This window comes from Pseudophryne corroboree, chromosome 9, assembly GCF_028390025.1.
Source record: "Pseudophryne corroboree isolate aPseCor3 chromosome 9, aPseCor3.hap2, whole genome shotgun sequence".
Lineage (NCBI taxonomy): Eukaryota > Metazoa > Chordata > Amphibia > Anura > Myobatrachidae > Pseudophryne > Pseudophryne corroboree.
In genome coordinates, this window is record NC_086452.1 from 256131848 (window position 1) to 256203936 (window position 72089).

Sequence of the window (72089 nt, forward strand, 5' to 3'; positions counted from 1 at the left end):
TCTCAGTTTCCCAAATATATTTGTCTGGCAGGGTGTTTACACCATCTAATTTATTTGCTTTAAAAATATGATTTTGTCAGAAGCTGGAGTTTCCCTAGTACTGAGTTCTGCTATGTCATTTGTGTCAGTGGCATCTGCTTGCTGCTTGGTCCATCTTTGCCTGTGATACTCACCTGTAGCCATGTTGTTTTGATCACTAAATATATTACAGCAGTAATAAAAAAAAAAAAAAATCAAAAATTGTGTACTTTATTAAAGTTAATGCATTATGTTAATCTTAGTCCAAGAAAGTTTAGCAAAGCATATAGACACTTGGGGAACAAGGGAACAATCTGAAAAAAAAAACACAAGCATTGCATCTTTAAAAATGCAACAGGTATGCCTTGCACCACACTTTAATGTCCATATGAAAAAAATAGTCACAACTCGGGATTTGTTTTACTATGGGCAACAGGACATAATTTTAAACATTGACAGATATTCTAAACAAAGATAAAACTTTTCTTTATGCCAAAAATTAAGTGTATGCTGCATTATGTTGGTCCTGATATTTGGAATATACAAAGGTAACATTTAATGTAGTTTAGATGTTGCTGATGTAGTTTTGAAGTTTTGATAATTACACTTGTTTGCATTTGGTAGTATTACACACATTAAAACATGCACTTAACAACAATGTTTATGCAAAAACTTGGCCCGAAATAAAAACCTTATTTGGCAGCGTGACACATTTATAGGTGCTTAGAATAAACATGTAATGTGTCCACACAATTGCTTTTTGCAGTACTTCAGCAGAGCAGTGTTTAGCAAGTAATTGGCCAACAGATGAATAGGCTCTCCAATTAACTGCTAATTAGTGCATACACACTTGTAACAGTACTTCGCAAATGCAGAGTAACTGCAGACCTACTCGGCTGCTGCGTGAAGATTGAAAGGAATTGCTATGTTAGGTTTAACAGCGACCATGCATTTATGCGAAAAACACGCCTACTGCTAGTTGCATACTCCCACATTATACGCCCACTTTCACGCCCATGTCGGACCATTGCGAAGTCTCGCCTCTGTCACGCCTTCGCCACTCCCCGTTTTCGTTTCTAAATAACGAGCAGTTTTCATTGTAGTATTTCTGCACAAGTGTCGTATCGTTATGCTCGCGCATGCGTATTTTCGCTTTTGCGCATGCGCATTTAGTTATTTTCAGGCCGTTTGCGATGCGATGATTCATTGCGAACAACTCGGAATGAGGGCCCTGGTTTTGCCCAACTGCTAACAAAATTCCTGCTGTGATCAACTTGGAATTACCCCCATTGTTTGTGCTGTGCACTGTACCCTAGTACTTTGTGGCAATGGACCTAATTCAGACCTGATTGCTGGGCAGCGATTTTTGCAGCCCTGCAATCAGATAGTCTCTGCCTACTGGGGAAGTGTATTTTAGCTGTGCAAGTATGCGAACGCATGTATAACAGAGCTGCACAAACTGATTTACTCAGCCGCTGTGATCACTTCAGCCTGTCCGTGACCAGAATTGACGTCAGACACCCTCCCTTCCAACACTTGGACACGCCTGTGTTTTTTTACAGACACTGCCTGAAAATGGTCAGTTGCCACCCACAAACGCTCTCTTCCTGTCAGTCACCTTGCGATGGCCCATGTTATCGCTTTTTTCGCACCATCCCGTCGCTATACACTGATCCCCGTTGCTGCAGTCCATTTCGCCTGCGCATTGCGGTACACACATATGCGCAGTTCGGACCTGGTCCAGTGCACATTTCTAGTTCGTGTACCTGGACACACTGGCCAAAAAATAAGAGAAGCAACCTGCAATGATAACCCCACTGTCCGCCTGCTGCAAGCACTTGACAGTTAGACACTGTGCCAAAGGAAGTTGTGCTGTCTTTCAAGTGCATTACAGTTTTATTTTTCCCTGCTGAAAACCAATTTATATTTCCCACAGGTGGTAAATGTATTATCACCACATGGCTAAATGGTGTGGAACTGGAAGCTGTAAATGTAATCATCAGTACTATCACTTTCAGCAGAGGAAATGGGCCATACAGTACATCAGTATTTCACCACCTCACAAAACAAGAAAAGGCTCTTACTGTACATTAATTCCACCATGTCCAAGTAAGCTTGTACAGTGTATACCAGCTCAATGGGGCCGCACCTTAGGCCAGAAAGTTTGTTGTGATTGGCAGTTTCTGCCTAGTGAAATTTACAGTAACTATTTTCACCTCAAGATTTGGGATTTCAATCATCAGAAAACATTTAGGCATAAATTGTGTGTAGAAGCAGGCAGAAGCCCCATGAAATGCATAACAAATGATTACGCAGAACTGATGTCTGCTGTATTGGGTTTTTCACCTTTTTAGACTCTAATCTGATTGAATGTATGATCTGTGGTTAATATTTAATAAATACTGTTTTGTTTTTTTAAGAAATATCATATACTCCCCTTTATTTTTGCTGCTTATACAGTATTCCCCATTTTTGTCTTACGGTCTTCATGAAAAAGAACACTTTTACTAGTGATGAGCGGGTTCTGTTTCTCGGAAACCGAACCCCCCCGAACTTCACCCTTTTGACACGGGTCCGAGCCATACTCGGATTCTCCCGTATGGCTCGGGTAACCCGAGCGCGCCCGAACGTCATCATCCCGCTGTCGGATTCTCGCGAGATTCGGATTCTATATAAGCAGCCGCGCGTCGCCGCCATTTTCACTCGTGCATTGGAAATGTTAGGGAGAGGACGTGGCTGGCGTCCTCTCCGTTTATGTTGATGCATTGCAAATATTTTGTGCTTGCTTATTACTTAATTGTGGGGACTGGGGAGCAGCTGTATATAGGAGGAGTACAGTGCAGAGTTTTGTTGACAGTGACCACCAGTAATACGTTGTCTGCCTGAAAAACACTCCATATCTGTGGTCAGTGTGCTGCATATATCTGTGCTCACACTGCTTAATTGTGCGGACTGGGGAGCAGCTGTATTATATAGCAGGAGTACAGTGCAGAGTTTTGCTGACAGTGACCACCAGTATACGTTGTCTGCCTGAAAAACACTCCATATCTGTGCTCAGTGTGCTGCTTTATTGTGGGGACTGGGGACCACCAGTATAATATTATATAGGAGGAGTACAGTGCAGAGTTTTGCTGACCAGTGACCACCAGTATATAATATATAGCATTACGGTACAGTAGGCCACTGCTGTACCTACCTCTGTGTCGTCATTAAGTATACTATCCATCTAGATTCTATACCTGTGGTGCATTTCAGTTGTGCAGTTTGCTGACACAGTGACCACCAGTATACTATATATAGCAGTACGGTACGGAAGGCCACTGCTGTACCTACCTCTGTGTCGTCATTAAGTATACTATCCATCTACATTCTATACCTGTGGTGCATTTTAGTTTTGCAGTTTGCTGACACAGTGACCACCAGTATACTATATATAGCAGTGCGGTATGGAAGGCCACTGCTGTACCTACCTCTGTGTCGTCATTAAGTATACTATCCATCTAAATTCTATACCTGTGGTGCATTTTAGTTTTGCAGTTTGCTGACACAGTGACCACCAGTATACTATATATAGCAGTACGGTACGGAAGACCACTGCTGTACCTACCTCTGTGTCATCATTAAGTATACTATCCATCTACATTCTATACCTGTGGTGCATTTTAGTTTTGCAGTTTGCTGACACAGTGTCCACCAGTATATATAGCAGTACGGTACCGAAGGCCACTGCTGTACCTACCTCTGTGTCGTCATTAAGTATACTATCCATCTACATTCTATACCTGTGGTGCATTTTAGTTTTTCAGTTTGCTGACACAGTGACCACCAGTATATATAGCAGTACGGTACGGAAGGCCACTGCTGTACCTACCTCTGTGTCGTCATTAAGTATACTATCCATCTACATTCTATACCTGTGGTGCATTTTAGTTTTGCAGTTTGCTGACACAGTGACCACCAGTATATATAGCAGTACGGTACGGAAGGCCACTGCTGTACCTACCTCTGTGTCGTCATTAAGTATACTATCCATCTACATTCTATACCTGTGGTGCATTTTAGTTTTGCAGTTTGCTGACACAGTGACCACCAGTATACTATATATAGCAGTACGGTACGGAAGGCCACTGCTGTACCTACCTCTGTGTCGTCAAGTATACTATCCATCCATACCTGTGGTGCATTTCAGTTTTGCACAGTTTGCTGACCACCAGTATATAATATATAGCATTACGGTACAGTAGGCCACTGCTCTACCTACCTCTGTGTCATCAAGTATACTAGCTTAGTCACACAGCGACCTTGGTGCGCCTCTTTTTTTCTTTGCATCATGTGCTGTTTGGGGACAATTTTTTTGAAGTGCCATCCTGCCTGACACTGCAGTGCCACTCCTAGATGGGCCAGGTGTTTGTGTCGGCCACTTGTGTTGCTTAGCTTAGTCACACAGCGACCTTGGTGCGTCTCTTTTTTTCTTTGCATCATGTGCTGTTTGGGGACTATTTTTTTGAAGTGCCATCCTGTCTGACACTGCAGTGCCACTACTAGATGGGCCAGGTGTTTGTGTCGGCCACTTGTGTCGCTTAGCTTAGTCACACAGCGACCTTGGTGCGCCTCTTTTTTTCTTTGCATCATGTGCTGTTTGGGGACTATTTTTTTGAAGTGCCATCCTGTCTGACACTGCAGTGCCACTACTAGATGGGCCAGGTGTTTGTGTCGGCCACTTGTGTCGCTTAGCTTAGTCACACAGCGACCTTGGTGCGCCTCTTTTTTTCTTTGCATCATGTGCTGTTTGGGGACTATTTTTTTGAAGTGCCATCCTGTCTGACACTGCAGTGCCACTCCTAGATGGGCCAGGTGTTTGTGTCGGCCACTTGTGTCGCTTATCTTAGTCACACAGCGACCTTGGAGCGCCACTTTTTTTCTTTGCATCATGTGCTGTTTGGGGACTATTTTTTTGAAGTGCCATCCTGCCTGACACTGCAGTGCCACTCCTAGAAGGGCCAGGTGTTTGTGTCGGCCACTTGTGTCGCTTAGCTTAGTCATCCAGCGACCTCGGTGCAAATTTTAGGACTAAAAATAATATTGTGAGGTGTGAGGTGTGAGGTGTGAGGTTAATAATACTATGGGATCAAAATGACCCCCAAATTCTATGATTTAAGCTGTTTTTTAGGGTTTTTTGAAAAAAACACCCGAATCCAAAACACACCCGAATCCGACAAAAAAATTTCGGTGAGGTTTTACCAAAACGCGTCCGAATCCAAAACACGGCCGCGGAACCAAATCCAAAACCAAAACACAAAACCCGAAAAATGTCCGGTGCACATCACTAATTTTTACAGGAAAAAGTATGCTGATATCTCCTGCTGCTTTAGCGTAAACCTGGCATGGGGCAGATATTGCAGGAGGCAGGAGGAAGAGGGGCCTAGGGGTAGAGTGTTTCTGTAGTTAGGGTTGATAAGTACCTTGGCAACAGAGAGTGTTCTGCAAATTGGAAGGTTCAAAATATGGCTCTACATGTGAAATCATTGCTTTGCGACAGTTTATTATGCTAAGCAAAACATATAACTTGACATAGGATTTGAATTCATTTTGTACACTTATTATCAAACATGGCTCAGCATATTATACCATGCATCAGAAACGTCATGAATTGGTCAATAGGATGAACCTACCAGATCTGTGGTACTAGATCTCTTCTAGATAAGATAATGTCTCTCCTTTGTAATCTTTGAGCAGCTGAACAGCCCACTCAATGCTGCCTTCTTCTCAATCTAGCAGGCAAGCTATTTAAACTTGCTCTGCTGATAGTCTGGTGTCAGATCTTTGTCTCCTGGGCTGGCCTCTGACTGCATAGATACCTCACACTCCTGTGTGCTGTGCTGGGATGTAGTCACGTTGCCGGCGGATGGGATTCCAGCGGTCAGGATACTGACGCCAGAATCCCGACTGCTAGAACCTATGGTGAGCACAGCAAGCCAGTGATCCTGCAAGGGGCTTCATTGCACTCGCCCCCCCCCCCTCTCCCTGCCAGCATTCTGGCGGGCGTGATTCCGGCGCCACCGGCATGCTGACCGCCGGGATCCCGACCCCCGGCATGATGACTGCCGGGATCCTGGCCACCGGCATGCTGACCGCCGGAATCCCTGCCACCGGCATGCTGACCACCAGCATACCATACCCAACCAACTATGCTTCAATGTTCTGAATTTCTGCATGTGCTGTACTACACTGGTCACCTCACACTCTTTGGTGTTACGTTCCAGCATATTTTATTTAGCATTACAGTGATATTAACAAATATGCAACTGTATTTAACACAACTTACTCTACAGGCAGGAGGTCCCATGGTGCCACCTTCTCCACGACATCCGCCACTGTGTTGCTGGTAGCTTAACATTGCCATCTGAGCACTTATGCTTTTCCCAGCAGAGACTAAGGAGGGGGGGATGTACTAAGCAGTGATAAAAGTGGAGAAGTCAGCCAGTGGAGACTTTGCCCATAGCAACCAATCAGCATTGACGTAACATTTATAATTTGCATACTATAAAAGTATACAGAGCAGCTGATTGGTTGCCATGGGCAACTTCTCCACTGGCTCACTTCTCCATTTTTATCACTTTTTTACAGTTCATGTCCCCCAAAGCCTGAAAGACTTAGCTGAAACTGGAAAAAGACTTTGCTGGGACCCCATTATCACTAATGCCATCTATAGGTCAGTGACGTGAGGCAGGTGAGGCAGAGCCTTTCCTGTCATGCTAACGTTTGCGCCAGAGTTTTGACTGTATAAAGTATATGAAAAATACAAGGAATATGTTAGAAATATCTTCTTTGTATTATTCTAATCATTTTTATAGCCAAATCTCTGGAGTAAAAAGGCTATGGCAGGTGCCTATCTTTTCCGCACATCTCTGATCAAAACTCACCAAATTTCCAGGAGTTTATGCTAGAGATGAGCGGGATCGGTTCTCAGAGAACCGAATCCTACCGGACTTCACGCTTCGAGCCCGGATCCGAGTCAGGCTCGGGTTTTCCCGCCTGACTCGGAAACCAGAATGAGGCAAAACGTCATCATCCCGCTGTCGGATTCTCACAGGATTTGGATTCCATATAAGGAGCCGTGCGTCGCCGCCATTTTCACTCTGGCATTGGAGAGTGCACAGAGAGGACGTGTCTCCATTCTCTAAGTGTCCTCAGTGTCCGTGTCTTGTGCTGCATCTGTCCAGTCACAGTGGTTTTGTCCTCTGCTGCCATATGTCCAGTGCTGCTGTATAGGGTTCTGTGTTGTGCTGCATCAGTTCAGTGGTGGTGTATTGTGCTGCATCAGTTCAGTCACAGTGGTATCCTCTGCTGCCATATGTCCAGTGCTGCTGTATAATAATAATAACAAGTCCCTTACAGTGTTGCTGTGTTGTCCTGCATCAGACCAGTGGTAGTGTCCTGTGCATCAGTCAGTCCAGTGACCAGTCACAGTGGTGATGTCCTCTGCTGCTATATGTCCAGTGCTGCTGTATAATAAGCCCCTTACAGTGTCGCTGTGTTGTCCTGCATCAGACAAGAAGTAGTGTCCTGTTCATCAGTCAGTCCAGTGACCAGTCACAGTAGTGGTGTCCTATGCTGCCATATGTCCAGTGCTGCTGTATAATAAGTCCCTTACAGTGTTGATGTGTTGTCCTGCATCAGACCAGTGGTAGTGTCCTGTGCATCAGTCAGTCCAGTGACCAGTCACAGTGGTGTCCTCTGCTGCCATATGTCCAGTGCTCCTGTGCTGCATATTGTGTTATATAACTCCAGAAAAAAAATGGAGAACAACAATTTGGAGGAAAAAATAGGGAAAGTTCAAGAACCACTTCCTCCTAGTGCTGATGCTGCTGCCGCTAGTCATGACATAGATGATGAAATGCCATCAACGTCGTCTGCCAAGGCCGATGCCCAGTGTGATAGTAGTAGAGATGAGCGGGTTCGGTTCTCCGAGATCCGAACCCCCCCGAACTTCACCTATTTTACACTGTTCCGAGGCAGCCTTGGATCTTCCCGCCTTGCTCGGTTAACCCGAACGCGCCCGAACGTCATCATCCCGCTGTCGGATTCTCGCGAGATTCGTATTCTATATAAAGAGCCGCGCATCGCCGCCATTTTCACTCGTGCATTGGAGATTGAACGGAGAGGACGTGGCTGCGTTCTCTCCCTGAAAAGCTCCATAATCTGTGCTCAGCGTGCTGGAAATATCTGTGCTCAGTGTGCTGCAAATATCTGTGCTCAGTGTGCTGAAAATATCTACGTTCTCTGCCTGAAAACGCTCCATATCTGTGCTCAGTGTGCTGCAAATATCTGTGCTCAGTGTGCTGCATTGTGCTCTGTGTCAAGTATACTATCTCTGTGCTGCATTATTGTGAGCAGTATATAGTAGGACAGTGCAGCATTTTGGTGACCAGCAGTATACATATATAGTACAGTACAGTAGGCCATTGCTGTATCTTGCAGCTCTGTGTCAAGTATACTATCTCTGTGCTGCATTATTGTGAGCAGTATATAGTAGGACAGTGCAGCATTTTGGTGACCAGCAGTACACATATATAGTACAGTACAGTAGGCCATTGCTGTATCTTGCAGCTCTGTTTCAAGTATACTATCTCTGTGCTACATTATTGTGAGTAGTATATAGTAGGACAGTGCAGCATTTTGGTGACCAGCAGTACACATATATAGTACAGTACAGTAGGTCATTGCTGTATCTTGCAGCTCTGTGTCAAGTATACTATCTCTGTGCTACATTATTGTGAGCAGTATACAGTAGGACAGTGCAGCATTTTGGTGACCAGCAGTATACATATATATGGTACAGTACAGTAGGCCATTGCTGTATCTTGCAGCTCTGTGTCAAGTATACTATCTCTGTGCTGCATTATTGTGAGCAGTATATAGTAGTACAGTGCAGCATTTTGGTGACCAGCAGTATACATATATAGTACAGTACAGTAGGCCATTGCTGTATCTTGCAGGTCTGTGTCAAGTATACTATCTCTGTGCTGCATTATTGTGAGCAGTATATAGTAGGACAGTGCAGCATTTTGGTGACCAGCAGTATACATATATAGTACAGTACAGTAGGCCATTGCTGTATCTTGCAGCTCTGTGTCAAGTATACTATCTCTGTGCTGCATTATTGTGAGCAGTATATAGTAGGACAGTGCAGCATTTTGGTGACCAGCAGTATACATATAGGACAGTACAGTAGGCCATTGCTGTATCTTGCAGCTCTGTGTCACTTCTAGTATCCTGATCAGTGCTCAATATCTGCTGCATTGTTGTGACCAGTATGTATACTGTACTATGTTTGTGATACACCTTGTGATTATACACCCTGTATACTGTACTGTGCAATGTTTGTGATACACCTGGTGATTATATACCCTGTATACTGTACTGAGCGATGTGTGAGATACACCTGGTGATTATACATCCTGTAATCTGTACTGAGCGATGTGTGAGATACACCTGGGGATTATACACCCTATACACTGTACTGTGTGATGTGTGAGATACACCTGGGGATTATACACCCTATATTATTATTATTATTATTATTATTATTATTATTGTCCTTTATTTATATGGCGCCACAAGGGTTCCGCAGCGCCCAATTACGGAGTACATAAATAATCAAACAGGAAAACAGCAACTTACAGTTGATGACAGTATAGGACAAGTACAGGGTAAATAAACATAGTTACATCAGCAGATGACACTGGAATAAGTATCAGGTGGCAGAGAACTGCTGGATGTGGTACAGTTGAAGATTATTAAAGACAAAGGATAAGCACATGAGGGAAGAGGGCCCTACTCGTGAGAGCTTACAATCTAAAGGGGAGGGTTAGACAGACATGGGTGACACAGATGGGGTACATAGAGAATGTGGAACAGAGGGTTAGGATGAGATTTGGCTGGGTTTGGTGAAGAAGTGGACCCCCAGAAGGCACAAGTCAATACTTAACATTGCAACATTTTACTGGGCTATGCAGGAGAAAATAAAAAATAGGGGAAAATAAAAATAAAAAAAAAGAATCGATAACTTCTACCGCTTTCAAAAAGGTCAATGGAAGCTGAAATAATGGACAACTACCTCATGGAAGCCAGATACAGTATACCAAACAGTACTTAGCAGTTAGGAATGAGTGCTTATGAAATACAGTAACATTTTGTCATAATATTTTAGAAACTGCATGGCTGGTCTCTTGCACTCTTTTGCTCTAATACACCACCTGCTTTAGGATTTATATTCAAAAACATTTTGTCTCCATAATCCCAAAAACGTCAGTCTTCTTAGAAAGTGGTTTGTTCCTTTGTAAGGGAAAGAGAACAAACGTTCTCAAACAACGGTTTCTCAATTTCTTTTTCCTCTGGGAAGGGATTGTGGATTCGCAGGAATATCTGAGCATTTCTGTAATTAGAAAGCAGCGACTTTCTACCAATGTTTACGAATAATTCCAGTGATTTTGTAATTTTCTTCCAGTGATTTGGACCAATAATACCATTGATTAGAACGAATAATTCCAGTGATTTTGTCATTTTTTTCCAGTGATTTGGACCAATAACACCATTGAATAGAACGAATAATTCCTGTGATATTGAGGTGTTTGTGTCGCTTAGCTTAGCCGTCCAGCGACCACAGTGCACCTCTTTTTCTCTTTTTTTTGCATCATGTGCTGTTTGGGGCCAATATTTTAAAGTGCCATCCTGTCTGACACTGCAGTGCCACTCCTAGATGGGCCAGGTGTTTGTGCCGCCCTCTTGGGTCGCTTTGCTTAGTCATCCAGCGACCTTGCTGCAAATTTTAGGACTAAAAATAGTAATGTGAGGTGTGAGGTGTTCAGACTAGACTGGAAATGAGTGGAAATTGTGGTTATTGAGGTTAATAATACTATAGGATCAAAATTACCCCCAAATTCTATGATTTAAGCTGTTTTTGAGGGTTTTTTGAAAAAAAACACCCGAATCCAAAACACACCCGAAACCGACAAAAAAATTTCAGGGAGGTTTTGCCAAAATGTAGCTGAATCCAAAACACGGCCGCGAACTGAATCCAAAACCAAAACACAAAACCCGAAAAATTTCCGGTGCACATCTCTAGATAGTAGAGGGCATGTAAAATCCAAAAAGCCAAAGTTCAGTAAAAAGACCCCAAAAAAAGAAATTTAAATCGTCTGAGGAGAAACGTTAACTTGCCAATATGCCATTTACGACACGAAGTGGCAAGGAACGGCTAAGGCCCTGGCCTATGTTCATGACTAGTGGTTCAGCTTCACATGATGATGGAAGCCCTCATCCTCCCGCTAAAAAAATGAAGATTTAAGTTAGAAAAAGCACAGAAAAGAACTGTGCATTCTAGTGATGAGTGGGTTCAGTTCCTCGGAATCCGAACCCCGCCGAACTTCACACATTTTACACGGTTCCAAGGCAGACTCGGATCCTCCCGCCTTGCTCGGTTAACCCGAGCGCGCCCGAACGTCATCATCCCGCTGTCGTATTCTCACGAAATTCGTATTCTATATAAGGAGCCGTGCGTCGCCGCCATTTTCAGTCGTGCATTGGAGATGATAGGGAGAGGACGTGCAGGGTTCTCTCAGTTGTGTTCAGTGTGCTGCAAATATCTGTGCTCAGTGTGCTGCAAATATCTGTGCTCAGTGTGCTTGCAAATATATGTGCTCAGTGTGCTGAAAATATATACATTCTCTGCCTGAAAAACGCTCCATATCTGTGCTGCATTGTAGTATATAGTAGGTGGACAGTGCAGAATTTTGCTGACCAGTGACCACCAGTATTATATCAGTACGGTACAGTAGTCCACTGCTCTACCTACCTCTGTGTCATCAAGAATACTATCCATCCATACCTGTGCTGCATTTTAGTTGTGCGCAGTATATATAGTAGAAGGACAGTGCAAAATTTTGCTGACCACCAGTATATAATATATAGCAGTACGGTACAGTAGTCCACTGCTCTACCTACCTCTGTGTTGTCAGGTATACTATCCATCCATACCTGTGGTGCATTTAAGTTGTGCGCAGTATATATAGTAGGAGGACAGTGCATAATTGTGCTGACCACCAGTATATAATATATAGCAGTACGGTACAGTAGTTCACTGCTCTACCTACCTCTGTGTCATCAAGTATACTATCCATCCATACCTGTGGTGCATTTAAGTTGTGTGCAGTATATATAGTAGGAGGACAGTGCATAATTTTGCTGACCACCAGTATATAATATATAGCAGTACGGTACTGTAGTCCACTGCTCTACCTACCTCTGTGTCTTCAAGTATACTATCCATCCATACCTGTGGTGCATTTAAGTTGTGCGCAGTATATATAGTAGGAGGACAGTGCATAATTTTGCTGACTACCAGTATATAATATATAGCAGTACGGTACAGTAGTCCACTGCTCTACCTACCTCTGTGTCATCAAGTATACTATCCATCCATACCTGTGGTGCATTTAAGTTGTGCGCAGTATATATAGTAGGAGGACAGTGCATAATTTTGCTGACTACCAGTATATAATATATAGCAGTACGGTACAGTAGTCCACTGCTCTACCTACCTCTGTGTCGTCAAGTATACTATCCATCCATACCTGTGGTGCATTTAAGTTGTGCGCAGTATATATAGTAGGAGGACAGTGCATAATTGTGCTGACCACCAGTATATAATATATAGCAGTACGGTACAGTAGTCCACTGCTCTACCTACCTCTGTGTCGTCAAGTATACTATCCATCCATACCTGTGGTGCATTTAAGTTGTGCGCAGTATATATAGTAGGAGGACAGTGCATAATTTTGCTGACCACCAGTATATAATTTATAGCAGTACAGTACAGGTGTTAGGGTCTCCTGCCCTGTGCTGCCACGTCGTCATGGCAACCGGGAGACAAGTGCTAGCGGAGTGGCCTGAGCGCAGCTGATACTCCGGTTCGGGTCTTTTGCTGTGCAGTGGTTACAGGCTTTGTGCACGGCAGGGGATCCGGTGCTGGTTTTTGTGCTCACAGTCTGTGAGGTCTGAGTGGGGCGTGGACAGCACCTGCTATATAAGGCCTCTTCTCAGGTTAAGCAGATGCTGCTGAATCTTTGTTGGTTAGTCAGTTCCTGAAAGTTAGCCAGTACTGTGTAGCTTTGTATTTGTTGTTGCTTACAGCAAATAGGCCTTGGGGTTTGGTACTACACTCTGCCAATCCAGACCTAGCAGTAAAACTGGAGTCAGTCATTTAACTTGCTGGGGTTCTTTTGCTACTCTGTGAACTTAGCAAGTTTGTGGCTGTATTCTCAGACTTGCCTGCCTAAATACTTTCTCACTGTGCAAAGGTGTTCAGGTGTCATTTTAGTGGCAGTAAGCTGAACCTGTGCACTGCAAGTGAGGATTAGGATTGTGGAGACTCTCCTTGTGTCTATCATTCCATCTCTGACCAAGGAGTTTACTGCCACACCCGTTGGTAACCCTTTAGGGTTTTGCTGTTGCCCTTAGCAACAGCATTTCGGGTTCTCTACGTATTAAAACACAACATCTTGCTTGTTCCATCTGAGCATTCCTAATACTAGGGAGACACCCAGTTTCTTAGCCTCTGGGCTTATCTGTTCACTTTGTGTTTATTTTGTTACCCTATCACCTTCTGTGTACGTAATGTCATATTCCCCAGTCTGTCTGTGAGTTCATTTGTTTTGCATCCCTATCCGTTCAGACACCAGTACATTCCTGCAGGCACTGGTGTGCATAACAGTTTAGACACCAGTACATTCCTGCAGGCACTGGTGTGCATAACAGTTCAGACACCAGTACATTCCTGCAGGCACTGGTGTGCATAACATATTCAGCAGCCCAATACTCCTGTTGAAATTTTGTGGGAATATGGAGCATACCCCTCAAAATACGTTGCAACAGGTGGTCGATCAGGTGCAGGTCCTGACTCGACAATTTAATGATTTATCCATTAAAATGCACACCTCCCAGGCCGCTGGCGGAGCTCCCGCAGCAGCAGCACCTTCAGGGGTTAAGGAGCCGAAAGTAAATCTCCCGGATCGTTTTTCTGGAGATCGCTCACAGTTCTTTTGTTTCAATGAGAACTGCAAGCTATACTTCCGGCTTAGGCCTCAGTCTTCTGGGTCGGAGATTCAGCGGGTGGGCATAGTGATTTCCTTGCTACAAGGAGACCCACAGGTCTGGGCATATGGGTTGCAGCCTGACTGTCCGTCGCTTAAAAGTGTTGATGCTTTTTTTACGGCACTGGGCATGTTGTATGATGACCCTGACAAGACGGCCTCAGCCGAGGCTCAGATTTCGATCCTTAAGCAAGGGCAAAGGCCAGTTGAGGTTTACTGTACGGAGTTTTGGAGGTTGGCCCATGATACCCAGTGGAATGACCCAGACCTGAGACACCAGTACCGACGAGGTCTTTCTAACCAGATAAAAGACCAACTGGTACAATATCCCTTGCCTGATAGCTTGGATCAGCTCATGCAGTTATCCATCCGGGTGGATAGACGGCTGAGAGAGCGTAGGCTTGAAAGGGAGACCGAGGTTTCCTTCTTTCCCAAGGGAACCTCAGACTCTGAGGAATTTTCAGAGGAGCCTATGCAGATTGGGGCTACCCGCCTCTCCTCGCGTGAGAAGACGCGGAGGAGACAGCAGGGGTTATGTTTGTACTGTGGGAATAAAGGTCATGTGGTAGTATCATGCCCAGAAAAGCCGGAAAACTTCAGGGCCTGAGGGTGATGGGAAATATCCTGTCAGGCCAGAAGTCAGAATTTCCCAAGAAGACTTTTATCATTCCGGTGACCTTGAAGATCCTTGGTCAAACTGTCAAGACTGAGGCCTTTGTGGACAGTGGGGCTGACGGGGTTTTTATGGACCGCCAATTTGCCCTGAAACACTCTGTTCCCTTAGTACCCTTGGCATTGGAAATTGAGATTTGTGGGTTAAACGGGGAACCATTATCCCAAGGTAAAATTACCTCTTGCACTAGCCAGATTTCTTTGTTTATTGGAGCCACACACTCTGAAAAATTGTCCTTTTATGTGACTGTCTGTACTTTTGCCCCATTGGTGTTGGGGTTACCCTGGTTAAGGGCCCACAATCCTCAATTTGACTGGGTCTCTGGGGAGATTCTTAGTTGGGGTACTGATTGTTTCAGGAGTTGCTTGAGCCTTCCAGTCAGGCTCTCGCAGCTAAGTTTGCCAGGATTGTCAGGGTGTTATGCAGATTTTGCGGACGTGTTCTCCAAAAAAGTTGCAGAGGTACTACCTCCCCATCGCCCCTATGACTGTGCCATTGATTTGTTGCCGAATGCTAAGCTTCCCAAGAGCAGGTTGTACTCCCTGTCACGTCCTGAGACTCAGGCTATGGCAGAGTACATTCAGGAGAACTTGACTAAGGGATTTATCAGACCTTCACAGTCTCCAGTTGGGTCGGGGTTCTTCTTCGTGGGTAAAAAGGACGGTTCGTTGCGACCCTGCATCGACTTCAGGGAATTGAACCGTATCACGATTAAAAACTCATACCCACTGCCTCTCATTTCGGTCTTGTTTGACCAGCTTCGTACTGCCACCATTTTTTCTAAGATTGACCTACGCGGGGCGTACAATCTAATCCGAATAAGAGAGGGGGATGAATGGAAGACTGCCTTTAATACCCACTCAGGGCATTATGAATATTTGGTGATGCCTTTTGGGCTCTGTAATGCCCCGGCAGTCTTCCAGGATTTCATGAACGATGTACTCAGGGAATATTTGGATAGATTCTTAGTTGTTTACTTAGATGACATCCTAATCTTCTCCCATTCCCTGGAGGAACATCGGAAGCATGTACGCTTAGTCCTCCAGAAACTCAGAGACCACCGGCTTGGGGCGAAGCTGGAGAAGTGCGAATTTGAAGTTCAGCAAATCGCATTTCTAGGATATATTATCTCCCCAGAAGGTTTCCAAATGGAGGGTTCCAAGGTACAGGCAGTCCTGGATTTGGTGCAGCCCACTAGTTTGAAGGCGCTTCAGCGTTTCCTGGGCTTTGCGAATTTTTATAGACGATTTATCGCTGGATTTTCGTCTATAGTGGCGCCCTTGGTGGCACTCACTAAGAAAGGGGCGGATGTTGCTCACTGGTCTTGTGAGGCTAAAGCGGCTTTTGCCCATCTCAAAAGGGCATTTGTCTCGGCCAAGGTGCTGCGACACCCAGATCCAGAGCGTCCTTTTGTGGTGGAGGTGGATGCCTCTGAGATGGGTATTGGGGCAGTGCTCTCTCAGATGGGAGTGTCTGATAATCGCCTTCATCCTTGTGCTTACTTTTCCCGTAAATTTTCGCCTGCCGAGATGAATTATGACGTGGGTAACCGGGAATTGTTGGCTATTAAGGATGCACTCGAGGAGTGGAGACACTGGCTTGAGGGGGCTAAGTTTGTGGTCTCAATTCTCACCGACCATAAGAATCTGGCATATTTAGAATCAGCGAAGCGTCTCAATGCCAGGCAGGCACGATGGGCTTTGTTTTTTGCTCGCTTTAATTTTTTGATAACATATCGCCCAGGGTCAAAAAACATCAAGGCTGATGCGCTCTCGCAGAGTTTTGCTCCAATCCAGGAGACCACCGAGGAGCCGTTGCCCATTGTGTCCCCATCATGTATTAAAGTGGGCATTACCCAGGACCTCTTGTCATTAGTCCTTAGAGCACAGGAGCAGGCTCCTCCAGACCTTCCGGTAGGTCTTTTGTTTGTGCCTCCTAGGTTAAGACAGCGAGTGTTCCTGGTATTCCATGCCAAGAAGTCGGCAGGTCACCCGGGTATTGCCAGAACTCGGGAGTTGCTATCTAGGGCGGTGTGGTTGCCCTCGGTGGCTAAGGATGTGGATCAGTGGGTTCGGGCATGTGACATCTGTGCCCGAAATAAGACTCCTAGAGGGGTTCCTGTTGGCCCATTACATCCACTCTCTATTCCATCTAAGCCATGGACCCACATTTCAATGGATTTTGTGGTGGACTTGCCCAAATCCTCGGGAATGACAGCCATCTGGGTTGTCGTTGACAGGTTTTCGAAGATGGCGCACTTCGTTCCACTGGTTGGGCTGCCATCGGCCAGACGCCTGTCTGAATTATTTATGCTGCATGTTGTGCGTCTCCACGGGTTGCCACTTGATGTGGTCTCTGACCGTGGATCCCAGTTTGTGGCCAAATTCTGGAGGGCATTTTGTTCCGATCTCCAGATTTCTGTCAGCTTGTCGTCAGGCTACCATCCGCAGTCTAATGGGCAGACTGAAAGGGTGAACCAGTCCTTGGAGCAGTTCCTCAGGTGTTATGTCTCCAAGTGTCAGACTGACTGGGTTGCTCATCTGTCCATGGCGGAGTTTGCCTATAACAATGCGGCTCACTCTGCTACAGGGATCTCTCCCTTCCTTTGTGTGTATGGGCATCATCCTAAGGCCAATTCTTTTGACCCCCTGGACTCCACGCCTCGTGGTTCCTCTGTGGTTTCGGTCCTTAGAGGTATTTGGAGGAAAGTGAAGAAAGCCCTTGTGTCTGTGTCATTAGTGACCAAAAGGGTTTTTGATAAGCGGAAAAGACCCTGCAGCTTCAAATTAGGAGACTTCGTCTGGTTGTCTACCAAGAATTTGAAGTTGAGACAGCCATCTCATAAGTTAGGCCCCCGGTTCATCGGCCCTTATAAGATCACCAGGGTTATCAATCCGGTGGCATTTCAGTTAGATCTGCCCCGTTCTTTGGGTATCAATAAAACATTTAATTGTTCCCTTTTAAAACGGGCGATTAGTAATCCTTCTTCTAGTGGAAGACCTTCTCCTCCTCTGATACGTGCCCAGAGGGAGTTTGTTGTTGAAAGGATTCTTGACTCCAAGATGGTTCGGGGTTGGCTGTCATTTTTGGTGCACTGGAAGGGGTATGGCCCGGAGGAGCGGTCGTGGGTGCGCAGTTGTGATCTTCATGCCCCCAGACTGATACGCTCTTTCTTCTCGCAGTTCCCCGATAAACCCGGTGGTAGGGGTTCTTTGACCCCTCGTCAGAGGGGGGGTACTGTTAGGATCTCCTGCCCTGTGCTGCCATGTCGTCATGGCAACCGGGAGACAAGTGCTAGCGGAGTGGCCTGAGCGCAGCTGATACTCCGGTTCGGGTCTTTTGCTGTGCAGTGGTTACAGGCTTTGTGCACGGCAGGGGATCCGGTGCTGGTTTTTGTGCTCACAGTCTGTGAGGTCTGAGTGGGGCGTGGACAGCACCTGCTATATAAGACCTCTTCTCAGGTTAAGCAGATGCTGCTGAATCTTTGTTGGTTAGTCAGTTCCTGAAAGTTAGCCAGTACTGTGTAGCTTTGTATTTGTTGTTGCTTACTGCAAATAGGCCTTGGGGTTTGGTACTACACTCTGCCAATCCAGACCTAGCAGTAAAACTGGAGTCAGTCGTTTAACTTGCTGGGGTTCTTTTGCTACTCTGTGAACTTAGCAAGTTTGCGGCTGTATTCTCAGACTTGCCTGCCTAAATCCTTTCTCACTGTGCAAAGGTGTTCAGGTGTCAGTTTAGTGGCAGTAAGCTGAACCTGTGCACTGCAAGTGAGGATTAGGATTGTGGAGACTCTCCTTGTGTCTATCATTCCATCTCTGACCAAGGAGTTTACTGCCACACCCGTTGGTAACCCTTTAGGGTTTTGCTGTTGCCATTAGCAACAGCATTTCGGGTTCTCTACGTATTAAAACACAACATCTTGCTTGTTCCATCTGAGCATTCCTAATACTAGGGAGACACCCAGTTTCTTAGACTCTGGGCTTATCTGTTCACTTTGTGTTTATTTTGTTACCCTATCACCTTCTGTGTACGTAATGTCATATTCCCCAGTCTGTCTGTGAGTTCATTTGTTTTGCATCCCTATCCGTTCAGACACCAGTACATTCCTGCAGGCACTGGTGTGCATAACAGTTCAGACACCAGTACATTCCTGCAGGCACTGGTGTGCATAACAGTTCAGACACCAGTACATTCCTGCAGGCACTGGTGTGCATAACAACAGGATTCCACTGCTCTACCTACCTCTGTGTCATCAAGTATACTATCCATCCATACCTGTGGTGCATTTAAGTTGTGCACAGTATATATAGTAGGAGTACAGTGCATAATTTTGCTGACCACCAGTATATAATATATAGCAGTACGGTACAGTAGTCCACTGCTCTACCTACCTCTGTGTTGTCAGGTATACTATCCATCCATACCTGTGGTGCATTTAAGTTGTGTGCAGTATATATAGTAGGAGGACACTGCATAATTTTGCTGACCACCAGTATATAATATATAGCAGTACGGTACAGTAGTCCACTGCTCTACCTACCTCTGTGTTGTCAGGTATACTATCCATCCATACCTGTGGTGCATTTACGTTGTGCGCAGTATATATAGTAAGAGGACAGTGCATAATTTTGCTGACCACCAGTGTATAATATATAGCAGTACGGTACAGTAGTCCACTGCTCTATCTTTCTCTGTGTTGTCAGGTATACTATCCATCCATACCTGTGGTGCATTTTAGTTGTGCGCTGTATATATAGTAGGAGGACAGTGCATAATTTTGCTGACCACCAGTATATAATATATAGCAGTACGGTACAGTAGTCCACTGCTCTACCAACCTCTGTGTTGTCAGGTATACTATCCATCCATACCTGTTGTGCATTTAAGTTGTGCGCAGTATATATAGTAGGAGGACAGTGCATAATTTTGCTGACCCCAGTATATAATATATAGCAGTACGGTACAGTAGTCCACTGCTCTATCTTCCTCTGTGTTGTCAGGTATACTATCCATACATGCCTGTGGTGCATTTTAGTTGTGCGCAGTATATATAGTAGGAGGATAGTGCATAATTTTGCTGACCACCAGTATATAATATATAGCAGTACGGTACAGTAGTCCACTGCTCTACCTACCTCTGTGTTGTCAGGTATACTATCCATCCATACCTGTGGTGCATTTAAGTTGTGCGCAGTATATATAGTAGGAGGACAGTGCATAATTTTGCTGACTACCAGTATATAATATATAGCAGTACGGTACAGTAGTCCACTGCTCTACCTACCTCTGTGTCGTCAAGTATACTATCCATCCATACCTGTGGTGCATTTAAGTTGTGCGCAGGTATATATAGTAGGAGGACAGTGCATAATTGTGCTGACCACCAGTATATAATATATAGCAGTACGGTACAGTAGTCCACTGCTCTACCTACCTCTGTGTTGTCAGGTATACTATCCATCCATACCTGTGGTGCATTTAAGTTGTGTGCAGTATATATAGTAGGAGGACACTGCATAATTTTTCTGACCACCAGTATATAATATATAGCAGTACGGTACAGTAGTCCACTGCTCTACCTACCTCTGTGTTGTCAGGTATACTATCCATCCATACCTGTGGTGCATTTACGTTGTGCGCAGTATATATAGTAGGAGGACAGTGCATAATTTTGCTGACCACCAGTGTATAATATATAGCAGTACGGTACAGTAGTCCACTGCTCTATCTTTCTCTGTGTTGTCAGGTATACTATCCATCCATACCTGTGGTGCATTTTAGTTGTGCGCTGTATATATAGTAGGAGGACAGTGCATAATTTTGCTGACCACCAGTATATAATATATAGCAGTACGGTACAGTAGTCCACTGCTCTACCTACCTCTGTGTTGTCAGGTATACTATCCATCCATACCTGTTGTGCATTTAAGTTGTGCGCAGTATATATAGTAGGAGGACAGTGCATAATTTTGCTGACCACCAGTATATAATATATAGCAGTACGGTACAGTAGTCCACTGCTCTATCTTCCTCTGTGTTGTCAGGTATACTATCCATACATGCCTGTGGTGCATTTTAGTTGTGCGCAGTATATATAATAGGAGGATAGTGCATAATTTTGCTGACCACCAGTATATAATATATAGCAGTACGGTACAGTAATCCACTGCTCTACCTACCTCTGTGTTGTCAGGTATACTATCCATCCATACCTGTGGTGCATTTAAGTTGTGCGCAGTATATATAGTAGGAGGACAGTGCATAATTTTGCTGACTACCAGTATATAATATATAGCAGTACGGTACAGTAATCCACTGCTCTACCTACCTCTGTGTTGTCAGGTATACTATCCATCCATACCTGTGGTGCATTTAAGTTGTGCGCAGTATATATAGTAGGAGGACAGTGCATAATTTTGCTGACTACCAGTATATAATATATAGCAGTACGGTACAGTAGTCCACTGCTCTACCTACCTCTGTGTCGTCAAGTATACTATCCATCCATACCTGTGGTGCATTTAAGTTGTGCGCAGGTATATATAGTAGGAGGACAGTGCATAATTGTGCTGACCACCAGTATATAATATATAGCAGTACGGTACAGTAGTCCACTGCTCTACATACCTCTGTGTCGTCAAGTATACTATCCATCCATACCTGTGGTGCATTTAAGTTGTGCGCAGTATATATAGTAGGAGGACAGTGCATAATTTTGCTGACCACCAGTATATAATTTATAGCAGTACAGTACAGGATTCCACTGCTCTACTTACCTCTGTGTCGTCAAGTATACTATCCATCCATACCTGTGGTGCATTTAAGTTGTGCACAGTATATATAGTAGGAGGACAGTGCATAATTTTGCTGGCCACCAGTATATAATATATAGCAGTACGGTACAGTAGTCCACTGCTCTACCTACCTCTATGTTGTCAGGTATACTATCCATCCATACCTGTGGTGCATTTAAGTTGTGCGCAGTATATATAGTAGGAGGACAGTGCATAATTGTGCTGACCACCAGTATATAATACATAGCAGTACGGTACAGTAGTCCACTGCTCTACCTACCTCTGTGCCATCAAGTATACTATCCATCCATACCTGTGTGCATTTAAGTTGTGCGCAGTATATATAGTAGGAGGACAGTGCATAATTTTGCTGACCACCAGGATATAATATATAGCAGTACGGTACAGTAGTCCACTGCTCTATCTTCCTCTGTGTTGTCAGGTATACTATCCATCCATACCTGTGGTGCATTTAAGTTGTGCGCAGTATATATAGTAGGAGGACAGTGCATAATTTCGCTGACCACCAGTGTATAATATATAGCAGTACGGTACAGTAGTCCACTGCTCTACCTTCCTCTGTGTCAACAAGTATACTATCCATCCATACCTGTGGTGCATTTAAGTTGTGCGCAGTATATATAGTAGGAGGGCAGTGCATAATTTTGCTGACCATCAGTATATAATATATAGCAGTACGGTACAGTAGTCCACTGCTCTACCTACCTCTGTGTCGTCAAGTATACTATCCATCCATACCTGTGGTGCATTTAAGTTGTGCGCAGTATATATAGTAGGAGGACAGTGCATAATTTTGCTGACCACCAGTATATTATTTATAGCAGTACAGTACAGGATTCCACTGCTCTACCTACCTCTGTGTCGTCAAGTATACTATCCATCCATACCTGTGGTGCATTTAATTTGTGCACAGTATATATAGTAGGAGTACAGTGCATAATTTTGCTGACCACCAGTATATAATATATAGCAGTACGGTACAGTAGTCCACTGCTCTACCTACCTCTGTGTTGTCAGGTATACTATCCATCCATACCTGTGGTGCATTTAAGTTGTGTGCAGTATATATAGTAGGAGGACACTGCATAATTTTGCTGACCACCAGTATATAATATATAGCAGTACGGTACAGTAGTCCACTGCTCTACCTACCTCTGTGTTGTCAGGTATACTATCCATCCATACCTGTGGTGCATTTAAGTTGTGCGCAGTATATATAGTAGGAGGACAGTGCATAATTGTGCTGACCACCAGTATATAATATATAGCAGTACGGTACAGTAGTCCACTGCTCTACCTACCTCTGTGCCATAAAGTATACTATTCATCCAAACCTGTGGTGCATTTTAGTTGTGCGCAGTATATATAGTAGGATGACAGTGCATAATTTTGCTGACCACCAGTATATAATATATAGCAGTACGGTACAGTAGTCCACTGCTCTATCTTCCTCTGTGTTGTCAGGTATACTATCAATCCATATCTGTGGTGCATTTTAGTTGTGCGCAGTATATATAGTAGGAGGAAAGTGCATAATTTTGCTGACCACCAGTATGTAATATATAGCAGTACGGTACAGTAGTCAACTGCTTTACCTACCTCTGTGTTGTCAGGTATACTATCCATCCATACCTGTGGTGCATTAAAGTTGTGCACAGTATATATAGTAGGAGGACAGTGCATAATTGTGCTGACCACCAGTATATAATATAGAGCAGTACGGTACAGTAGTCCACTGCTCTACCTACCTCTGTGTCATCAAGTATACTATCCATCCATACCTGTGGTGCATTTAAGTTGTGCGCAGTATATATAGTAGGAGGACAGTGCATAATTGTGCTGACAACCAGTATATAATATATAGCAGTACGGTACAGTAGTCCACTGCTCTACCTACCTCTGTGTCGTCAAGTATACTATCCATCCATACCTGTGGTGCATTTAAGTTGTGCACAGTATATATAGTAGGAGGACAGTGCATCATTTTCCTGACCACCAGTATATAATATATAGCAGTACGGTACAGTAGTCCACTGCTCTACCTACCTCTGTGCCATCAAGTATACTATCCATCCATACCTTGGTGCATTTAAGTTGTGCGCAGTATATATAGTAGGAGGACAGTGCATAATTGTGCTGACTACCAGTATATAATATATAGCAGTACGGTACAGTAGTCCACTGCTCTATCTTCCTCTGTGTTGTCAGGTATGCTATCCATCCATATCTGTGGTGCATTTTAGTTGTGCGCAGTATATATAGTAGGAGGACAGTGCATAATTTTGCTGACCACCAGGATATAATATATAGCAGTACGGTATAGTAGTCCACTGCTCTATCTTCCTCTGTGTTGTCAGGTATACTATCCATCCATATCTGTGGTGCATTTTAGTTGTGCGCAGTATATATAGTAGGAGGACAGTGCATAATTTTGCTGACCACCAGTATATAATATATAGCAGTACGGTACAGTAGTCCACTGCTCTACCTACCTCTGTGTTGTCAGGTATACTATCCATCCATACGTGTGATGCATTTAAGTTGTGCGCAGTATATATAGTAGGAGGACAGTGCATAATTGTGCTGACCACCAGTATATAATATATAGCAGTACGGTACAGTAGTCCACTGCTCTACCTACCTCTGTGTCATCAAGAATACTATCCATCCATACCTGTGGTGCATTTAAGTTGTGCGCAGTATATATAGTAGGAGGACAGTGCATAATTTTGCTGACCACCAGTATATAATATGTAGCAGTACGGTACAGTAGTCCATTGCTCTACCTACCTCTGTGTCGTCAAGTATACTATCCATCCATACCTGTGGTGCATTTAAGTTGTGCGCAGGTATATATAGTAGGAGGACAGTGCATAATTGTGCTGACCACCAGTATATAATATATAGCAGTACGGTACAGTAGTCCACTGCTCTACATACCTCTGTGTCGTCAAGTATACTATCCATCCATACCTGTGGTGCATTTAAGTTGTGCGCAGTATATATAGTAGGAGGACAGTGCATAATTTTGCTGACCACCAGTATATAATTTATAGCAGTACAGTACAGGATTCCACTGCTCTGCTTACCTCTGTGTCGTCAAGTATACTATCCATCCATACCTGTGGTGCATTTAAGTTGTGCACAGTATATATAGTAGGAGGACAGTGCATAATTTTGCTGACCACCAGTATATAATATATAGCAGTACGGTACAGTAGTCCACTGCTCTACCTACCTCTATGTTGTCAGGTATACTATCCATCCATACCTGTGGTGCATTTAAGTTGTGCGCAGTATATATAGTAGGAGGACAGTGCATAATTGTGCTGACCACCAGTATATAATATATAGCAGTACGGTACAGTAGTCCACTGCTCTACCTACCTCTGTGCCATCAAGTATACTATCCATCCATACCTCTGTGCATTTAAGTTGTGCGCAGTATATATAGTAGGAGGACAGTGCATAATTTTGCTGACCACCAGGATATAATATATAGCAGTACGGTACAGTAGTCCACTGCTCTATCTTCCTCTGTGTTGTCAGGTATACTATCCATCCATACCTGTGGTGCATTTAAGTTGTGCGCAGTATATATAGTAGGAGGGCAGTGCATAATTTTGCTGACCATCAGTATATAATATATAGCAGTACGGTACAGTAGTCCACTGCTCTACCTACCTCTGTGTCGTCAAGTATACTATCCATCCATACCTGTGGTGCATTTAAGTTGTGCGCAGTATATATAGTAGGAGGACAGTGCATAATTTTGCTGACCACCAGTTTATTATTTATAGCAGTACAGTACAGGATTCCACTGCTCTACCTACCTCTGTGTCGTCAAGTATACTATCCATCCATACCTGTGGTGCATTTAATTTGTGCACAGTATATATAGTAGGAGTACAGTGCATAATTTTGCTGACCACCAGTATATAATATATAGCAGTACGGTACAGTAGTCCACTGCTCTACCTACCTCTGTGTTGTCAGGTATACTATCCATCCATACCTGTGGTGCATTTAAGTTGTGCGCAGTATATATAGTAGGAGGACACTGCATAATTTTGCTGACCACCAGTATATAATATATAGCAGTACGGTACAGTAGTCCACTGCTCTACCTACCTCTGTGTCATCAAGAATACTATCCATCCATACCTGTGGTGCATTTAAGTTGTGCGCAGTATATATAGTAGGAGGACAGTGCATAATTTTGCTGACCACCAGTATATAATATGTAGCAGTACGGTACAGTAGTCCACTGCTCTACCTACCTCTGTGTTGTCAGGTATACTATCCATCCATACCTGTGGTGCATTTAAGTTGTGCGCAGTATATATAGTAGGAGGACAGTGCATAATTTTGCTGACCACTAGTATGTAATATATAGCAGTACGGTACAGTAGTCCACTGCTCTATCTTCCTCTGTGTTGTCAGGTATACTATCAATCCATATCTGTGGTGCATTTTAGTTGTGCGCAGTATATATAGTAGGAGGAAAGTGCATAATTTTGCTGACCACCAGTATGTAATATATAGCAGTACGGTACAGTAGTCCACTGCTTTACCTACCTCTGTGTTGTCAGGTATACTATCCATCCATACCTGTGGTGCATTTAAGTTGTGCGCAGTATATATAGTAGGAGGACAGTGCATAATTGTGCTGACCACCAGTATATAATATATAGCAGTACGGTACAGTAGTCCACTGCTCTACCTACCTCTGTGTCATCAAGTATACTATCCATCCATACCTGTGGTGCATTTAAGTTGTGCGCAGTATATATAGTAGGAGGACAGTGCATAATTGTGCTGACAACCAGTATATAATATATAGCAGTACGGTACAGTAGTCCACTGCTCTACCTACCTCTGTGTCGTCAAGTATACTATCCATCCATACCTGTGGTGCATTTAAGTTGTGCACAGTATATATAGTAGGAGGACAGTGCATCATTTTCCTGACCACCAGTATATAATATATAGCAGTACGGTACAGTAGTCCACTGCTCTACCTACCTCTGTGCCATCAAGTATACTATCCATCCAAACCTGTGGTGCATTTAAGTTGTGCGCAGTATATATAGTAGGAGGACAGTGCATAATTTTGCTGACCACCAGTATATAATATGTAGCAGTACGGTACAGTAGTCCACTGCTCTACCTACCTCTGTGTTGTCAGGTATACTATCCATCCATACCTGTGGTGCATTTAAGTTGTGTGCAGTATATATAGTAGGAGGACACTGCATAATTTTGCTGACCACCAGTATATAATATATAGCAGTACGGTACAGTAGTCCACTGCTCTACCTACCTCTGTGTCATCAAGAATACTATCCATCCATACCTGTGGTGCATTTAAGTTGTGCGCAGTATATATAGTAGGAGGACAGTGCATAATTTTGCTGACCACCAGTATATAATATGTAGCAGTACGGTACAGTAGTCCACTGCTCTATCTTCCTCTGTGTTGTCAGGTATGCTATCCATCCATATCTGTGGTGCATTTTAGTTGTGCGCAGTATATATAGTAGGAGGACAGTGCATAATTTTGCTGACCACCAGGATATAATATATAGCAGTACGGTATAGTAGTCCACTGCTCTATCTTCCTCTGTGTTGTCAGGTATACTATCCATCCATATCTGTGGTGCATTTTAGTTGTGCGCAGTATATATAGTAGGAGGACAGTGCATAATTTTGCTGACCACCAGTATATAATATATAGCAGTACGGTACAGTAGTCCACTGCTCTACCTACCTCTGTGTTGTCAGGTATACTATCCATCCATACCTGTGATGCATTTAAGTTGTGCGCAGTATATATAGTAGGAGGACAGTGCATAATTGTGCTGACCACCAGTATATAATATATAGCAGTACGGTACAGTAGTCCACTGCTCTACCTACCTCTGTGTCATCAAGAATACTATCCATCCATACCTGTGGTGCATTTAAGTTGTGCGCAGTATATATAGTAGGAGGACAGTGCATAATTTTGCTGACCACCAGTATATAATATGTAGCAGTACGGTACAGTAGTCCACTGCTCTACCTACCTCTGTGTTGTCAGGTATACTATCCATCCATACCTGTGGTGCATTTAAGTTGTGCGCAGTATATATAGTAGGAGGACAGTGCATAATTTTGCTGACCACTAGTATGTAATATATAGCAGTACGGTACAGTAGTCCACTGCTCTACCTACCTCTGTGTCGTCAAGTATACTATCCAACCATACCTGTGGTGCATTTAAGTTTTGTGCAGTATATATAGTAGGAGGACAGTGCATAATTGTGCTGACCACCAGTATATAATATATAGCAGTACGGTACAGTAGTCCACTGCTCTACCTACCTCTGTGTCATCAAGTATACTATCCATCCATACCTGTGGTGCATTTAAGTTGTGCGCAGTATATATAGTAGGAGGACAGTGCATAATTTTGCTGACCACCAGTATATAATATATAGCAGTACGGTACAGTAGTCCACTGCTCTACCTACCTCTGTGTCATCAAGTATACTATCCATCCATACCTGTGGTGCATTTAAGTTGTGTGCAGTATTTATAGTAGGAGGACAGTGCATAATTTTGCTGACCACCAGTATATAATATATAGCAGCACGGTACAGTAGGCCATTACTATTGATATATTACTGGCATATAATTCCACACATTAAAAAATGGAGAACAAAAATGTGGAGGGTAAAATAGGGAAAGATCAAGATCCACTTCCACCTCGTGCTGAAGCTGCTGCCACTAGTCATGGCCGAGACGATGAAATGCCATCAACGTCGTCTGCCAAGGCCAATGCCCAATGTCATAGTAGAGAGCATGTAAAATCCAAAAAACAAAAGTTCAGTAAAATGACTCAAAAATCAAAATTAAAAGCGTCTGATGAGAAGCGTAAACTTGCCAATATGCTATTTACGACACGGAGTGGCAAGGAACGGCTGAGGCCCTGGCCTATGTTCATGGCTAGTGGTTCAGCTTCACATGAGGATGGAAGCACTCATCCTCTCGCTAGAAAAATGAAAAGACTTAAGCTGGCAAACGCACAGCAAAGAACTGTGCGTTCTTCTAAATCACAAATCCCCAAGGAGAATCCAATTGTGTCGGTTGCGATGCCTGACCTTCCCAACACTGGACGGGAAGAGGTGGCGCCTTCCACCATTTGCACGCCCCCTGCAAGTGCTTGAAGGAGCACCTGCAGTCCAGTTCCTGATAGTCAAATTGAAGATGTCACTGTTGAAGTACACCAGGATGAGGATATGGGTGTTGCTGGCGCTGAGGAGGAAATTGACAAGGAGGATTCTGATGGTGAGGTGGTTTGTTTAAGTCAGGCACCCGGGGAGACACCTGTTGTCCGTGGGACGAATATGGCCATTGACATGCCTGGTCAAATTACAAAAAAAAATCACCTCTTCGGTGTGGAATTATTTTAACAGAAATGAGGACAACAGGTGTCAAGCCATGTGTCGCCTTTGTCAAGCTGTAATAAGTAGGGGTAAGGACGTTAACCACCTCGGAACATCCTCCCTTATACGTCACCTGGAGTGCATTCATCAGAAGTCATTGACAAGTTCAAAAACTTTGGGTGACAGCGGAAGCAGTCCACTGCCAACTAAGGCCCTCATTCCGAGTTGTTCGCTCGCAAGCTGCTTTTAGCAGCTTTGCACACGCTAAGCCGCCGCCTACTGGGAGTGATCTTAGCTTATCAAAATTGCGAACGAAAGATTAGCAAAATTGCGAATAGACACTTCTTAGCAGTTTCTGAGTAGCTCCACACTTACTCGGCATCTGCGATCAGTTCAGTCAGTTTCGTTCCTGGTTTGACGTCACAAACACACCCAGCGTTCGGCCAGACACTCCTCCGTTTCTCCAGCCACTCCCGCGTTTTTCCCAGAAACGGTAGCGTTTTTTCTCACACACCCATAAAACGGCCTGTTTCCGCCCAGAAACACCCACTTCCTGTCAATCACATTACGATCACCAGAACGAAGAAAAAACCTTGTAATGCCGTGAGTAAAATACCTAACTGCATAGCAAATTTACTTGGCGCAGTCGCACTGCGGACATTGCGCATGCGCATTAGCGACTAATCGCTCCGTTGCGACAAAAAAATAACGAGCGATCAACTCGGAATGACCCCCTACATCCCTTCCTCTTGTAACCAAGCTCCTGCAAACCACACCACCAACTCCCTCAGTGTCAATTTACTCCTTAGACAGGAAAGCCAATAGTCCTGCAGGCCATGTCACTGTCAAGTCTGACGAGTCCTCTCCTGCCTGGGATTCCTCCGATACATCCTTGAGTGTAACGCCTACTGCTGCTGGCGCTGCTGTTGTTGCTGCTGGGAATCGATCGTCATCCCAGAGGGGAAGTCGGAAGACCACTTGTACTACTTCCAGTAAGCAATTGACTGTCCAACAGTCCTTTGCGAGTAAGATGAAATATCACAGCAGTCATCCTGCTGCAAAGCAGATAACTCAGGCCTTGGCAGCCTGGGCGGTGTTAAACGTGTTTCCAGTATCCACCGTTAAATCACAGGAAACTAGAGAATTGCTTGAGGTTCTGTGTCCCCGGTACCAAATACCATCTAGGTTCCATTTCTCTAGGCAGGCGATACCGAGAATGTACACAGACCTCAGAAAAAGAGTCACCAGTGTCCTAAAAAATGCAGTTGTACCCAATATCCACTTAACCACGGACATGTGGACAAGTGGAGCAGGGCAGACTAAGGACTATATGACTGTGACAGCCCACTGGGTAGATGTATTGCCTCCCGCAGCAACAACAGCAGCAGCTGCACCAGTAGCAGCATCTTGCAAACGCCAACTCGTTCCTAGGCAGGTTACGCTTTGTATCACCGCTTTCCATAAGAGGCACACAGCTGACAACCTCTTACGGAAACTGAGGAACATCATCGCAGAATGGCTTACCCCAATTGGACTCTCCTGGGGATTTGTGACACCGGACAACCCCACCAATGTTCTGCGTGCGTTACATGTGGGCAAATTCCAGCACGTCCCATGTTTTACACATACATTGAATTTGGTGGTGCAGAATTATTTAAAAAACGACAGGGGCGTGCAAGAGATGCTGTCGGTGGCCCGAAGAATTGCGGGCCACTTTCGGCATTCAGCCTCCGCGTGCCAAAAACTGGAGCACCAGCAAACACTCCTGAACCTGCCCTGCCATCATCTGAAGCAAGAGGTGGTAACGAGGTGGAATTCAACCCTCTATATGCTTCAGAGGATGGATGAGCACCAAAAGGCCATTCAAGCCTATACAGCTACCTACGATATAGGCAAAGGAGGGGGAATGCACCTGACTCAAGCGCAGTGGAGAATGATTTCAACGTTGTGCAAGGTTCTGCATCCCTTTGAACTTGCCACACGTGAAGTCAGTTCAGACACTGCCAGCCTGAGTCAGGTCATTCCCCTCATCAGGCTTTTGCAGTAGAAGCTGGAGAGATTGAAAGAGGAGCTAAAACAGAGCGATTCAGCTAGGCATGTGGGACTTGTGGATAGAGCTCTTAATTCGTTTAACCAGGATTCACGGGTGGTCAATCTGTTGAAATCAGAGCACTACATTTTGGCCACCGTGCTCGATCGTAGATTTAAAGCCTACATTGTATCTCTCTTTCCGGCAGACACAAGTCTGCAGAGGTTCAAAGACCTGCTGGTGAGAAAATTGTCAAGTCAAGCGGAACGTGACCCGTCAACAGCTCCACCTTCACATTCTCCCGCAACTGGGGCTGCAAGGAAAAGGCTAAGAATTCTGAGCCCACCCACTGGCGGTGATGCAGGGCAGTCTGGAGCAAGTGCTGACATCTGGTCCGGACTGAAGGACCTGCCAACGATTACTGACATGTCGTCTACTGTCACTGCATATGATTCTGTCACCATTGAAAGAATGGTGGAGGATTATATGAGTGACCGCATCCAAGTAGGCACGTCAGACAGTCCGTACGTATACTGGCAGGAAAAAGAGGCAATTTGGAGGCCCTTGCACAAACTGGCTTTATTTTACCTAAGTTGCCCCCCCTCCAGTGTGTACTCCGAAAGAGTGTTTAGTGCAGCCGCTCACCTTGTCAGCAATCAGCGTACGAGGTTACTTCCAGAAAATGTGGAGAAGATGATCAAAATAAATTATAATCAATTCCTCCGTGGAGACATTCACCAGAAATTGCCTCCAGAAAGTACACAGGGACCTGAGATGGTGGATTCCAGTGGGGACAAATTAATCATCTGTGAGGAGGGGGATGTACACAGTGAAAGGGGTGAGGAATCAGAGGATGAGGAGGAGGTGGACATCTTGCCTCTGTAGAGCCAGTTTGTGCAAGGAGAGATTGATTGCTTCTATTTTGGTGGGGGCCCAAACAAACCAATCATTTCAGCCACAGTCATGTGGCAGACCCTGTCGCTGAAATGATTGGTTTGTTAAAGTGTGCATGTCCTGTTTATACAACATAAGGTTTGGTATGAGGGCCCAATGACAATTCCATCTTGCACCTCTTTTTCTTCTTTGCGTCATGTGCTGTTTGGGGACTATTTTTTTAAAGTGCCATCCTGTCTGACTCTATGTCCAGTAGTACTGCCATATAATTCCAGTGATATTGCCATATAATTCCAGTGATATTGCTGTATAATTCCAGATTTGTTTGTGTCGCTTGGCTTAGTCATACAGATACCTCATTGCACCTTTTCTACATCTTTGCATGGAGTGCTGTTTGGGGCCTAGTTTTTGAAAAGTGCCATCCTGTCTGCAATTGCAGTGCCACTCCTAGATGGGCCAGGTGTTTGTGTTGTCCACTTGTGTCGCTTAGCTTAGTCATCCAGCAACCTCGGTGCAACCTTTTGGCCTAAAAACAATATTGTGAGGTGTGAGGTGTTCAGAATAGACTTGAAATGAGTAGAAATGAATTTTATTGAGGTTAATAATTCCGTAGGTAGCTGTTTTTATGTTTTTTTTCAAAAATCATCCAGACCCAAAACAAAAACCAAAACCAAAACACGAAAGGATGGTTTTGGCAAAACCAAGTCACAACCAAAACACGAAATTGGAATAAGAACCAAAACACAAAACACGAAAAGTGCCAGCAGCAACATCTCTAGTTTATACTGCTGCTCCTGTGTATAATGCACAGATGTACCCTTTGGCTCATATATTATTGTGTGTAAATCTGTCTCTTGTACTAGCCAGTGCCTCCTGAGCCATTAAGCTCACTGCACCACCCTACTATAGGTGTCCAAATTGATGTTTGCTAAGTACAAACCAAAGCTTATAACTCATTTAGCAAGTATTGGTTCTGTGCTGGATGATATCATTTATTGGATTGTGTTCCATGGCAAGAGAGCTTACTGGCAGAAGGAATCTTAATCTTTGATCGACATGATCTCACCTATAATATTATTAATTGTTTTTTTACATCAAGACTAATTCATGCATTTATTTTTCCCTTCTCAGCATACTCGCACCCCCAAAAACTCTGCTTCAAAATACAACAAGGACATAAAGATCAGGGCGTTCCTAATACAGTAAGTAGATTTTTTTCTAGAATATATATTGTCAGGCATCAGCCAAAGTGTATCCATTCCGACCACTTGTGATGCCCAGGTGTACATTTTACTGTTTTAGCTTGTAGAAGTGCTTGGGAGCCTGAGGAGGAGATGTACCAAACCTCCTAAAGACTATAGAAGTGGACAAATTGAGTTATTATTCATATCATCTTATCAGACTTATCATTTTCAAGAATATACTTGATAAATCAAGCTAAAAGCAGATTAATACTATGGGCAACTTGTTCACTTCTCCACTTTCTAGAAGGTTTGAAACATTTCCCCATAACTGCCATATGAAGTTAAACTGAAAGGATATATAAAGTATATAAACTGAACAGCCTGGCTTGTACGAAAAGTAAAAGTAGATTTGTTTCTCATGATTGTGTGAGAAATTATTATTATAGTCTTAAAATGGCCTATGGCACAAAGGTGTTGGAGACTGTCTGGTATTCACAGATTGAGTAATTTAAGTATCGCTTACAATAAATACTCTTGCATTGCATGATACAGTAATGTTGACATGAGACTAATTATTCAACATAGTTTATGCTACATGTCATCTTTTTTATAACACACCTATCTATGTAAGCAAGATCTATATTGCGGGTATGGACAAATAAAAATATTTTTACAATTATTTCACATTTACTGTACCATTGTTTCATTCTTATATTACACCTCTTAATCATGAAGCCTGAGTCACTTATTTGAATTATTATATATTAATTGTTCATAAATCATATCCCTTGTGTTCTTTTGTTTCCTCTTAAGGACATGATTAAACAGATATCATATTGTATTATAATGATGAACTTACATTTCTTTAGGTGTCTTAAGAACTGTGAATCCACAATGTTGCCATGTTTACAGTTTCAGAGGAACTTCTCATCACTTCTCTGTTTAATGCTGATGGGTTGATGGTTATGTTTCGATGTTCACTTGTTGTACACTCTAGTGCAGGGGTGTCAAACTCAAATTCATCGGGGGCCGCATCAGCAGTTTGGTCCCCATCAAAGGGCCGGTTGTATCTGTAGGTCTATCCAAAATTTACCGCTCCACCTGCCTTATATGTGCCCAGCCATCTGCCCCCTTTTAAAGTGCCCAGCCATGTGCCCCCTTTTATAGTGCCCAGCCATGTGCCCCCTTTTATAGTGCACAGGTCCCCATTTTACACATTGCGGCAGGCACAGGTCCCCATTTTACACATTGCGGCAGGCACAGGTCCCCATTTTACACATAGCGGCAGGTACAGGTCCCCATTTTACACATTGTGGCAGGCACAGGTCCCCATTTTACACATTGTGGCAGGCACAGGTCCCCATTTTACACATACCGGCAGGTACAGGTCCCCATTTTACACATTGTGGCAGGCACAGGTCCCCATTTTACACATTGTGGCAGGCACAGGTCCCCATTTTACACATAGCGGCAGGTACAGGTCCCCATTTTACACATTGTGGCAGGCACAGGTCCCCATTTTACACATTGCGGCAGGCACAGGTCCCCATTTTACACATTGCGGCAGGCACAGGTCCCCATTTTACACATAGCGGCAGGTACAGGTCCCCATTTTACACATTGTGGCAGGCACAGGTCCCCATTTTACACATTGTGGCAGGCACAGGTCCCCATTTTACACATAGCGGCAGGTACAGGTCCCCATTTTACACATTGTGGCAGGCACAGGTCCCCATTTTACACATTGTGGCAGGCACAGGTCCCCATTTTACACATAGCGGCAGGTACAGGTCCCCATTTTACACATTGTGGCAGGCACAGGTCCCCATTTTACACATTGCGGCAGGCACAGGTCCCCATTTTACACATTGCGGCAGGCACAGGTCCCCATTTTGCACATAGCGGCAGGTACAGGTCCCCATTTTACACATTGTGGCAGGCACAGGTCCCCATTTTACACATTGTGGCAGGCACAGGTCCCCATTTTACACATAGCGGCAGGTACAGGTCCCCATTTTACACATAGCGGCAGGTACAGGTCCCCATTTTACACATTGTGGCAGGTGGTGGAAGGAGGGAGAGAGAGAGAAAGAGAGGAAGGGAGAGGGGCTGACTTACATTTGAAGCGGTTCTCGCCGCTCTTCAGCCGCCTCTCCCTCCTCGTCTGCGCGGCTCCCTTCTCCCTCCTCCGACGGGGTTTCGTTGAATGACGCGTTTGCGCCGTGACGTCACGACGCAATCGCGTCATTCCGCGAAACCCCGCCCCCCCCGAGCTGGGCACTCGGGAGAAGGGGGTTTCATGGCGGCGGCACCGCGGGCCATCAGACGAGGTCTGGCGGGCCGGATTTGGCCCGCGGGCCTTGTCTTTGACACCCCTGCTCTAGTGTATATCAATAATCTATCCTTAATCATCATGATCATCATCATCATCATCATCATCATAATCATTATCACCATCATCAACTTAAAAATTTGCACCAAAACTATGGGATGCATAAAGATACAACTCCTAAAGACCTATCTTTATACCTGTAGGTCAAAGTGAAAATCTCTGTAAGGGGTGTTGTCAGAGAAATATCATATCTTGTTGAAATTCCATAAGTAAATAAATTATGCGTATTTGTGTGGTCATTTTTTTTCAAAGTTGTTGTTTCGTTCCTCTTTAGCAGCAAAAGTGCAGCCACATATATTGCATGTTAAAGCTGCTTATGTCAGGGAACACATAATGGTTCATGACAAGGGTCATACGTGTCTAAGCATAACTCTCTTGTTACTAATATGTCAATATTCATATGACATGTTAATCCACTTCCCAAATCTTTGAAGAGCTGTATAATGTCAAAGGCCTTGTTCTTATTCAAAAGACCCCTTCAGCCAAGTTAAATTCCCTTTAGCAAAGAGGAAAAAATAGGGTATTATTATAAGCTTCGATGACCACATTATAATGTATTCATGTCTGCTACAGTATCCATTATTACGCTTAATATTCTTACTAGTTACCAGCCCGTCAAAATGACAGAACAATATAACAATAATGTCAACAGTGTCAGCTGTGCGTGCCTGACTGGAGCAACAATTAAAGGCACCATCTAGTGGACGCCGGGGTGCAAAACGCTTGAATTCCACCCATAAAATGGAGGAGCTGCGTTAGCCTTCTATTATATATGATTATTTGAACCTAATCCAGTATTATACTTCTCTGATGAATACATGCAAAGACAAATATTTGAAGCATTCCTGAGTCCAGCATGCTTTCAGAAAAGAGTTGTAAAACACACAAGCTGACCTGTGCCTACAGGAAGGGAGACCATTGGCAGCCCAAGATCGGAAAATAATACCATTTCTAACACAAACTTTGTTTTTTTGGAACCAATCTGAAATTGGAGAAATTATCTAGAAACACAGAAACAGAATTTAATGGCAGATAAGAACCACTTGGGCATATCAAGTCTGCCCTAAACACATGTACATGCACACACATTTGGGTTCATTTTTTTTTGTCAGGAAGCCAGTTAACCTACCAGTATATTTTGGATTGTACAAGGAAAGCGGAGTACCTGGAAGAAACCCATGCAAGCATGGGGAGAACATACAAACTTAACACAGTGCTGTAATCAGTAATGCTAACCATTGCCACATTCATACTGCCTGTTCTATATTTTTGTATGCCATTTTTGTAAATACAAATATTATATATCCTTAAGCATTGTGTTTACTCATATAAAACTTAATTTAATAAACTAGGGGGGCAATTCAGAGTTGATCGCAGCAGCAAATTTGTTAGCAGTTGGGCAAAACCATGGGGTAATTCCAAGTTGATCGCAGCAGGAAATTTTTTTTAGCAGTTGGGCAAAACCATGTGCACTGCAGGGGAGGCAGATTTAACATGTGCAGAGAGAGTTAGATTTGGGTGGGGTGTGTTCAATCTGCAATCTAAGTCTCTCTGCAAAATGTTATATCTGCCCCCCCTGCAGTGCACATGGTTTTGCCCAACTGCTAAAAAATTTCCTGCTGCAATCAACTTGGAATTACCTCCTATGGACCTAATTCTGAGTTGATCGCAGCAGCAATTTTGTTAGCAATTGGGGAAAACCATGTGCACTGAAGGAGGGGCAGATATAACATGTGCAGAGAGAGTTAGATTTGGGTGGGATGTATTCAAACTGAAATTTAAATTGCAGTGTACAAATAAAGCAGCAAGTATTTACCCTGCTCAAAAACAAAATAACCCACCCAAATCTAACTCTCTCTGCAAATGTTATATCTGCCCCCCTGCAGTGCACATGGGCCCTCATTCCGAGTTGTTCGCTCGCTAGCCGCTTTTCGCAGCATTACACACGCTAAGCCGCCGCCCTCTGGGAGTGTATCTTAGCTTAGCAGAATTGCGAACGAAGTATTCGCAATATTGCGAAAAGATTTTTCTGTGCAGTTTCTGAGTAGCTCGAGACTTACTCTTCCAGTGCGATCAGTTCAGTGCTTGTCGCTCCTGGTTTGACGTCACAAACACACCCAGCGTTCGCCCAGACACTCCCCCATTTCTCCAGCCACTCCCGCGTTTTTCCCAGAAACGGCAGCGTTTTTTCACACACACCCATAAAACGGCCAGTTTCCGCCCAGAAACACCCACTTCCTGTCAATCACACTCCGATCACCAGAACGAAGAAAAAACCTCGTAATGCCGTGAGTAAAATACCAAACTTCTTAGCAAATTTACTTGGCGCAGTCGCAGTGCGAACATTGCGCATGCGCAATTAGCGGAAAATCGCTGCGATGCGAAGAAAATTACCGAGCGAACAACTCGGAATGAGGGCCATGGTTTTGCCCAATTGCTAACAAACTTGCTGCTGCGATCAACTCAGAATAACCCCCCATGTGCACTGCAGGTGTGGCAGATATAACATTTGCAGAGAGAGTTAGATTTGGGTGGGTTATATTGTTTCTGTGCAGGATAAATACTGGCTGATTTATTTTTACACTGCAATTTAGATTTCAGATTGAACACACCCCACCCAAATCTAACTCTCTCTGCAGATGTTATATCTACCCCCCTCTCCCCCCCTGCAGTGCACATGGTTTTGATCAACTGCTAACAAATTTGCTGCTGCGATCAACTATGAAATAAGCCCTTGGTCTCTAGGATTTTTATCAGACCTATTTGCCTATGGATTTGACTAATACATGCTACATTTCTATACTACAGGTTATTATTTGAGATCTGTCACGATCCGGGTTATGAACCCCCATTATTTACCTGCTAAGTGCCTTCTGAGACTGGCCCGGTGTTCCAGGCCTGGGTTCCACCTGCCCTGTCTGTGGGCAGCGCGCTGCATATCTGTGTCTCAAAGTTCTCCTCTGTGATCGCAGCAGCGCTGACATGGCGCCTCCTGCCCTCTGCGGCCTCCGCCGCCATTACTGCCGATTTTCACATGTAAAATACAAACAGACTTTCCCTCCAGTTTCAAACATGGGTGCAGCCATGTTTGTTTTCATCACATATTGTTTTCAGCCTATCCGCTGCAGTCTGGACTCTGTGTAATTATCCAGCCAATCCCTGCTCACCAGCTGGTATAAATATCCTGCTCCAGGGCTGGATAATCGTCAGTGCTTTCGTTGTCAATCCTGCATACATATCTCTCCCGTTTGGTGAATTCTCAGCTTGACTTTCCAAGTATTCCAGCTCCTGTGATTCACCTTCTCCAAGAGACCGGCACCAATTACCATCCTGCGGTGCAGCCTGACTCCCGCAGTGTTCCAGCTCTGCTTCCTGGCTTTCTACTGCGGTCCTGACATAGGGGGTAATTCCAAGTTGATCGCAGCAGAATTTTTTTTAGCAGTTGGGCAAAACCATGTGCACTGCAGGGGGGGCAGATATAACATTTGCAGAGAGAGTTAGATTTGGGTGGGTTATTTTGTTTCTGTGCAGGGTAAATACTGGCTGCTTTATTTTTTACACTGCAATTTAGATTGCAGATTGAACTCACCACACCCAAATCTATCTCTCTCTGCACATGTTATATCTGCCCCCCCCTGCAATGCACATGGTTTTGCCCAACTGCTAAAAAATTTCCTGCTGCAATCAACTTGGAATTACCCCCCATAGGCTTCCAGTGTTGGTTCTATTCTGCCTCCAGCTTCCAGCAGTGTCCTGGTATCGTTATTGCTTCCATTATCTACAGCATCGCTCACTAGCTACTGTGGTAAAGTGTCACTGGCTTCCAGCTTCCAGCGTGTCACTTACATCACTTTCAGCTTCCAGCAGTGATTGGTGTTACCATCTGCCTACAGCGTTGATTCACGTCATCTCCAGCGGTATTCATATATCGCCCTGCATATCATTCCACACAACATCGGACCACAGTATCCATCGATGATCACCATCGAACTGTTGCTTCAGTGCTGAGTTCAGCACATCTTTCCTCACACCGGTTCCATCTGGTAGTCTCTGGCAATCCTATCTACATTTCTTCAACCTCAGTGTATCAGTGCCTATCCCAGTCTCCTGTCTACCACCTACTGGGCAGTACTTGCTCGTTCCTCATTACAGCGGTTAGTTGTGGCCACGGACTTTCCAACTCCGGATTTTGGCAAGGACATTGTTAACTTGTTCTGCATGGCCACAGTCTCAAATACCAGTTGTATTTCCAGGAACTGTACTGCATATTCATTCTGTACACACTGTTGAAGATATCTCATTGCCAAGATCATACTGTATGTTCAATAAACTGCTTGTTATATTTTACTCTGTTGTTGTGGTCACACCTTCGGGTTCATGGTGTTCTAAACATCCTGTATGTCTAGGAACCTAATCTCACCTCCACGGTTCACCTACACGCCAGCACCTACATCTGAGGATTCCCTCAGTCAGCCTCAGCCCTCAGTTGTGACAAGATCATTATAAGTGTAACTGACTTAAGGGCTACTTGTAGTTGAGAATTTAAGCCTTCCTATTTGGAGTTAGTAGCTCCTGAAACAACATTAGTGGTGGCAAAGGTTTGGAACTAATAGGGAATGTGTGAGATACTGGGGGCCATGTAATCATTTTTAGGCAAACCAGGTGTCTGTCTAAAACAGAAAAATATTAATCAGTAAGGGTGATTCACCTTCCCACAAGTAAGTAAATGTGGTGAATCACCATTACCGATTACTATTTTCTTTTGAAAGAGGAGGTTTATTACATACTGCTTAACAAAAAAATTTTCCTAAAAATATTTCTCTTTGTTGTTGTATTGCGAGTAAAGTCTTATGTATGTTACGTTACCTAAGTTTGAATAAAAGTTATATTTTAACATTTTCTATACATATTGTACAAAGTGTGCCCCAAACAGGAGTACTTTCTTCTGGCATTTCTCCCAACCTCTGCTTGGGACGGTACCATCATTTGATTTATCTAGTATTACCAAAAATTCCTGGGGAGCACCCCCAACCCCAAGTTACATGTATGGGACTCTGCTCTGTTACCTCTTGTAATAGTTGGTCTAATGGGCCCCATACACTTATACGACATGACGGTCCGTCATGTCATATAAGATTTCCTCCAACCTCCCGGCATCCTCCCCGTTGGCAGGATAGTATTAGATATATTGTATGCAGTTTTTTTTTGCACACAATGTATATTTTACTTTCCCAATCCATTTACTGCGGGATCTGACATATAATGAGTGCAGCACTCGTAATATGTCGGATCTAGGGGGATCTGATCCGATGCACATGGGAACGTGCATTGGATCGGATCGGGGGAAAAGCACACTGAAAATGCCCGGTTTCACACAATATATTGGGCCGAATGCCCAAATTGGGCTGAAATCGGGCATTATCGGTCTAGTGTATAGGGCCCTTTAGTATCATTCTCTTACCTTTCAAGTCTTGCGCGGTAAAAACTCCTGATTAAATTTGGGAATCTCTAAGTTGAATATGTAAGAGGAATGTATGTTTTGTGAATTATCCCCATAATTGACATTGCCATGATACATATTCTCATAAAAGGTGCAAGTTTTGGGGCTAATTCAGTGACACACAAGCTGCATTGTGGATGGAGATCTCATTGATTTCAGCATACAGTCATGTGGCAAAGAAAGAAATCAGTGACTGTGCGTGTACAGATTTAGACATAAGCACACAGACAGAGCTTGCTAGTGCATACTGACTGATCCATCTATCGACAGACCATATTACGGGCCAGATGTAAAGCAGTGCGAAACGGTCCGAGATTCCGGACAAACTTGTACTTTTTTTAAAGCAGCAAACATTTACCAGGTTCGTTTTGCCTTGTAAGTACTGTAGTTGATGCTTTAAAAAAACGTATGAGTTCGGACAGAATCGGTATGGACGGGATGATACGCACAGGAACATAAGATAGTAAGCAGACAGCTGTGGTCAAACAGAAAAGTGGCACAAACTACATCCAATGAGCTTCTTTGTATCCAAATGGAAACAACATTGTGTCACAATACATTATACACAGTAGTAGTATAGTAAATCTAGGTAAATGTTGTAATTGGAAGCTTTAATTTAACACTGTTGTCATTGAGTCCCAATATACTTGAAAAAATATCAAGAACGTTGGGTATATTTATCAAAACTTGGAAAGCAATAAAGTGGCGGGAGACAATGTACCAACCAATACATTTCTGTCGTTTTACAGTCTGTTTGAAAAAGTTAGGAACTGATTAGTACTTTATCTCTCTCCACTTTATCTCTCTCCAAGTTTTCATAAATACATCTCCTCACATGCTGAGGGCCGCTCAACACAGGGCAAGGCCGCCCAGCATGTGTGACGGGCTGCATTCCGCATCACGCATCAAACTAAGGATGACACTGACATTTTTTTAAGTGGAGAGGCTGTGTGTGATGTCATGCAGCCACCCCAAAAATGGTCATGGTATGCCCCCGTTCAGACTGCCCCCCCCCCCCCCCACAATTCCACATTGTTGCCCCATGAACGCCTGCCGATGTCAATCACACTGCGGCCGCATCCTTCCTGGTTGCAGCCGCAATGTGTAAGGTTGCGCACTGCAGGCAGTGCACATGCGCAGACCAGATGGACGCGGACGCTGCATACAGACGCATGGCTGCATCCATCTCTGAATTAGCCCCCATGTCTGAGAATGCAACATTATTCTGCATAGACACCATAACTTGAAATGTGCTGAAGAAAGTGATTATTCATACAGAATCCTTCACTTTCTTTATATCATTGCCATGTAAAAAGATAGGACTTTTCTTATTAAGAGGCATATTTATCACAATCCGCATCCCAGATGAGGATGTGTTGTGATAAATTCGCTCTTATCCACAATGCAATAATTGAATATGCAATAATTGAATACACCACAGGCTGTATCAATTATCCCATGCAGGAACAAAGCTTGCGAGATAGCTCTGTCCCAGTGAATGCATTCCACAGTTTTCTCTGGGTATTTTTCACACAAAATACACAGTGTATGTGCTGCACATGTGCTGCCACTACCACCAACACCGCCCCCCCCCCTGCACTTACCCAGTGACCCGGTGTCCCAGTGTCCTCCTGTGGCTGCGGTCATCTGATTGCTGGCTTCTAGCTCTGTGACCTGATATCTGCTGTAAACTGAGATGCTGGTTTACAGCAGACACCAGATAACTGGGGTCACTCCACGTGAACTTAGACTAAAAAAAAGTAAACTGTTGAATAACCTGTAGGTGTCCTAAGAAACTAATTTTCAGAGTATGCAGTGAATAATGGCCCTAATTCAGTAAGGATTGCAAATTCTGCTAATTAGCAGAATTTGCAATCCTTTGGATCGCATGCTGGTGGCCGCCCATCGCTGGGCAAGACCACCCAGCATGCTGACCGGAGCCTCCCCCAGTTCAACAAGCAGAAATTGTGAACGCATCGCAATTTCTGCTTGTTAGCAGAAACGGAGGAAGACTCCTGCCGGCGCATCTTAGCTGCGCCCACAGGAGCCCCACCGCCAAATTCTCGATCTTGGCGGCTGCATGTGACATCACGTAGCCGCCGTGATCACGCCCCGACATACCTCCATTTGGCCACCTCCGCCCCCCCGTTCGTGCCGCATGGCCCCTGCAACGCTCCATCTCCTCCCTGGAAACAGAGCATAGCCCGCCCCCCCACCCCCCCACCACCACCACACACACACACACCCCCACACACCCTGCGACCGCCTCTGCCTGATTGTGTGCACTGACGGGCAGATTAGTGGACTAATGCCAGATTTGTGAAGCCCATTGGTGCTGCAATCTCTGATTACGTTATATAGGGGGAGATTTATAAAACCTTGTCAAGAGTTAGAGTGGAGAAATTACCAATACCATTCAGTCAGCTTCTGTCATTTTACAGGCTGTTGCTATATAAGCAAATTTTCAACTTTATTTCAATCCAAGATTTTATAAATTTCCCCATAAGGAAGAATCTTTATAGATATTGTGGGACATATCCACTAGAGGGCACAAACATACTTGTTATCTTGAATTGTTTCGACAGGAATTTGTAGGCAAGCCTTCTGAGGAATACATCCACCAATCTAATTCCAAATGGTCTCAAACACAAGTTAACTACAGATATCCTGATTGATCACAGAATGGGGTAGATGTACTAAGCTTTTGAAAGAGATAAAGTACCAGCCTATCAGCTTCTAACTGCCATGTTTCAAAAATAAAAGTTGGAGCTGATTGGTTGGTAATTTATAACTCTCCAAGGCTTAGTGCATCTGCCCCTATAACATTTATGTCAAAGGTTACTAAAGCCTTTTTTTTTTTTGCAGAGAAGTGCAAAAATGGAAGTTCATTTTGTGAAGTTAAATCATTGAAATGAGAGGAAGGGGTGGAGAAAGTAAATGTATTAGCTGCCATATGTACTTGTTTTATAGAAGGGTACATAGCCATAGCCACTCCACAATTAGACAGTATGTATTCCCCAGATAATCATGGGCCTTTGCTTTTAGGGCCTAATTCAGACCAGATCGTTTTTCAATGCGCATGGAGGCAGCGTTTGCAAGTACGCAAACGCAACACTCGAGTGCAAAATCACGCCTACCATGCACAAAAATGTGCAGAAGTACATAAAAGAGATGTATTCTTTTTTCCTCGCACAGGAGCAATGCGTTTGCAAGGTTGCCAATCGCATCGCATGCAAAATTGAACTTATCGTACATGTGCATTGCATTTGCTAGCTTGCAAATGATCGCACAATGGCCCTCATTCCGAGTTGTTCGCTCGCTAGCTGCTTTTAGCAGCATTGCAAACGCTAGGCCGCCGCCCTCTGGGAGTGTATCTTAGCTTAGCAGAAGTGTGAACGAAAGATTAGCAGAATTGCTACTAAAAATTTTCATGCAGTTTCTGAGTAGCTCCATACCTACTCCTAGATTGCGATCACCTCAGTCCGTTTAGTTCCTGGTTTGACGTCACAAACATGCCCTGCGTTCGGCCAGCCACTCCCCCTTTTCTCCAGCCACTTCTGCGTTTTTCCCTGGCACGCCTGCGTTTTTTAGCACACTCCCGGAAAACGCTCAGTTACCTCCGAGAAATGCCCCTTTCCTGTCAATCACTCACCGATCTGCAGTGTGACTGAAAAGCGCCGCACGAACACCAGCAAATCTACTAAGTTTTGTGTTAAATAACTTAGCGCATGCGCGCTGCGTACCATGCGCATTTTCCACCTAATAGCTGCTTTGCGAAAAACGGCAACGAGCGAACAACTTGGAATGACCACCAATGTTTTTTTTTTTCAGTTAACAATTGCCCAAAGGATTTGTAATGTGATTGAACAATTAGTGTTCAAACACTGAAAACTGAAGAGTTTGACACCTAATTGTCCAATATCATTCAGCAATTAAGGCAACAAACATATTAGTTTAATATGTTTGTTGTCCTATTTTCCCAGCATGGCCTGCAACAATTTTATCATGGACAAATGGAAAAAATGTTGCAGGACATGCTGGGATGTGCAGTTCAACAGAAGCTGGAGGACCAAAGTTTACCCATCTTTGGTCTTGGTCCTGGGTTAGCAAAGTGCAGCCCTTCAGCTGTTGTTGCTCGACACATACCAGCATGTCCTGCAACAATTTTAGCATGGACAAATGGAAAAAATGTTGCAGGACATGCTGGGATGTGTAGTTCAACAGCAGCTGGAAGGCCGCAGGTTGTATACACATGTTGTAGTCTATTTATACTTTTTAATTTTAAAAACAAAAACTGTGAAAAAAAACTTACTCTCCTCCATAGGGCCATGCTTCTCCTCCTAACCACCGGGGAATGGTGGTGGTATATACGCAGTGTGAACTCAAAACTCAGCATCTGAAAAATCTGTTTAATATTTTAGCATAAAATATTACACTTATTATGCAATATAGTAAACATTTAAAAAACACACTTCAATACCTCACTCTCTAGGTTAGGCATGGTGGACCTTAGGCTATCCAGCTGAGCTGGAACTACACAGCCCAGCATGCCCTACAAGAGTTGAGCAATTTAGCCATGAAAAACTTTAGCAGGGCATGCTGGGATGTGTCATTTTACTACAGCTGGATGACCAAAGTTTCAACACCACTGGTCTAGGTCCAGGGTAATCAAACGGTGGCTTCTAAGTTGTTGTTTAACTACACATCCCAACATACCCTGCGAAAGTTTACTCTTTCCCAAATTGCACAACTGTTGCAAGGCATGCTGGGCTGTGTAGTTCCACAGCAGTTCAACCTTTTGGTAGTTCCAAAGGTTGAAGACACATGTTGAAGTATCTGTTTAAAGTCAAAAAAAGGTAACCCCCCCAAACTTACACTCCACTATCGGCCCATACTCCTCCTCCTCTTCTTCCACACCTGCGGGTGGTTGAGGGGGAGAGGTTGGTTGAATGGGGGCGGGTGGTTGAGGGGGAGAGAGTGGTTGAATGGGGTGGGTGGTTGAGGGGGAGGGGGTGGTTGAATGGGGACAGGAGGTTGAGCGGTAGAGTGTGTTTGAATGAGGACAGGAGGTTGAGGGGGAGAGGGTGGTTGAATGGGGACGGGAGGTTGAGGGGGAGAGGGTGGTTGAGGGGGAGAGGGTGGTTGAATGGGGGCGGGTGGTTGAGGGGGAGAGGGTGGTTGAATGTGGGTGGGTGGTTGAGGGGGAGAGGGTGGTTGAATGGGGTGGGTGGTTGAGGGGAAGGGGGTGGTTGATTGGAGACAGGAGGTTGAGTGGTAGAGGGTGTTTGAATGGGAACGGGAGGTTGAGGGGGAGAGGGTGGTTGAATGGGGATGGGAGGTTGAGGGGGAGAGGGTGGTTGAATTGGAGCGGGTGGTTGAGGGGGAGAGGGTGGTTGAATGGGGGATGGTTGCTGAGGGAGAAAGGGAGGTTGAGAGGGAGGTTAAGTGGGTGAGGGAGGTTGGTTTTGCTGTGGTGTTCTTCTTCTTTTGGCTCGTCCTAAGGAGAGAGCAACACAGTTTATGGGTTTTAAAAAGCATTTGTAAAAAAAAAAAAAAAACATCCCTACTCAATATTCAACAAGAAACCTATTTTTTATTTGTGCTCTAAAAAACAACATCAAACTTTATTATACTGAAAATAAGCACAAAAATATTACTGGTATACTAATGTTTGTACTTTACTCAACATACAACCCACACACATACTGTATACATCCAGACAAACATCTATGCATACCAACATTTCATTATCTCATGGCCAAACAACATACACACACTTATGGTTGCAAATATTACACAACTTTATACTGCAAACACACTCATGCGCACACAAATACTACAGTATGCATTACTTACAGTCGCAAATTTGCTGGAGTAACTCCTCCAGCAGCCGCGGCTGCCTTCGGCACAGGTCAGTCCACCACCTTTCTAGTTGGACGATGGTCCACCTGCTGCAGAGTTTCTGACGCAGCTTTTGTCTAACCTCTGCGTAGGTCGCGCGCTTACGGGTCTTAGAACATAAGGGCTCGTCCAGCCTATGTGACGATCCATTATGGACGTCAGGAGCAGCAGCTCCCTAATGCCAAATGCAGCAGCTTGCATGGTGCCAATGGCGTATTAATCTAAATTGCAAATATTTATACTGTCTGCCTGCTGTTGATTGGTCGACAGCTGTGATGTTCATAAATACAAATAAGCTTTATTGCTATTAATACACATTAACGGTATGGTCCGTGCTCTTGGTTGCGGACGCAATTGCGAGTATATGCTACCGTAAGTGTTGTATTCGCAAAGTACTTACAACTCAGCTCTGTTCTTCAATCAACTGAACATTGCAGGATTGTTGTGTTTGGTTTATTTATATGTGTTGTTTTAAAAAAGGATAAAAACAACAAATTTAGTTATAAAACACTTGAGACACATTAATGCATCACAAACAAACACATATGCAGTAGAGATGAGCGGGTTCGGTTCCTCGGAATCCGAACCCGCCCGAACTTCAGGTTTTTTTACACGGGGCCGAGCGACTCGGATCTTCCCACCTTGCTCGGTTAACCCGAGCGCGCCCGAACGTCATCATCCCGCTGTCGGATTCTCGCGAGGCTCGTATTCTATCGCGAGACTCGGATTCTATATAAGGAGCCGCGCGTCGCCGCCATTTTCACACGTGCATTGAGATTGATAGGGAGAGGACGTGGCTGGCGTCCTCTCCGTTTAGACTAGAGTACTAGAGAGAGACACAAATTTTGGGGAGCATATTATTAGGAGGAGTACTACTTGCTGCTGATAGTGTGACCAGTGACCACCAGTTTAATTAATCCGTTCTCTGCCTGAAAAAAAACGATACACAGTGTGACACAGTCACATACCATATCTGTGCTCAGCCCAGTGTGCTGCATCATATGTAATACTGTATATCATTATCTGACTGTGCTGAGTGCTCACTGCTCACACAGCTTAATTGTGGGGGAGACTGGGGAGCAGTTATAGCAGGAGTACATATTTTAAGTACAGTGCACACTTTTGCTGCCAGAGTGCCACTGCCAGTGTGACTGACCAGTGACCACTGACCACCAGTATTGTGATTGTCTGCTGACCACCAGTATATTGTGATTGTCTGCCTGAAAAAGTTAAACACTCGTCGTGTGGTGTTTTTATAAACGCATTCTGCAGACAGTGTCCAGCAGGTCCGTCATTACATAATATATACCTGTCCGGCTGCAGTACTAGTGTGATATATATATATTTTAATTTTATCTCATTATCATCCAGTCTATATTAGCAGCAGACACAGTACGGTAGTCCACGGCTGTAGCTACCTCTGTGTCGGCAGTCGCTCGTCCATCCATAATTGTATACCACCTACCCGTGTTTTTTTTTTTTTCTATCTTCTTGATACTAGTAGCTTACTTTAGGAGTCTGCAGTGCTGACAGACAGTGTCCAGCAGGTCCGTCATTACATAATATATACCTGTCCGGCTGCAGTACTAGTGTGATATATATATATTTTAATTTTATCTCATTATCATCCAGTCTATATTAGCAGCAGACACAGTACGGTAGTCCACGGCTGTAGCTACCTCTGTGTCGGCAGTCGCTCGTCCATCCATAATTGTATACCACCTACCCGTGGTTTTTTTTTTCTTCTATCTTCTTGATACTAGTAGCTTACTTTAGGAGTCTGCAGTGCTGAGTCTGACAGACAGTGTCCAGCAGGTCCGTCATTACATAATATATACCTGTCCGGCTGCAGTACTAGTGTGATATATATATATATTTTAATTTTATCTCATTATCATCCAGTCTATATTAGCAGCAGACACAGTACGGTAGTCCACGGCTGTAGCTACCTCTGTGTCGGCAGTCGCTCGTCCATCCATAATTGTATACCACCTACCCGTGGTTTTTTTTTTTTCTATCTTCTTGATACTAGTAGCTTACTTTAGGAGTCTGCAGTGCTGAGTCTGACAGACAGTGTCCAGCAGGTCCGTCATTACATAATATATACCTGTCCGGCTGCAGTACTAGTGTGATATATATATATATATATTTTAATTTTATCTCATTATCATCCAGTCTATATTAGCAGCAGACACAGTATGGTAATCCACGGCTGTAGCTACCTCTGTGTCGGCAGTCGCTCGTCCATCCATAATTGTATACCACCTACCCGTCGTTTTTTTTTTTCTATCTTCTTGATACTAGTAGCTTACTTTAGGAGTCTGCAGTGCTGACAGACAGTGTCCAGCAGGTCCGTCATTACATAATATATACCTGTCCGGCTGCAGTACTAGTGTGATATATATATATATTTTAATTTTATCTCATTATCATCCAGTCTATATTAGCAGCAGACACAGTACGGAAGTCCACGGCTGTAGCTACCTCTGTGTCGGCAGTCGCTCGTCCATCCATAATTGTATACCACCTACCCGTGGTTTTTTTTTTCTATCTTCTTGATACTAGTAGCTTACTTTAGGAGTCTGCAGTGCTGAGTCTGACAGACAGTGTCCAGCAGGTCCGTCATTACATAATATATACCTGTCCGGCTGCAGTACTAGTGTGATATATATATATATATTTTAATTTTATCTCATTATCATCCAGTCTATATTAGCAGCAGACACAGTACGGTAGTCCACGGCTGTAGCTACCTCCGTGTCGGCAGTCGCTCGTCATCCATAAGTATACTAGTATCCATCCATCTCCATTGTTTACCTGAGGTGCCTTTTTTAGTTGTGCCTTTTAAAATATGGAGAACAAAAATGTTGAGGTTCCAAAAATAGGGAAAGATCAAGATCGACTTCCACCTCGTGCTGAAGCTGCTGCCACTAGTCATGGCCGAGACGATGAAATGCCAGCAACGTCGTCTGCCAAGGCCGATGCCCAATGTCATAGTACAGAGCATGTAAAATCCAAAACACCAAATATCAGTAAAAAAAGGACTCAAAAATCTAAAATAAAATTGTCGGAGGAGAAGCGTAAACTTGCCAATATGCCATTTACCACACGGAGTGGCAAGGAACGGCTGAGGCCCTGGCCTATGTTAATGGCTAGTGGTTCAGCTTCACATGAGGATGGAAGCACTCAGCCTCTCGCTAGAAAAATGAAAAGACTCAAGCTGGCAAAAGCACAGCAAAGAACTGTGCGTTCTTCGAAATCCCAAATCCACAAGGAGAGTCCAATTGTGTCGGTTGCGATGCCTGACCTTCCCAACACTGGACGTGAAGAGCATGCGCCTTCCACCATTTGCACGCCCCCTGCAAGTGCTGGAAGGAGCACCCGCAGTCCAGTACCTGATAGTCAGATTGAAGATGTCAGTGTTGAAGTACACCAGGATGAGGAGGATATGGGTGTTGCTGGCGCTGGGGAGGAAATTGACAAGGAGGATTCTGATGGTGAGGTGGTTTGTTTAAGTCAGGCACCCGGGGAGACACCTGTTGTCCGTGGGAGGAATATGGCCATTGACATGCCTGGTGAAAATACCAAAAAAATCAGCTCTTCGGTGTGGAAGTATTTCAACAGAAATGCGGACAACATTTGTCAAGCCGTGTGTTGCCTTTGTCAAGCTGTAATAAGTAGGGGTAAGGACGTTAACCACCTCGGAACATCCTCCCTTATACGTCACCTGCAGCGCATTCATAATAAGTCAGTGACAAGTTCAAAAACTTTGGGCGACAGCGGAAGCAGTCCACTGACCAGTAAATCCCTTCCTCTTGTAACCAAGCTCACGCAAACCACCCCACCAACTCCCTCAGTGTCAATTTCCTCCTTCCCCAGGAATGCCAATAGTCCTGCAGGCCATGTCACTGGCAATTCTGACGAGTCCTCTCCTGCCTGGGATTCCTCCGATGCATCCTTGCGTGTAACGCCTACTGCTGCTGGCGCTGCTGTTGTTGCTGCTGGGAGTCGATGGTCATCCCAGAGGGTAAGTCGTAAGCCCACTTTTACTACTTCCACCAAGCAATTGACTGTCCAACAGTCCTTTGCGAGGAAGATGAAATATCACAGCAGTCATCCTGTTGCAAAGCGGATAACTGAGGCCTTGACAACTATGTTGGTGTTAGACGTGCATCCGGTATCCGCCGTTAGTTCACAGGCAACTAGACAATTTCTTGAGGTAGTGTGCCCCCGTTACCAAATACCATCTAGGTTCCACTTCTCTAGGCAGGCGATACCGAGAATGTACACGGACGTCAGAAAAAGACTCACCAGTGTCCTAAAAAATGCAGTTGTACCCAATGTCCACTTAACCACGGACATGTGGACAAGTGGAGCAGGGCAGGGTCAGGACTATATGACTGTGACAGCCCACTGGGTAGATGTATGGACTCCCGCCGCAAGAACAGCAGCGGCGGCACCAGTAGCAGCATCTCGCAAACGCCAACTCTTTCCTAGGCAGGCTACGCTTTGTATCACCGGTTTCCAGAATACGCACACAGCTGAAAACCTCTTACGGCAACTGAGGAAGATCATCGCGGAATGGCTTACCCCAATTGGACTCTCCTGTGGATTTGTGGCATCGGACAACGCCAGCAATATTGTGTGTGCATTAAATATGGGCAAATTCCAGCACGTCCCATGTTTTGCACATACCTTGAATTTGGTGGTGCAGAATTATTTAAAAAACGAGAGGGGCGTGCAAGAGATGCTGTCGGTGGCCAGAAGAATTGCGGGACACTTTCGGCGTACAGGCACCATGTACAGAAGACTGGAGCACTACCAAAAACGCCTGAACCTGCCCTGCCATCATCTGAAGCAAGAAGTGGTAACGAGGTGGAATTTAACCCTATATATGCTTCAGAGGTTGGAGGAGCAGCAAAAGGCCATTCAAGCCTATACAATTGAGCACGATATATAGGAGGTGGAATGCACCTGTCTCAAGCGCAGTGGAGAATGATTTCAACGTTGTGCAAGGTTCTGCTGCCCTTTGAACTTGCCACACGTGAAGTCAGTTCAGACACTGCCAGCCCGAGTCAGGTCATTCCCCTCATCAGGCTTTTGCAGAAGAAGCTGGAGACATTGAAGGAGGAGCTAACACAGAGCGATTCCGCTAGGCATGTGGGACTTGTGGATGGAGCCCTTAATTCGCTTAACAAGGATTCACGGGTGGTCAATCTGTTGAAATCAGAGCACTACATTTTGGCCACCGTGCTCGATCCTAGATTTAAAACCTACCTTGGATCTCTCTTTCCAGCACACACAAGTCTGCTGGGGTTCAAAGACCTGCTGGTGAGAAAATTGTCAAGTCAAGCGGAACGCGACCTGTCAACATCTCCTCCTTCACATTCTCCCGCAACTGGGGGTGCGAGGAAAAGGCTCAGAATTCCGAGCCCACCCGCTGGCGGTGATGCAGGGCAGTCTGATGCTGACATCTGGTCCGGACTGAAGGACCTGCCAACGATTACGGACATGTCGTCTACTGGCACTGCATATGATTCTCTCCCCATTGAAAGAATGGTGGAGGATTATATGAGTGACCGCATCCAAGTAGGCACGTCAGACAGTCCGTACTTATACTGGCAGGAAAAAGAGGCAATTTGGAGGCCCTTGCACAAACTGGCTTTATTCTACCTAAGTTGCCCTCCCACAAGTGTGTACTCCGAAAGAGTGTTTAGTGCCGCCGCTCACCTTGTCAGCAATCGGCGTACGAGGTTACTTCCAGAAAATGTGGAGAAGATGATGTTCATTAAAATGAATTATAATCAATTCCTCCGTGGAGACATTGACCAGCAGCAATTGCCTCCACAAAGTACACAGGGAGCTGAGATGGTGGATTCCAGTGGGGACGAATTGATAATCTGTGAGGAGGGGGATGTACATGGTGATATATCGGAGGATGATGATGAGGTGGACATCTTGCCTCTGTAGAGCCAGTTTGTGCAAGGAGAGATTAATTGCTTCTTTTTTGGTGGGGGTCCAAACCAACCCGTCATTTCAGTCACAGTTGTGTGGCAGACCCTGTCACTGAAATGATGGGTTGGTTAAAGTGTGCATGTCCTGTTTATACAACATAAGGGTGGGTGGGAGGGCCCAAGGACAATTCCATCTTGCACCTCTTTTTTCTTTCATTTTTCTTTGCGTCATGTGCTGTTTGGGGAGTATTTTTTTGAAGGGCCATCTTGCGTGACACTGCAGTGCCACTCCTAGATGGGCCAGGTGTTTGTGTCGGCCACTAGGGTCGCTTATCTTACTTACACAGCTACCTCATTGCGCCTCTTTTTTTCTTTGCGTCATGTGCTGTTTGGGGAGTGTTTTTTGGAAGGGCCATCCTGCGTGACACTGCAGTGCCACTCCTAGATGGGCCAGGTGTTTGTGTCGGCCACTAGGGTCGCTTATCTTACTCACACAGCTACCTCATTGCGCCTCTTTTTTTCTTTGCGTCATGTGCTGTTTGGGGAGTGTTTTTTGGAAGGGCTATCCTGCGTGACACTGCAGTGCCACTCCTAGATGGGCCAGGTGTTTGTGTCGGCCACTAGGGTCGCTTAGCTTACTCACACAGCTACCTCATTGCGCCTCTTTTTTTCTTTGCGTCATGTGCTGTTTGGGGAGTGTTTTTTGGAAGGGCCATCCTGCGTGACACTGCAGTGCCACTCCTAGATGGGCCAGGTGTTTGTGTCGGCCACTAGGGTCGCTTAGCTTAGTCATCCAGCGACCTCGGTGCAAATTTTAGGACTAAAAATAATATTGTGAGGTGTGAGGTGTTCAGAATAGACTGAAAATGAGTGGAAATTATGGTTTTTGAGGTTAATAATACTTTGGGATCAAAATGACCCCCAAATTCTATGATTTAAGCTGTTTTTTAGTGTTCTTTGAAAAAAACACCCGAATCCAAAACACACCCGAATCCGACAAAAAAAATTCTGTGAGGTTTTGCCAAAACGCGGTCGAACCCAAAACACGGCCGCGGAACCGAACCCAAAACCAAAACACAAAACCCAAAAAATTTCAAGTGCACATCTCATTATGCAGCAACATTTACACATTCCCATAAAAAAACATGGTATTGTAAAGTAACACATATCCTCATTGTTATTATTTTAAAAATATATGTTGCCAACACAACACTACTTGTACAGAGATGTTGTGCATTAACTCTTGACATGCTTATTTTGACATTTTACAAAATTACAATTAGAGATATGCGACGGGCACTTTTTTGTGTTTTGTGCTTTGGCTTTGGTTCTGGTTCTATGCTCATGTTTTGGAAATGGATTGGTTTTGCCAAAATCACCCTTTCTTGTTTTGGTTTTGGATCTGGATGATTTAAAAAAAACCCATAAAAACAGCTAAAATCACAGAATTTGTGGGAAATTTTGATCCTATGGTATTACTAACCTCAATAACATTAATTTCCACTCATTTCCAGACTATTCTGAACACCTCACAATATTGTTTTTAGGCCAAAAGGTTGCACCGAGGATGACTAAGCTAAGTGACACAAGTGTGTGGCACAAACACCTGGCCCATCTAGGAGTGGCACTGCGGGTCAGACAGGATGGCAGATAAAAAAATAGGCCTCAAACAGCACATCATGCAAAGAAGTAAAAGAGGTGCAATGAGGTAGCTGTATGACTAAGCTAAGCAACACAAGTGTGCGGCACACACACCTGGCCCATCTAGCAGTGGCACTGCAGTTGCAGACAGGATGGCACTTAAAAAAATTAGTCCCCAAACAGTACATCATGCAAAGAAGTAAAAGAGGTGCAATGAGGTAAATGTATGACTAAGCTAAGCGACACAGGTGTGCGGCACAAACAATATGTTACGTGCTGGATTTTGCCCAGATGTAAAACACGTACAATATTGGTAGCACAGGAGAGCGTACCCCTAAACCACACACACACATGGTAAAGCCTGTAAAATTAATTTGGATAATAATAATCCTTTTATTTGGAGCTATTATAATAATATGCAGCACAGGCGAGCGTAGCCTGACACCACACAGGGTAAACGCTGTAAAAATTATTTGGATAATAATATAAGTAATGTATATAAGCCTTTTATTTGGAGTAAATAATATACAGCACAGGACACCACCACTTGACTTATGGCAGCACAAGACACCACCACTGGACTGATGCAGCACAAGACAGCACCACTGGACTGGACTTCTATGGCAATACCCCTGGACTTATACGGCAGAACCCAGGAGTTGTACGGCAGTATCAGACAGGATGGCACTTTAAAAAACTAGTCCCCAAACAACACATGATGCAAAGAAGAAAAAGAGGTGCAAGATGGAATTGTCCTTGGGCCCTCCCACCCACCCTTATGTTGTATAAACAGGACATGCACACTTTAACAAACCAATCATTTCAGCGACAGGGTGTGCCACACGACTGTAGCTGAAATGACTGGTTTGTTTCGGCCCCCACCAAAAAAGAAGCAATCAATCTCTCCTTGCACAAACTGGCTCTACAGAGGTATGATGTCGACCTCATCTTCACCCCTTTCAGGGGGTATATCCTCCTCACAGAGTATTAATTTGTCCCCACTGGAATCCACCATCAAAGATCCCTGTGTACTTTCTGGAGACAATTGCTGGTAAAGGTCTTCCTGGAGGAATTTATAATTAAGTTTGATGAACATCATCTTCTCCACATTTTGTGGAAGTAACCTCCTATGCCGATTGCTGACAAGGTTACCGGCTGCACTAAACACTCTTTCGGAGTACACACTGGAGGGGGGGCAACTTAGGTAAAATAAAGCCAGTTTGTGCAAGGGCATCCAAATTGCCTCTTTTTCCAGCCAGTACTGTATATATATATGGACTGTCTGACATGCCTACTTGGATGCTGTCACTCATATAATCATCCACAATTCTGTAAATGGTGACAGAATCATATGCAGGGATAGCAGACATGTCAGTAATCGTTGGCAGGTCCTTCAGTCCAGACCAGATGTCAGCACTCGCTCCTGATTACCCTGCATCACCACCAGCGGGTGGGCTAGGAAACTTATCCTTTTTCTTGCAGCCCCAGTTGCGAGAGAAAATGAAGGAGGAGCTGTTGACGGGTCACGTTCCACTTTAGTTGACAATTTTCTCACCAGCAGGTCTTTGAACCTCTGCAGACTTGTGTCTGCCGGAAAGAGAGATACAACATATGCTTTAAACCTAGGATTGAGCACGGTGGCCAAAATGTAGTGCTCTGATTTCAACAGATTGACCACCCTTGAATCCTGGCAAAGCGAATGAAGGGTTCCATCCACAAGTCCCACATACTTAGCTGAATCGCTCCGTCTTAGCTCCTCCTTCAATTTCTCCAATGCTTCTGCAAAAGCCTGATGAGGGGAATGACTTGACTCAAGCTGACAGTGTCTGAACTTACTTCACATGTGGCAAGTTCGAATGGTTGGAGAACCTTGTACAAGACGGAAATCATTCTCCACTGCGCTTGATTCAGGTGCATTCCCCCTCCTTTTCCTATATCGTAGGTGGATGTATAGGCTTGAATGGCCTTTTGCTGCTCCTCCATCCTCTGAAACATATAGAGTGTTGAAATCTACCTCATTACCACATCTTGCTTCAGATGATGGTGGGGTAGGTTCAGGAGTGTTTGCTGGAGCTCCAGTCTTCGGCACACGGTGGCTGAATGTCAATAGTGGCCCGCAATATTTCGGGCCACCAACAGCATCTCCTGCACGCCCCTGTAATTTAAAAAAAAATTCTGCACCACCAATCCAATTGTAGGTGCAAAACATGGGACGTGCTGGAATTTCCCAGATGTAATGCATGCACAATATTGGTGGCGTTGTCCAATATTACAAATCCCCAGGAGAGTCTAAGTGGGGTAAGCCATTGTGCAATGATGTCCCTCAGTTTCCTTAAGAGGTTGTCAGCTGTGTGCCTATTACAGAAAGCGGTGAAACATAGCGTAACCTTCCTAGGAATGAGTTGGCGTTTGTGAGATGCTGCTACTGGTGCCGCTGCTGTTGTTGCTGCAGGAGGCAATACATCTACCCAGTGGGCTGTCACAGTCATATAGTACTTAGTCTGCCCTGTTCCACTAGTCCACATGTCCGTGGTTAAGTGGACAGTGGGTACAACTGCATTTTTTAGGACACTAAGGCACTATATACTGGTGGTCTCCAAAATGCTGCACTGTACTACTATATAGTATATACTGGTCACACAACAATGCAGCAGATATTGAGTGCTGATCAGGATACTAGAACTGAATATGACACGGAGCTGCGAGATACAGCAATGGCCTACTGTACTGTACTACTATATATACTGGTGGTCACCAAAATGCTGCACTGTACTACTATATACTGCTCACAACAATGCAGCACAGATATGGATACTTGAAGTGACATGGAGCTGCAAGATACAGCAATGGCCTACTGTACTGTACTACTATACTGGTGGTCACCAAAATGCTGCACTGTACTACTATATATATATATTCCTTAGAATGTAAGCTCTCACGAGTAGGGCCCTCTTCCCTCATGTGCTTATACTTTTCTTACTTTAATAATCCTCAACTGCCCAGATCCCACAGTTTTTTGACCACCTGGAACTTATCTCTATGTTTACTGGTGTAGTTATGCTTAGTTGCCCTGTACTTGTCCTATATTGTATTCAACTGTAAGTCACTGTTTTCCTATTTTTTATGTGCATTTGTACTCTGTAATTGGGCGCTGCGGAACCCTTGTGGCGCCATATAAATAAAGGATAATAATAATATATATATATATATATATATATATATATATATATATATATATATAGTTTACTATATACTGGTCACACAACAATGCAGCAGATATTGAGCACTGATGATCAGGATACTGTCTAGAACTGAGTCTGACACGGAGCTACAGTATAAGAAAGAGAATGGGGTCGTACTGATAAGGTGCACAAAGAAATATGAATTAAAATGTAACTTTTATTATTACATTAAGAAACCGCTATTCGGTCAACATGCGAAATATAGAGGTAAAAAGGAATAGAGAATTCCGAAATGTGCTCTAAGATAGAAAAGTAATAAGAATTAAAATATATCTGCTCCGATGATTGCACTAACTGTTATATGTATTAGTATGTATTTATTCTCTGATGAATATGTTGTGTGTACCACAAAGAAATATTTTTCCTTTAAATAAACAAATAAACACTAGTGTGTCTATTCTAATTTGAGTGCCCGCAGCTGCTCAGTGTGCTGCAAATATCTGTGCTCAGTGTGCTGCAAATATCTACGTTCTCTACCTGAAAAGCTCCATATCTGGGCTCAGTGTGCCGCAAATATCTGTGCTCAGTGTGCTGCATTGTGGGGACCACCAGTATATAATTATAGTAGTACAGTACAGTAGGCCATTGCTGTATCTTGCAGCTCCGTGTCAGACAACAAGAACTGAAGAAAGATCTGCATTCTCAAATGTCTTATGAATTTACTGGAGTGAGGAAGAAAAACCTCACATGAATGCCCCAATGGATATCATGAAGAATTCCTTATACATAACTCCTGGGGGTGCTACCTAGGACAACCAGACTAGCATACAGTATAAGAAAGAGAATGGGGTTGTACTGATAAGGTGCACAAAGAAATATAAATTAAAATGTAACTTTTATTATTTTATTAAGAAACCGGTATTCGGTCAACATGCAAAATATAGAGGTAAAAAGGAATAAAGAATTCAGAAATGTGCTCTAAGATAGAAAAGTGATAAGAATTAAAATGTATCCGCTCCGATGATTGCACTTACTGTTATATGTATTAGTATGTATTTATTCTCTGATGAATATGTTGTGTGTAGCACAAAGAAATATTTTTCTATTAAATAAACAAATAAACACTAGTGTGTCTATTCTAATTCGAGTGCCCGCAGCTGTCAGCTGCTAATTTATTGGTTATCAAATATCGTATGCTGCAAATCTATGCACTCTTCACCAATGACACAGCAATGAAGTATCCAGTTATTAAATTTGAAGTGAGACAAAGTTGCAATTATGCAGTGTGTCTGAATAACTATTGCTCCGTAAATGGATGAACTGCAGCTATGATGCTGTACTTGGAAAGCGAGTGTGCTGACAATAATTACTGCTGATAACCCTATGTTTGCCTTGCACAATCGGTACTAATCACTATCTATTGTATGGGGACTACACTTCGGCATTGGTCTATAAGTATATATAATTGCTCATTGTCTCTGACCACGATATTTGCAAGCTGAATTATCATCGCACTCTACCACCTATCTGTATAAATATCAACTTGAACTATGATATAAATGCTGATGCCCATAATAGGGCAACCAGAGGTCACCTTGAGGATGTATATTTAATCTTATACCACTTATAATGTGGCTCCTCAATCCTACCGGGTATACACCCAGTTGATGTGTAATAAAAAACGGGGTATCCGTGTCCTTAACCCTGCAACGGGAGGGTGACAATACTGCAATGGTATAGAGTGATCGATATTTATCTAATTATCGTATGTTCCCCTGCTGATTGCGCAGTAACCTTGTTATCCCTCATACATTAATGTGTAAAATACGATTGAAACTGTCCATTGGGTAGCAGCACTGCAGCAATATCACACTTCACATTTGTGTGGTTGGTAAGTATTACCATGTCTATCGTGAAAAAGTTAATTAACCTCTAGGGGATCCAAAATGTATGATGCTATAAATGGTAACACTGTTTGCTGGCAATTAGACAATGTCTATGCCGCAACAACGTGTGTCTAGTCCACTAGTCCAATTATTGTCTAATTGCCAGCAAACAGTGTTACCATTTATAGCATCATACATTTTGGATCCCCTAGAGGTTAATTAACTTTTTCACGATAGACATGGTAATACTTACCAACCACACAAATGTGAAGTGTGATATTGCTGCAGTGCTGCTACCCAATGGACAGTTTCAATCGTATTTTACACATTAATGTATGAGGGATAACAAGGTTACTGCGCAATCAGCAGGGGAACATACGATAATTAGATAAATATCGATCACTCTATACCATTGCAGTATTGTCACCCTCCCGTTGCAGGGTTAAGGACACGGATACCCCGTTTTTTATTACACATCAACTGGGTGCATACCCGGTAGGATTGAGGAGCCACATTATAAGTGGTATAAGATTAAATATACATCCTCAAGGTGACCACTGGTTGCCCTATTATGGGCATCAGCATTTATATCATAGTTCAAGTTGATATTTATACAGATAGGTGGTAGAGTGCGATGATAATTCAGCTTGCAAATATCGTGGTCAGAGACAATGAGCAATTATATATACTTATAGACCAATGCCGAAGTGTAGTCCCCATACAATAGATAGTGATTAGTACCGATTGTGCAAGGCAAACATAGGGTTATCAGCAGTAATTATTGTCAGCACACTCGCTTTCCAAGTACAGCATCATAGCTGCAGTTCATCCATTTACGGAGCAATAGTTATTCAGACACACTGCATAATTGCAACTTTGTCTCACTTCAAATTTAATAACTGGATACTTCATTGCTGTGTCATTGGTGAAGGGTGCATAGATTTGCAGCATACGATATTTGATAACCAATAAATAAGCAGCTGACAGCTGCGGGCACTCGAATTAGAATAGACACACTAGTGTTTATTTGTTTATTTAATAGGAAAATATTTCTTTGTGGTACACACAACATATTCATCAGAGAATAAATACATACTAATACATATAACAGTTAGTGCAATCATCGGAGCAGATACATTTTAATTCTTATCACTTTTCTATCTTAGAGCACATTTCTGAATTCTTTATTCTTTTTTACCTCTATATTTTGCATGTTGACCGAATACCAGTTTCTTAATAAAATAATAAAAGTTACATTTTAATTTATATTTCTTTGTGCACCTTATCAGTACAACCCCATTCTCTTTCTTATACTGAATGCTAGTCTGGTTGTCCTAGGTAGCACCCCCAGGAGTTATGTATAAGGAATTCTTCATGATATCCATTGGGGCATTCATGTGAGGTTTTTCTTCCTCACTCCAGTAAATTCATAAGACATTTGAGAATGCAGATCTTTCTTCAGTTCTTGATGTCTGACACGGAGCTGCAAGATACAGCAATGGCCTACTGTACTGTACTACTATAATTATATACTGGTGGTCCCCACAATGCAGCACACTGAGCACAGATATTTGCAGCACACTGAGCCCAGATATGGAGCTTTTCAGGTAGAGAACGTAGATATTTGCAGCACACTGAGCACAGATATTTGCAGCACACTGAGCACAGATATTTGCAGCACACTGAGCACAGATATGGAACTTTTCAGGCAGAGAACGTAGCCACGTCCTCTCCGTTCAATCTCCAATGCACAAGTGAAAATGGCGGCGACGCGTGGCTCTTTATATAGAATACGAATCTCGCGAGAATCCGACAGTGGTAGGATGATGTTTGGCCTCGTTCGGGTTAACCGTGCAAGGCGGAAAGATCCGAGGCTGCCTCGGACCCGTGTAAAATACGTGTAGTTCGGGGGGGTTTGGATCTCGACGAACCGAACCCGCTCATCTATAACTACTATATAGTATATACTGGTCCCACAACAATGCAGCAGATATTGAGCGCTCATCAGGATACTAGAACTGAGTCTGACAAGGAGCTGCAAGATACAGCAATGGCCTACTGTACTGTACTACTATAATATACTGGTGGTCACCACAATGCAGCACACTGAGCACAGATATTTGCAGCACACTGAGCACAGATATTTGCAGCACACTGAGCACAGATACGGAGCTTTTCAGGGAGAGAACATAGCCACGTCCTCTCCGCTCAATCTCCAATGCACGAGTGAAAATGGCGGCGACGCGCGGTTCATTATATGGAATACGAATCTTGTGAGAATCTGACAGCGGGATGATGACGTTCGGCCTCGTTTGGGTTAACTGAGCAAGGCGGGAAGATCCGAGGCTGCCCCGGACTCGTGTAAAACACGTGAAGTTCAGGGGGGGGGGGGGGGAGGTTCGGATCTCGACAAACCGAACCCGCTCATCTCTACCTGTGACTATCAATACTTCTAACCAATATACTGTAAACCTTGAAAGCCAACATTAAACAAGGATTTCAATAAGACATAACTAAGGGAAACCCCAAAGAGGAATAGTGAGGATTTTGTCAATATTGCATTCTCAGAACTGCAAAGTTTAAAGTATCAAAACTGAGTAATGAGTGGTCCGAATGGAAGTCTGCTGTAGATAAATAAATGACATAGTTAAATGATAATGGAACTTGGATTCTTGTGAACACACTGATCCAATGGAAAAAATCCAATGGAAAACAATTAAAAACAGATTATCTGTAGAAATCTAAATACAGGCAGATCAATTGTGTATTACAAGGCTCACCTTGTTGCATAAGGATTTACTCAATGGTCCAGAATTAACTATGGTGAAGTGTTCTCTCCTGCCACAAGGTACTGTACCCTATGTTTAATACAGTAATTGCTATATCTGTACTATATGACTTAATATTATATCAACTAGATTTTAATTCAGCATAGCTTAATAGTGAACTAGCTGAAGAAATTTTCCTGGAGCCACCTGAGCACTATGATAAAACTCTGTTTCCAGAAGGAAAAGTATGCCTACTTTAGAAATCATTATATGGTTTAAAAAAAGTGGTAAATGTTGGTACATCGAACTAAAGACTGCAGAGCCGGCCCTAGCCAATTTGATATACTAGGCAAAATTTTGTCTGGTGCCCCCTAGCACTGCCGCTAGTTCTGCATCTTACCCAGCAACACTCAGGCAGTGGAGCCCACCGGGGGGTTACCCTGTGCCCCTGTGGGCCAGTTCAACCCTGCATAATGCCCCACAGTAATGGCCATAATACACATAATTCCACACAGTAATGCACCTTACACATATGCCCCACATTAGAAATGCCCATAATACACAAAATTCCACACAGTAATACTCCTTACATATATGCCACACATTAGAAATGCCCATAATACACAACATTCCACACAATAATGCACCTTACACATATGAACCACATTAGTAATGCCCATAATACACAAAATTCCACACAGTAATGCACCTGACACATATGCCCCACATTAGTAGCGCTAGTAGCTTTTTTTTAATAAAATGTACTTTTGCTTGCTGGTGTGCTTGCAGTCAGTGTGTGCGCCCATGCAGCTCCCTAGATCCGTTACTGCGTTTTGTTAGATGGGTGTGGCAGGATGGGTGAGTGCTTGCACTCGCACCCTTGAAAGGGGCACCCGTACAAGGGATGTGACCTCACAGGGTATGCCGTCCTTTGCGAGCCTCATCCTTTATTTTAGCTTGCTGGTTGGACACAGATGGCAGCAAAGTCCAGATACTGCCATACTTGCTGGTTATACAAAAAGTCAAGTATCAAACATGTAGCAACTGTCCATTCTCCTCACTTTTCAGTGTGTTTGCTGGTGTCTGTTACTCCCGGCAACTACATGCCCTTTATTTTATACTGTGGGAGCAATATGCTCTGCTCTCCAGTCTGACGCATCTGAAAGTCACACTGCACTGTTTTATATTGAAATAGCGCAATGCAACTTACTGACCACGTTACAGTGCTGGATGGCAAGGGAATTTTACGACATGGACTGACTGAGAAAGTGTGGGGAGAACACTGCCCATGTTATATATCTGCAGGAACCTGGGGTTTGCACAGTGATAAGGGACACAGGATAGCAAGGTTCCCCTCCCCCATGTGCACAAGCAGTATAGGTGATGTCAGATTAATGTGGAGCAGTCTTCCACAATACACATGTGGTATCATAAGGAGCTATCCAGTAATAACCTTATGTAGTCAGTGAAAATGTCACAGGTCCAGGAATTGCAGTTACTGGGCTTCTGCTGACTAAGGTCTCACAAGTCAGGGACATTTAAGCATGTCATAGGGATTTCAAGGGACAGTGTGCATTCTATTTGACAAATGTAAACAGCGGTGTATACAACTACTGATTGAGATTGATTTAGAAAGTAACAGGTAGTTTGCAGAAAGTAACAGATAGTCCCTCCCAGCATGAGATACTGCAGAGACATTCTTGGATGCCCCTAGACATGCTTGGATGCCCTAGGCAAATGCCTAGCCTGCCTATAGCTAAGGCCGGCTCTGAAAGACTGTATTGCTAGATGTATACGTTAAAATATCAGAAACAGATAATTTTCTATACCGTAAAATAATATAAGGAAAGATTTCTTTTTTTATATAGCATATGTGGATGACTAGCTACTTGCTGGAACAGAAAGCCAAACTGAAGATGTAAAGAAACTTTTGGGAAAGAATTTTAAATTGAAAGACCTAGGTCCTGCAAATCACCTACTGAGTATATGGATTCTGCAATATCTAAAAGCTGGTGCTGTCAGTGTAGATCAGCAAAGCTATATTCAAACTGTACTACTAACATATGGTACTGTACGTCAGATGCAAAACCAGTGCGTACTCCTGTCAACAAAAGTGCAAAACTAATTAAAAACATGTTGCCAACTACAGAATCTGAAATAGAGAAGATGAACGCTATCCCATACCAAAATGCACTTGCGAGTCTGATGTATGCAAGTGTTGGAACTTGAAAATGACACGCCTCCACCTCCAGGATATGGAATTCTGGATGGACCCAGCAACCGTGGGGCTCAAACAGAGGGAGAGGCAGCACAGATCGCACCCCCTATCAATATTTAGGTGTATCGTTTGTGGGAACTGGTGTAAAGATACATGATGATGATGACACCAGTGCATATGTAGGTGCAATCCAGACCACTTGTCCAGTAGGTCCCATTGGAACACCCTGGCGTGGAATCGGCCAAATTGTAGAGCCTAGTAGGCCGCTATCATCTTCCCCAGCAGGCGAATGCACTGATGAATCGATACGCCTACTGGTTTAAAACTTGTTTGACCATCCTCTGGATCTCCAGAGCCTTTTCCACCGGTAGGAATACTTTCTGTGCTTCCGTGTCCAATATCATTCTCAGAAATGTGATTTTGGAAGGTTTATGATCCAACCGTGCTGTTGAAGCACCGTCAGGGAAAGTACAATGTTCGGCACTAGTTTCTCCCTGGATCTCGCTTTTATGAAGAGATCGTCCAAGTATGGGATGACTTTGACTCCTTTCTTGCGAAGAAGAACCATCATCTCCGCCATCACCTTGGTGAATATTCTCAGAGCCGTGGAGAGCCCGAAAGGCAGTGTTTGGAACTGGTAGTGGCAGTCCTGCACCGCAAACCTCAGGTATGCCTGATGCGGCGGGTAGATAGGAACATGTAAATAAGCATCTTTGATGTCCATCGATACCAGAAATTCCTTTTCCTCCAAGCTGGAGATCACCGTTCTCATGGATTCCATCTTGAATTTGAACCTTTTCAAATAAAGGTTCAGAGTCTTTAGATTTAAAATCGGTCTGACCGAGCCATCCGGTTTCGGCACTACAAACAGGCTTGAATAAAACCCTTTTTCCTGTTATGACACAGGAACTAAGGAAATTACGTTGTCTTGACATAATTTCTGTATTGCGTTCAGCACTTTTGCTCTGTCCTGAACAGAAGCTGGTAAGGTTGATTTGAAAAATCGGCATGGGGAAGGTCCTGAAATTCCAATTTGTACCCTTGGGATACTATCTGCAATACCCAAGGATCCAGATCTGAGTGAACCCAGACCTGGCTGAAAGACAGTAGAAGTGCCCCCACCCAATCGTACTCCTGCAGGGGAGCCCCAGCGTCATGCTGAGGTTTTAGCAGAAGTAGCTGTTGACTTCTGCTCCTGCGAGCCTGATGGTGTTGTAGATTTTTTTACCTCTTCCTCTTCTGCGAAGAAGCGGGTACTCTTTGCCTTTTTGGACCTGTTGGGCCGAAAGGATTGCATCGTATGAGAATGAAATCCTTTCCTAGGTGGAGCAGCTGTGGAAGGCAGAAATGCTGACTTGCCTGATGAAATTATGGCATCCAGCTTGTCTCCAAAGAGGGTTCTCCGTTGTAAGGAAGCGCCTCAATATTATTTTTTTATTCTGCATCAGCATTCCATTGGCGGATCCACAGTGCCCTGCAGGCTGAAATTGCCATAGCGGAGGATCTTGAACTCAGCAACCCAATATCCTTCATAGCTTCAACTAAGTAACCTGCAGCATCTTTGATATGGCTGAGAGTTAGGACTATTTCATCCATGTCAACTGTGTCTATGTTAACAAGCAAGTTGTCAGATTATTTTTCCACAGCGTTACCTACCCACGCACAAGCAATGGTGGGCCTGAGCACTGTTCCGTTAGCCATATATATGGATTTTAGGGTTGTTTCTAATTTACGGTCAGCTGGATCTTTTAAAGTGGCAGTACCAGGGACAGACAAAACTATTTTCTTAGACAGCCGAGAAACTGAGGTGTCTATCATTGGGGGTGTCTCCCATTTGTGCCTGTCTTCCTCAGGGAAAGGGTACGCTACACGTATCCTTCTTGGAAGGGTAAATTTCTTCTCAGGGTTAGCCCAGGATTCTTCAAAGAACGCATTCAAATCCTTTGAAGGAGGAAAAGTCACAACCTGCTTTTTATTTAATTTAAAATAATCCTTTTCCTCAGGGACCAGTGTTGTTTCAGGAAACTCCAACACTTCCTTTATAGCAACTATCATACATTGTATGCTTTTGGCTAATTTGGGGTCTACCCCTTTCAAATCCCCAGTGTCGACGTCAGAGTCGGAATCTGTGTCTGTGTCCCCCTGCATTATCTGGGCCAGAGACCTTTTCTGGGAACTGGGTGAGACCCGAGTGGATGATATGGAGGGGTCAGTAAACAGTGCATCCTCCACAGACTGCCTCCAATATTTAGTCTGTTGTTCAGACTCAGAGAATTACCCTCTTGTGCATCTAAAATGGGTTCTTCCTGGGAAGAACCCTCCCCAATGTCTGACATGTTACACACTCGTACACACACACACACACTTCACACTGGAGTTTCTGCAGGAGAAAATGGCACCCAGTGAGCGTTCCGGCAAGTCTGAGGAGAAGCCCCGCCCTTCAGCCTCAGCCCCACCCTTCAGCCTCAGCAATATAATATTTATACTGGCTGGGGATGGCACATCAGCGGTTGTACATGTATGTACCCTTTTTGCCAGTGAGAGTAAGGTTTAAAAACATACCCTCAAAGCGCGCCCCCCCGCGCTCTGCACCCTTGTGTTGAGAGACATGGCGCGCGCTGCGCGTGTACCTGTATGCGGCCAACGATGACCAGAGGATCCCCTCTCTGCAGGACTCCGGTAATACACTCACCAGCCTTCTGACTTCTGGCTCTGTTAGGGGGTGGCGGCAGTGCTGTGGGAGTGAACGCTGGCCAGGCTTGGGCTGTGTTCAGTACCCTTCAGGAGCTAATGTTGTCCTGTCAGCAGAAGCAGAACCATTATCTAATTGAGAAGTTGGTTCCTACTCCCCCCCCTAAGTCAAATGAAGCAGGGAAGCTGTTGCCAGCAGCTTCCCTGTTAAATAAAAAACCTAAGAAAGTGTTTTTCCAGCAAAGCTCTGTAGAGCTCCACTAGTGTGCATCCAGTCTCCTGGGCACATTTTCGAAACTGAGGTCAGGAGGAGGGGCAGAGGAGCCAGTTCACGCTGTTGAAAAGTCTTAAAGTGCCGAAGACTCCTGCGGAACCGTCTATACCCCATGGTACTAAAATGAACCCCAGCATCCTCTAGGACATAAGAGAAATGGTGTTCCATTTGACATGTGATGTAAAAAAATTGTGACAAACACATGTAGCCATTATTATTATTATTATTACTATTATTATTATTTTTACACTTTAGTTATAAGTAGAGATGTGCGGCTGGCACTTTTCATGTTTTGTGTTTTGTTTTGGTTCTAACGCCACTTTCTTGTTTTGGTTTTGGCTTGGTTTTGCCAAAACCACCCTTTCGTGTTTTGGTTTTGGTTTTGGATCTGGATGATTTTTGAAAAACAACAACATAAAAACAGCTAAAATCACAGAATTTGGAGGTAATTTTGGGGGTCATTCGAGTTGTTCGCTCGCTAGCAGTTTATAGCAGCCGTGCAAACGCTATGCCGCCTCCCACTGGGAGTGTATTTTAGCTTAGCAGAAGTGCGAAAGAAAGGATTGCAGAGCGGCTACAAAATTATTTTGTGCAGTTTCAGAGTAGCTTCAGACCTACTCAGCGCTTGCGATTACTTCAGACTGTTCAGTTCCTGTTTTGACATCACGAACATGCCCTTCGGTCGCCCAGCCATGCCTGCGTTTTTCTTGGCACGCCAGCGTTTTTTCGAACACTCCCTGAAACGGTCAATTGACACCCAGAAACGCCCTCTTCCTGTCAACACTCTGTGGCCAGCAGTGTGACTGAAAAGCTTCGCTAGACCTTGTGTGAAACTACAACATTCATTGTAAGAGTACGACGCGCGTGCGCATTGCGCCGCATACGCATGCCCAGAAGTGCTGTTTTATTGCCTGATCGCGGCACAGCAAATGAAAGCAGCTAGTGATCAACTCAGAATGACCCCCTTTAATCCTACGGTATTATTAACCTCAATAACATTCATTTCCACTCATTTCCAGTCTATTCTGAAAACCTCACACCTCACAGTATTGTTTTAGGCCAAAAGGATGCACCGAGGTGGCTGTATGACTAAGCTAAGCGACACAAGTGTGCGGCACAAACATCTGGACCATCTAGGAATGGCACTGCAGTGGCAGACAGGATGGCAGATTTAAAAAATAGGCCCCAAACAGCACATGATGCAAAGAAGAAAAAGAGGTGCAATGAGGTAGCCTGATGACTAAGCTAAGCGACACAAGTGTGCGGCACAAACACCTGGCCCATCTGGGAGTGGCACTGCAGTTACAGACAGGATGGCACTTAAAAAAACTAGTCCCCAAACAGCACATGATGCAAAGAAGAAAAAGAGGTGAAAGATGGAATTGTCCTTGGGCCCTGCCACCCACCCTTATGTTGTATAAACAGGACATGCACACTTTAACAAACCAATCATTTCAGCGACAGGGTCTACCACACAACTGTGGCTGAAATTACTGTTTTTTTTGGGCCCCCACCAATAAAAAAGCTATCAATCTCTCCTTGCACAAACTGACTCTAATGAGGCAAGATGTCGACCTCATCCTCCGATTCCTCACCCCTTTTACTGTGTACATCCTCCTCCTCACAGAGTATTAATTCGTCCCCTCTGGAATCCACCATCATAGGTCCCTGTGTACATTCTGGAGGCAATTGCTGGTAAAGGTCTTCCTGGAGGAATTTATAATTCAAATATCATCGTCTCCACATTTAGTGGAAGTAACTTCCTACGCCGATCGCTGACAAGGTTACTGGCTGCACTAAACACTCTTTCGGAGTACACACTGGAGAGCGGGCAACTTAGGTAAAATAAAGCCAGTTTGTGCAAGGGCATCCAAATTACCTTTTTCCTGCCAGTATACATACGGAATGTCTGACATGCCTACTTGGATGCTGTCACTCATATAATCCTCCACCATTCTTTAAATGGTGAAAGAATCTTATGCAGTGACAGAAGACATGTCAGTTATCGTTGGCAGGTCCTTCAGTCCGGACCAGATGACAGTTTTCGCTCCTGCATCACCGCCAGCAGGTCGGCTAGGAAATCTTATCCTTTTCCTTGCAGCCCAAGTGGTGGGAGAAATTGAAGGACGAGCTGTTGACAGGTCATGTTCCGCTTGAGTTGAAAATGTACTCACCAGCAGGTCTTTGCACCTCTTCACACACAGTAAACCTAGGATCGAGCACGGTGGCCAAAATGTAGTGCTCTGATTTCAACAGATTGATCACCCTTGAATCCTGGCAAAGTGAATGAAGGGCTCCATCCACAAGTCTCACATACTTTGCGGTATCGCTCCATCTTAGCTCCTCCTTCAATTTCTCCAGCTGTTTCTGCAAAAGCCTGATGAGGGGAATGACCTGACTCAAGCTGGCAGTGTCTGAACTGACTTCACATGTGGCAAGTTCGAGTGGTTGGAGAACCTTGCACAAGACAGAAATCATTCTCCACTGTGCTTGAGTCAGGTGCATTACCCCTCCATTACCCCTCCATTGCCTATATCGTAGGTCGATGTATAGGCTTGAATGGCCTTTTGCTGCTCCTCCATCCTCTGAAGCAAATAGAGTGTTGAATTCCACCTCGTTACCACTTCTTGCTTCAGGTGATGGCAGGGCAGGTTCAGGCGTGTTTGCTGGCGCTCCAGTCTTCGGCACGCGGTGACTGAATTCCGAAAGTGGCCCGCAATTTTTTGGGACACCGACAGCATCTCCTGCCGCCCCTGTCATTTTTCAAAACATTTTGCACCACCAAATTAATTGTATGTGCAAAACATGGGATGTGCTGGAATTTGCCCAGATGTAATGCATGCACAATATTGGTGGCGTTGTCCGATATCACAAATTCCCAGGAGGGTCAAATTGGGGTAAGCCATTCTGCAATGATGTTCCTCAGTTTCCATAAGTGGTTGTCAGCTGTGTGCCTCTTACAGAAAGCGATGATACATAGAATTGCCTGCCTAGGAATGAGTTGGCATTTGCTAGATGCTGCTACTGGTGCCGCTGCTGTTGTTGCTGCGGGAGGCCATACATCTACCCAGTGGGCTGTTACAGTCATATAGTCCTTAGTCTGCCCTTTTCCACTTGTCCACATGTCCGTGGTTAAGTGGACACTGGATACAACCACATTTTGTAGGACACTGGTGACTCTTTTTCGGACGTCTGTGTACATTCTCGGTATCGCCTGCCTAGAGAAGTGGAATTTAGATGGGATTTGATGCCGGGAACACAGTACCTCAAACAATTCTCTAAGTCCCACTGAACTAATGGCGGATACCAGACGCATGTCTAACATAACATAACTGTCATGGCCTCAGTTATCCGCTTTACAAAAGGATGACTGCTGTCATATTTCATCTTCCTCACAAAGGACTGTTGGACAGTCAATTGCTTAGTTGAAGTATTACAAGTGGTCTTCCGACTTCCCCTCTGGGATGACGATCGACTCCCAGCAGCAACAACAGCAGCGGCAGGAACAGCAGGCGTACCACTCAAGGATCCTCCGGAGGAATCCCGGTTAGGTGAGGACTCCTCAGTCTTGACAGTGAAATGGCCTGCAGGACTACTGACGTTCCTGACTGAGGAGGAAGTTGACGTTGAGGGAGTTGGTGGTGTGGCTTGCAGGAGCTTGGGTACAAGAGGAAGAAGGGATTTAGGTGTCAGTGGACTGCTTACGCTCTTACCCAACGTTTCACAACTTGACACTGACTTCTGATGAATGCGCAGCAGGTGACTTATAAGGGATGATGTTCCTAGGTGGTTAACATCCTTACCCCTACTTATTACAGATTGACAGAGGCAACAGATGTCTTGACACCTGTTGTCCGGATTTGTGGAGAAATAATTCCACACCGAAGAGGTGGCTTTTTTGGTAGTTTGCCCAGGAATCACAATGGGCTTCTTCATCCCACGGACAACAGTTGTCTCCCCGGTGCCTCACTTAAACAAACCACATCACCATCAGAATCCTCATTGTCAACTTTCTCCTCAGCGCCAGCAACACCCATATCCTCATCCTGGTGTACCTCAACAGTGACATCTTCAATTTCAATATCAGGAAATGGACTGTGGGTGCTCCATCCAGCACTTGCAGGGGGAGTGCAAATGGTGGAAGGAGCCACCTCTTCCCGTCCAGTGTTGGGAAGGTCAGGCATCGCAAACGCCGACAAACTTGGACTCTCCGTAGGGATTTGTGATACCATCTCAGGACGCAGAGGTCTTTTCTGTGCTCTTTCCAGCTGAACTCTTTTAATTTTTCTAGCGGGAGGATGAGGGCTTCCATCGTCATGTGAAGCTGAACCACTAGTCATGAACATAGGCCAGGGCCTCAGTTGTTCCTTGCCACTGCATGTCGTAAATGGCATATTGCCAAGTTTACTTTTCTACTCAGACCTTTTAAATTTCTTTTTTTTGGTCTTTTTACCGAACTTTTGCTTTTTGGATTTTACATGCCCTC